Consider the following 72,089-nt stretch of genomic DNA (forward strand, 5'->3'; position numbering starts at 1 on the left):
ATGCTGTGGCATGTTGAGTGCAGACACCAAAGCAGTGTCACCTTCAGTGAGCATTTCTCTTGTTTGGACTGGCAGGTGATATCAGAGGATAAACTCCGTTTTGACCTTGCACTCACTTGTCACAACAAAAACACAAGAAAAAGAACAGCAGAGGGAGGAAAAAAAAAAACAACTACCACCCATCACATTTCAAATAATATTCCTCGATTCAGCTGGTATCACACTGTGCTGCTGCTAAAAACTCTCACTTGAGCCTGAGAGGAGCTAGGGATGGCAAAGCTCCACGATAACACTGTTTACTAAAAATGCTAAGAAGAAAAAAAAAGAAAAAAAAAGAAAAAAGAACAACAGCAAACACGTCTTCATTAATATTCACTGCCACAAAGGTGTGATTGATTCCATCATCAGCCGAGTTATTTTTGTGACCAGTACAGGAACATCAAAACACCATGACCTCCATTTATTCCCCCTTTGAAATTGCGTTCACTTTATTCGCCTCTCTGGCTGTCCAATAGCTTGAATCATTTCTCCCGGGAGGTGTTTTTTTCTAACCTGCTGCTTCTCTGCCGGTCCTAAGAGCACTGTAACCAGCAATTCTCTCACACCGTATGTGGGACACTTGAGCAAAGAGGGAGACGAGGCAGCTGGCACGGCCTTGGTGAGACTGTGGGCTATATTCATCTTGATGAGAATTTAGCCAGGAGAGCTAAAAAACAAAGTGGCACACGTGGTCTGTCTTAATAATGAGTGGATCCTTTGAAAAGGGAATCAAAGTAACTTATTTGCTGAGCTCAGAGTTCAAGAAGGGAGTAATAAATTAGCATTTTGTGTGTCATCTAAGTCTTATTTAGAGTATCACTCTCCTCAAAGTAGAGCTAAATTAAAACGTTTGCTACAAAGTGGAATTATTGGGTGCTCTTTTTCCAAGAATTAAATCAAAAGACCAACCGGACCCAGAAAATCCATGAACTTTGGATTTTTAAAGGGACCGTTTAAGGTTCTTATTGATATGTTATTGCAAGCTCAATAACACACATACTGTGGATGTTCTGAAATAAAGAAAGTAAACTTTAAGAAAATTCACAAGACCTTGTCTGTTCTTTTAGCTTTACTAAAATTATTTTCTCTTTTTTTGTTCTTGTTTTCTCCACTGAAGTTAGGAAATTTATTCCCAGCAGTTTTCGCAAGACATTTAAGTCAGAAAAGAAAGAGACATTCATCTTCAGTTATTTATCATAAGATTTTCACATAGTATTGCCTAATTCTGTTTCCTTTATTTGTGAAAAATTAAATTGTGCTTAAAGAGCAGAAATCAACGTCGTTTGTCACAAAAAGAAAACAAAACGAAAAAGTCTTCAACAGAAAGGACACTGTGCCACCTAGTCCTACAACTTTTGTTTGTAATAAGTTCTGCAAAACACTCAGTGCAAACATGCAGCAAGAATAGAACCAGAAATATGAATCTTTGTGTCTACTAACATCTCTGACATTGTTTTGAGAAATATTTGTCTCAAGCACAACGCAATACACAGTAGAAATCATGTGTAGTGTTTAAATATAAAATTGTAAATATTTCTAAATCTGTTTTTCTGTGTAATGAGCTGAAAATCTGCATATTAGGCACCTGAAGGCTAAAACTAAATTTTATATATTTTTCTACTTGCTTGTATAAGTCAAAGTTAAAATGAAAAAACAAATATTATGAATATGTTAGAATATAGAGTAAGCAGCAGGAAAGAAGTAGTACTTCTATGTTTTGAATGAAAAACATCTGTTGTGTATTTTTGTGTAAAGACTGTTTTTATTCTAATTGTAAATGTGTTTTTGGTACCTGTCAGCAGAAAATCATTGCAATCAGCAGCAATAAAGGCCTAAAAACATCAGATTCTGTATAATAAATAAACTATTACTTCTTTTTATTTGGACTAAATTTAGATCTGTTCTAAATTTGTAAATCTTTAAATATAAAATATCTTTAAATATAAAATTGTAAATATTTGTCTGTTTTTCTGTGTAATGAGCTGAAAATCTGCATTTTAGGCACCTGAAGGCTACAACTAAATTTTATATATTTTTCTACTTGCTTGTATAAGTCAAAGTTAAAATGAAAAAACAAATATTATGAATATGTTAGAATATAGAGTAAGCAGCAGGAAAGAAGTAGTACTTCTATGTTTTGAATGAAAAACATCTGTTGTGTATTTTTGTGTAAAGACTGTTTTTATCATATTCAATGCATTTTAAGAATCTCTTATTGACGTTTCCCTAAAAGAGATTACAGCTTACAGCAAGTCACTGGTGAATAAGTGGAATGGGACACAATCAAAACAGTAATATAGAATATGTAATGCTCATCATTTGCAGTGTCCTATTTTACTGCAATTTAAACACATTTATAAGCATAAATTTAAAGTGATTTTAATTCGCTTGGGACATGGTATTAGCCTTTTTTTTTTTTTACATTTTCACAACATGTACCAAAATACTCAATGGAGCATTCTTTGTCTTTTCAATTTAAACATTTGAATGATTGAAATTTCTAAGGTGTTTTTTTTTTTTCCTGGACATGAAAAACATTTCTCTCTTTTAGTTACGGAGCCATAAAAGCTCTTCATAATCTTCTACAGCAATGCTTAGTAACCTCCCCTTTCAAATGGAAAAAACAAAATAAGCAGAAAATAAATTCCTTGGGGATATACTTACATTTGGTAGTTCAGCTGAACATCAAACAAAAATATACAATTCAAGATAATCTTCACAAATATTATAATGTTTGTTCTGTGTCTCTTTTAAGTTTTGGACTAGGAATGAATTTAAAACAGGAAATGATTTTCTGGTGAATTAAAGCCTAATTATATCTATAAGTATTCCACATGTTTTACATAAACATTTCTTGTCTCTCTATGAAACTGTTCTAGATTACCATTTCAAGAAGCTTTTGGATTTGTAAAATTTCAACTGTATTAAAATCTCCTTTTATGTTCAGAGCCATTTAGAAATAGAAATGACAGGAGTTTGTGTTTTCATGGTGTTAAAATCATCATTGGCGCACCACATAAAGATTAAAATTGTATTGCTTTGAGGTTATTGCTTTTTTCCTTCAAGGATGTAATGTGCCTTCTGCAGATTATGGCTAATTGTGAGTTTAAATCTAAATTACCTTGGGGTTGGTGTCACCCCAAAGTAAACCAAATCAAAACGTTCAATTGGATCATTTGCTAAATGCTTAAACAAATACTAATGGATCATTTATTTCAAATGTTGACCTCATTCTGTGTAGTAATAAAAGGTAACACAAGGTTATTTGGAGTTGCTGTGTTTAAAGATGACAGATAACATTGTCTCTGTGGTGAATTACTCTCAAGATTCTCATTTAGTGCAACTTCAGAGTAAGTAACTTAGCAACCTGGAAACTAACCTCACTAAGTCAGCCTGTCCAACCAAATTGGACTTTATTGTTTTAAAACAACTTCAATCTGACCATTTTTTACAAACCTTTAAACCATTATCAGTGTTGGGTTGGATTGTTGATCTTACTCTGATTGTTTATAGAAAATGTGGACGTAACAGGCAATCCTACAATACTACCACTACAAAATCCTGAAATATCCCTTTAAGAAACCTGCTTACAGAAAGACCCTTGCACAGTCAAACCATCCAGGCCAAATTGCAGACTAATGTGTGTAAATTAGAATGCACGGTGGCTCCTGTGACTGGCTCTCAGCGTGGGCCTTTGATCAGATGAATGCATATGAAAAAAATGGAAGGGAATTTTTATTTGGCCATTTCAAGGCCTGTCTATCTCCCCATCAATGGTATGTAGACATACAACATACATTATAGTTTCTAACCATGAAACACTTGTGAGCTCTGTAGGGAAGTAGCCTGTTGGAGGAATTTGGCTCAAGGTAGATAAACTTGACAATGAAGAAAATGCTGAAAGAGACTATTACTGCAGGTAGTGATGTCAGCCATGGTGTTTCTGATTTGTCTTTAGTAAAATAATAATAATCTCATATTTTGACTTTTTAAGATGCTTTTAAAGACTGTTTTACACCCCAGGAAATTCCAACGCAAAGAGCAGTAAACTACTTTTAAACTATCATTACAATCTAATAATGTCCATTGTGCCCATCCTCCACAGGCCATTTCTGCTTTGCTATCTGTTCAGATTTTTCTCAATTTTGTTGTTATTGATAAGACTTGAAATATGCACACAGTATGCAGCTGTACAGCTGACAGTGCCTGCATTATTTATTCATTTTCACTTTATGCAACTCTGTCACCAACAACAACACTAAATGTTGTTAGCCGCAGCCGCTTTGATCAGAATTCAAAACAACTGCACTAGACCATTTCTACTAACCAGTCTGCCACTGTGAAGCCCAGATTGGATTGTATTGTTCCACATGTAGTGAAAAATGGGACTAACAGAATCAATATAATGGATCATTTTAAAATTTAGTTCTTTATTCTGAAGTTTTTCCTTTTAAAGCAAGCAAACATTTGAAGTTGTGTAAAGAAGTCAACGAGCAGTGTTTTTAAAGTGATTATTTTTCTAAGAAATAGAATGCATGTACTTACAATAAATTATCATGTAAACAAATGAGAAAAAAAAAATATTTCTGTGAAGTGGGTAAAAAATGTTTATGCAAGGTGCTGGAGTCACTAAACATTGGAAATTGCTACTGCCTTTAAAAATAATCCGGTGCTATAAATAGTGGTTCAGATTCTATGATGTGATTAAATCATGTCAGACAAGGCATCACATGCAGATGTGCTCATTTATCTTTTTCCAGCTATCCACTGACTCCTTGGTGATGACCTTTATCTCATTTAGATGTTATGTAGTGCTGGCAGTGCGTGTTTTTTAGTCAGCGTTTTGATCAAAGTCTTTAATTTCACCAATGTTCCCCAGAGCTACCATGTATGTTAGAACCCATTTTACAATATACTGTGTGAAAAAAGAGCAGTGAGCGCATCAGTGTTTCTCTATAAAAACATGTTTCTTATAATGCCTTGCACCTGCATTTGACTGGCTTATAGAAATGTTCTGCAGAAAACTGAACCAGCTAATACATTTCAGTTCAGTTTGATTTATTGTGGTCTTGAGATTCAAATACACCTTCAGTATCATACTGCCAGTGTTTACTTAAACTGTAAATGTGTAGTTTGAAATTTTGACTCATTCTACTCATATTTCATTCATGTCTAAAACAAGTGAAAATTCATCGAATTAAAACTCAACTATACAAAATGATTAAAAAAAAATTTAACTATTTGTTAATTGAAGTGTTTCTGACACTCTTTAACCAATAGAATATTTATATTTTTTCTTACACACAGAGTAGACAACATTTGCTCACAGAGTTACTTCTCTTCCTTGATAGATTTATGTATTCCTCATCTTCATAAGAAGAAAACAAAAATGCTTTCTGATTTCAGGTCTTCCTTGGCTCTTGGACGATGCTCCTGTTTATTTTCAGGACTCTCGATCAGAAATCCTGCAAGGAGCAGTTGTTGGTGGCTGGTTAATGGTAAATCATGGTCTTTGTCCTTCTGATTGATGGCCTCAACAGCTCAACATTGATAAGCTTAAAATTGTGTTTGTAACCAGTGCCATCAATGTGTTTTGAAAAAAAAAAAAAGATTGTGAAGCTCTTGAGAGAGCACTTCCTGAAACTTGCATATTGTGTAATAACTTGGTTATTAAAAATCTATTTTTGTTCATTAATTAGAAAATAAATTTGCACAATCAGAGGGGAGGGTTCCTTTCTAAATACAGTCTTATTTCAGTTCTTTCATTTTGCTTTCTATGCCTTTTTGCACCTTGTTGTCTTAGTCTCTGTACCAACAAAGAGCATTATTTATAAACAATGTTTTCAGTTTTTGGACTATGTTTTGATTTTATTTTTGTGTTTCACCATTTGGGTTGTAACTGACATCTCGTATAAATTTAATGTCAAGAACTCTTTTAAAAATATAGGTACAGATAAAAAACATTGATCTGTTAACTCCTAAGTTATCCCCTCAATTGTGCACACAGCAGTCTTAAATGTAGACCTTGTATTTAGCCCAAAACGTTGAGCATGTTTTGGCATTACAACAACTTGTCAGTAAGAAACCAGCCTCTCAGTGGAGCTGCCAAGTTTTGCTGGAAGCCTGACTCAAAACTCCACATACACAATAAAACGGAAAAATCAATAATTTTCTGTTTGATCATCTAAGACTACAAGCATGTGTTGTGAGCTTGTTCTGAGAATTTAAGCAGTAAATTGTTCCTGGAGTCTCTTAAGTTACATGGTAGACTTTAGAATGCTGAGTTCTAACAACTTAAGACGTGAGGTCGTTACTGGGATGAATAATCAATGCATCTTTAGTAGGGGAGTAATTCCTCCTTATGCCTGCAATACTGTAGACTTTGTAGCTTGGGCTTTTTACAATTAAAGGTCTAATTTGGTATACAGTACCAGATTCCTAAACAAAATGTTTTTGATTAAATGGTAAACAGTATAGATTTGCTGATAATGTATGAGTGTTTAGTTACTCCTAATGTATACGCTCTATTACTGTCGGGGCTTTAATTTTCTTTTCTTTTTTTGTAGAAACTGAAAGAAATGATTGAGTTTATTATAATAGACTTTTAAAGTAATGTGCAGCTTGATAAGATCTAAGCAGCATGAAGGAAAAAAAAAAAACCTACCCAGGTTCACACTAATAATACCCACTCAATATGTCTGACTGACTGACATTTTGGCTCTTTCTGCAGTCGGCATGAACGTTTCTGAAATGTCTATATGACACAGACCTGTTAACAAAATTAAATGTTCAGACTTTGGCTTAGTTATTGCAGCTGCAGAAACTCGTGAGCTGTCAGTCAACCCACTTAAGGTCATGTAGTTGTTTTCTTCGTTCTCATAATGATATTCATGACTCAGCCTTAAATGTTTGATGTGAACTGTTCAGAAATGTTCATTAGTTTCACATTGCTTCTGTGCTGAAATCCATGCACTGCTTGTTTTCCAGACTGATTGATGAGCAGGTAATTCGTGAGGTGTACATTTGCATAAATCCTTTAGAAAGGACCTTTTTGCACACACAGGCACATTTTTAGCTACCTTACTTCCACACATACCTGACCACCAAGAAAACCTGAACTGACTTCTAAGTGAAATCAAATCAACTTTCAAACAAAAGTGCAAATTTTAATAATTTTGCAGAGGTTTGTCTGAACTTTTAAACCTCCTAAGCATTTACTATAAAAAATGCGATGCAAAAGCATCTGCCCTTCAACCCCTACACTCTGGAGAGTGATGCTCGAATCCGGAGTTCTGACTCAAAACTGAAATATTGGAGAGCTGGAACATTGACCCTTGAGGATTTGCATTTATATGCAAATCCACATCTGGTCTGTAACAAAAACAATTTATTCGACATGTATCATGATAACAAGGTTTGTGAGCTGTGTTAGGCTGCTTTTGTTGCGCACACAGGCTGGAAGCAGGTCTGCTATTTAGGTTCATTTGACAGAGCGACATAGCAATTGTCAGCCCACAAAAATGGATGGCTAATGGACAGTAGTGTGAAAGGTTAAGATCTGCCTGTTTCTGTCTGATTTAGATTATTTACATAATTTTATAAACGATCAAAAATAAAAATATTTATGTTTATTTTGCAAGTGACAGACTCTGTAACATTCAAACAGAATAACAGAATAAGTGACTGAGTTTAAAACTGAATTAAAACAACATTTTTAAATAAAATTTTATGTTCTGCATTTTGTACCTTAAAGATAAACTGTATGTTTAGCTATAGGTGATGGAATGCAGTTTATTCAGTTTAGCTTATTTTTTTGTTTTTACCAGTTTTTACATCAGGTTGTGCTGATTCAAGCAAAAAATGATGTTAAATGTGGGGACCAAATTATAATGTACTTTCATGTCAAATACATTCCAAAATAAATAAAATAGTAATTTTAGTACTTTGCCATAAACCTGTATAACATTTTTGAGACAGTAGTTGTTTATTGTTGCAGAAGTCTATTATGCTCTTTGTCATGCTGTGATACAACCAATAGTTTAAATGCTAATTGTTGTTTAAAAGCAAAACAAAGTCTTGATTAAGATATTTATTGCTCATAAACTCCTTACACAACCACAACATGGAAATAATCAATTATTCCTTTAAACCATTTTGAAGTGAAACATTTCTGATAAACTCTACTTCCTCAACAATGTTAATACTTCTGTGTCAGGTAAATGTATCAGATGTGAATCAAAAAAATAAACTACACTTAAAAACTACTTGATGTTAATTACTTTTAAATGTTTTGTTAAATGTATAAAAACCCTTAACACCTAAAAAAAAAAAAAAAGAAAGAAACCCTGCAACCATTGCACAGTTCTTAAATAACCAAATGCCACCATGTTTATTAGCTTCATATGCTAAACAATATTCTTTCATTAGGGTAATCAGGAAGTCGCTACAAACGACATATTTGATGCTTAGGTTGGAGGACTTGTTGGTAAATAGGGCATTTCTTGTGCTCTATTTTCAGCTACAGATTAATGCACATTTGGTATGCTCGCAAATTATAACAGCAGGGTGTTGTGTGTGGGATCGACTAAAAATAAACAACAGCTCCCATGTTCATCTTACGACGCAACATGCCACCCAGCGCAACAGTGTCAGAACCATGTCTCCTTTGAAACTGCATTATAGAAGATTAATTTGGAAGAGCGAAGATAGTCTGACATAAATCTGGAGCTTCCTGAATTACATGTTCTGTTATTATAATAAGAAAATCCTTTAAGAGGGTATTGGTACATAAATGCTAAAAACAAGCATATATATATGTATATATATATATATATATATATATATATATATATATATATATATATATATGTGTGTGTGTGTGTGTGTGTGTGTGTTGAGTTTGCTTAATTTTCACACAAACGTATCTTCACAATTTTATGTAATGTTTTGTACTTTTAAATAGTGCCAATAATAGAGTTCCCAGTCTTTTTTGCCAAGTAAAAAAACAAAAAAAAAAAGAAACAAAAAGAACTTTATGAAACAGCAGATTGACATGTAGTAATATTTATATTTTATAAATATGTAGAACAAGAACAAAATACATGAGAAAGGAAAGATGTAAAGAGAAAACGTTAGATCAAAAGAAGGAAAGAATACATGAAAGATGGTGAGGAAGGAAAGAAGGACGTGATAGGAATGGTCATGACTGGGAAGGGTGGATTGAAGAAAGGATGGATGTTTTGAAAAACGCCAAAAACTATTTCCAAACCAGTTGCATTCATTTGAGTGGATGAATGGATGCCAGAAGGACATTAAATGAGACCAACAAAATCTCTGAACTTTTAAGAAAGTGTGTTTTTCTGCTTCACTCCTACCACAGATTGGACTCAGGATTCAAACCTCACTGGAGTCAGCCATTTGATTTAAATGACCGCCATCCACCACAGCAATATGTGCTGCTCCGAGGTGGTGAACAAATGAAACAATTCACTTACTGAGATAAACAATAGGCTGCTACATTTCAGGCAAAGGCACTTGTTAGTAGGAGCTGTACATTCTTCATTTTGTTCTTTTCTGTGGATTTGTTGGCAGAGAACAGAGAGAACAAAGCGTTCACCACAGACATCAAACAGAAATATCTTTTCAATAGCCTGTTTCAAATATATTCCAGCCTTAACCTGGGATAGTTCAGATCACAGTGGCCACTCTGACACAATGAAACCTTTCACAGAATTATGATACAAACCATAACAAACTATATTCTAAGTCACTTTGAAAGTGTTCCTAAATTCATGTTTCTATAACTGTGTTGCATTGTGCCAGCTGATGAGGGGCAGAAGTTTCAGAGGTTGACTTCTCAAAACCTTGACACATGAAATGAACATTTTCTGCATGGCTTCTTGCAAGTATAGACGAAACCGGTTTGAATTAAATGAGCTGTCCCTTTAAGACTCATACCTTTCTATAAGGAGTCATGACACAGGGATTATAGAGAAATACGGATTACTATTGCATCACAAAAATCTACATTATTACAATATAGAATTTACATTTTAGTGATTTAGACAGTATGTAACAGTATAGTGTTGCAGTGCTTTGCAATAGTATGCAGCATTTTTATTTGCTGCAGCATTACAATCACAAACCTCTCAGTGTTGAATGGGAATCTTACAAGAAAAAAATCATTAAACTATCACCGCTATGCAAGATAAATTAAGTGGAAAACGCAATAAGTGTGAGAAATCTGGCAAAGGGTTTTTACAAAGAAAGAAAATCATAAGTAATCTGAAAAATGTGGAATCCATACATATTCATTTCTGTTAGCTTTAACACTGTGTAATAAAATCCAGTGAACCTAAATAGCATTTAAATTTACCTTTAGTCAATAAATAGCCTGCAAAAAGTGTTGGATGTATTTTCATCCCCTGCTTGTCTGCTCCATTCTCCCTTTCCTCTCCTCACCTCCACACTGATATTGCAGTTGATGCTACAGATTCAAGTCTGGGGTCTGTTTCTAATAGTTATCACATCCAGAGACTGAAGCTTCTGACGGTTTCTCTTTGAAAACTAGTTAATTTCAGAGTTCACTAGTTGGAAAGTAAACCTCTGCCCACTGCAGTGCCCCCACCCGCCACCACGCACACATCGCCATCACTGAGATTTGGTCAAGTGAGAATAGAAATGCAAATGTCATATTGTTGGAAAATCCATTTTCTCATCAACTCTGACCAATTCCGTGTCTTTGTTGAAGATTGCAAGATACCCATAGTGCAATGCTACTGCCACCATGTTTTGCTGTGTGAATGGTGTGTTGTGTTAATTTTATGAAATGCAAAGTATTTTTCATATAGACTAAAAACTGGTCTCATCTGACCAGATCACCTTATTTTACATATCCCAGTGTTCCCTAAATGGCTTGTGACAAGGAGAACTTTTTGGCTTTCTTTAAACAACTGCTATCTTCTTTCCATTTTTTCATAGATCATGTTTCTGAAATGAATAAATAGCAACTGTCCTGTCAACAAGAAAAACAAGGTTAATATATGGGTTGCAGTACAAGTTAGATTAGTGAATCATTTGCTTCCTCTTACTCCTTTCTAAATTGTAAATGGATCATTTTGTAGTTCTACTCTGCTTTTTTATGTTGTGTTATCTCAGATCTGGTATATAACAGTTTGTTGCTTTTTTACTAATTAAATGACAGCATGATGCTTGTTCTGATTGTAAAAATTAGTTGCCTTTAATTTGAAATAAATATTTAATTCATGCGTTTAGATTGTCACACCTGAGCTGTGGCTCTACTAATTCCTTGATGTCTAAATATGATTACTCAATAAAAATGTGCTTTTCGGTTCTTAGATTTTGAAAAATAATTTGGAAACCCTCATTTAAAACAATTTTACTAATTATGGTGGCTCTGGTATTTAAAATGTTATAAAAGAAATAAATGATGGTTTTCTGTCTTAAACGGACAAAATGCGGACATATAAACAAGCTTTAAATGATTTTTTAAGACACTCCACATATACAACTTGAAGATTTTCCACATATAAAATAAGGTTGGTTTTGCCTTTATAATCACTCTTATTTTAGGGAGTAACTGATTGTTTTTTCCAAATGCTCCATTAAAACTTGTTTCTCGTGCTCATTTACTCTGCAGCAAGATTCAGTGGCTCGTCCTAATCATTATTCCCGCTCCCCCACCATCAGTATTCCTGTGTGCTGTTCAAAGTGTGGTGCAACCAGAGACAGGAGCAGAAAAAAAAAGGGAATGATAAACAATTTAATCTCACCTTTAATCATGCTTGCGCCGAGTGGTAAGTGAATCACATGAGAGAGATGGCAAAATATTACAAGTGTGCTTAAACAGAGCATAGCCGCTGTTTGTTTTTCCACCTGGAATTACAACAGGTATGGTTTTTTACGCCTTTGGAATAATGTGCTTTCACGTAAAAATCAATTTGCCATGGAACACCTGATGCACACTGTTGTTCTTGCAGTTAAAAAAGAAGAGAAAAAGCAACAGAAGTTGCATTTCATACCAGGTCGAGTGCTGTGGTCTCATTAGAGAAAGTTATCCAAGACAAAGTCAGCGGGATTTTAGATGAACAAGTCATCCAAAGCCTCACATCAGGATGTGGCCTATTTATTATGGATATAAACCACCCTCTCATTTAGAGTTCAGATCATATTAAATAGTATGACTGTGACAATGCAGACACAATTGTCAATAGCAGCTCTTTCCTGAGGTTTTAACATAGACTGAATGATAATTAGTTTCCCTTTGTTGTCCTTATCTCATACCTGCAGAAATGGCCAATTTATGCAAGCTGCACCGGGGCCAGCCAAAGTTGATGCTCCCCACAGGAGAAAAGCAGCCATGTTTCCTACATCGAAAATGAACTGAGGAGCAACTCAAGGTTGATTTAGATCCCAAGCAACATGAAATTAAATGAGGAAGCGGGCTAAGGTAATCTTGCCCCTATGTTGACACAGCTTCCTCCCAGAATTGCTTTCATATGGTACCCAAATGCAACGCCATGGAGCCCCCACCCCGCCCCACGTACACATCGGCATCACCGAGATTTGGTCAAGTGAGAATAAAAATGCAAATGTCATATTGTTGAAATGCTGAGTGAACTAAATGTCAGTCCATCTTTTTCTTTTTTTTTTCGGTGCGAGATATGAGATTGATGTGGATAAGCAATGTGATAGCTGCATAAGGCAGGTTATACCAACAGCTGTGATATTTGAGCTGTGAAATAAGCCTTGTTTCTTTCAGAGGAATAAGCAGTTGTCTTATGTCCTTTACAGAGATTATCCTGAAAACATCCACAGTCTGTCTCCTTCTCTTTCTCTTTTTATCTTCTGATTAAATTTTCTCAAAAGCAATGATGAAAATGAGGAACAAACAGAAGAGACAGGTGTAAGCCTGTTGTTTTTAATAATTAATAAGGATCTTAAGTTATGAATACCTAAGGAGGTTCAATGACACTGAGAAGACAGCACTCTCTGTTACTCTCCAAACATTTTGAAAGCTTTAATTTCACATTTCTTACACCATGTTGCACATATGTCACACCCTTCCCTAAAAATAAATAAATGAATAAATAAATAAATAAATAAATAAATTACACTTACAGCAAGCCCAAAGTATGAATAAATTAAGCTGCAGCATTGCTTCACAAACATTGGATTTGAGCACATATGAAGCCATGTTTACCATAGTGTGATCCAACTATGAAATTTATCCTTTTACATATTGGAAATTTTAAAGAAGTGGCAAATAAGATAGAGATACAAAGGAAAATCCTCATAGTTATCAGTGTCAACAGTCATGATTTAAGGCTCTTAATTTAATAAACTCATATTGTTCCTTTGACATATTTAGTGCACATTACATCTATTTGCAAATTCCTCTAGCCACCTATATTCTAGTTTACTGTTATTTATTGTGAGCCCAACAAAATATACTTGGGTCCTGCTTCTCAATTCAACAGTTTGTATTTAAGTATTGTATATTAGATACATAACAAATGCCGTAGTCAGAGAAAGAAATGATTTAACCTTTTTTTTTTGCTGTCAACTCCTAACACTCTTTATTGCAAGTGCTGTGAAAATGAGAAAGGTATGGAAAAACTGCAAACCTAACAAGAACCAGCTGTTTTCCTAAATTGACAGGAAAGCATTGATCAGAGGAGCACTCAAAAGGCCAACGGTAACTCAGAAACCTGGTGAGGCAATCTGCTGACAGTAAAAGTATTAGTTGTGCACTGCACAAATAGCGTTTATGCTAAAATAGCAAAAATACATCCATGAAAAAAAAAACTATTTTGGGGGGTCTAACTATCAGTGCACATCAGTCTGAACAAAACCGTCATCATTCTGTGGGGAGCGGGGATAGGAAAGCTGCTCAGAGATAATTGGCAGATGAATTGTGCTAAAAGCAGGACAGTATAGAAAAAAACTGTTAGAAGCACCAAAAAACAGAGCTTCATATCCTCTCAGGAAAATAATTCTAAGTTTACTCGGAGAACTACAATGGTAAAAGCATATTCATGAGTCAAATGACTTAGTAAAGTCTAACTAAAAAGCTTAAAACTGTACACACTCTTTATCCAATTTGACTAAGCCTAAGTTATATCGCCAAGCTTAGTCAAAATGCTTTTTCTAGATGTGATAATAATAATAATAACTAATAATAATAATAATAATAATAATAATAATAATAATAATAATAATAATAATAATAATAATAATAATAATAATGGGGTTGTGGTCTGAGAGAGAAATTCAAATGATTGATTGATTTTTCGGGGGTCATATAAAAACATGCCCCAATATATCAGCTTGCAACTGTAATTTTTTCCACAAAGTACTAATTTGGTGTTCTGAACACTTGCTCATCGCACTTTTCGGAGATTCATTTGTAAAAACAATTGAAAGCCATGTATTATTTTCATTCCACTGATCTAATACATCATTTTTGTTTATAAAACATAACTTATATTTTAGTTTGTGGTTGTTAACGTGACAAAATGAGAAAGGTTTAAATACTGTAGGGTGTGCTGCTGTATATACTTACTAAATAATATGAATTGACTTCTGCATACTTTGGAAAGGATGAAGAAGGGACCACTTAAATTTAGAAGATGATAGTGATGCTATGGTGACCGGTGACAACAAGTGACCCCCACTCCCTTCCGCCCCCTCCCCTACCGAACAAAATTTCTGCCCTGGGGCCACATATAGCAACGGACCGTCTCTGTACCCACTTGTCAAGTTCTTTCTGCTCCTGCTACGGCACATTTCAGGAAACCTTTCTCCAATCCCCTCTGGTTCACATCGACACGTATTAGGAGCAACATCCTCCAGCACGTTTCCTCCCTGTGATGCTGCTGTTCGCTGCGCGCACATCAGTAAATGAATCACGTAGCACTAGAACAGCCCTTCTTCATGCGATCTTGCCAGACCCTATCGGAGAAACCCCCCTCAAGGCAAAGATCTGTCACTGCTCACTCATTCGCTGGAAGACGATCAGAAAGTATGTTAAATGCGCCCAGAAACACACGGGAGTGCGTTGCGAGGGCTTCGAGAGGCTTCCGGTCAGATCGGCTCAACACAGTGAGGGGAGCAGGTTTCAACAGTTGACGCGGAGAGGAGAGAAACCTGTGAGCTCAGGAGAAGCGATTAATTTTGATTATCTGAAATCTTCCAGCACCTCTGTGTGGCTCATTTTTTCCTCCCTCTCGTTTTACGGGTCAGTGCTGAAGGGAATTGTCTGGAATGAAGGATGGAAGAGCACCGGGTCCAATTGGACTGGATTATGGGATTACTGGACTGATTATAGGACAATCATCGGGCAAAAGTCGCAGACGCTCTTGAGCACAAAAGGTTGGAACTGGAGTATTTCTCCGCTCTGCATCCTGCTTGTTTTATTTTATTCCACTTTGTGAGCAGACTGTGTATGGGCGACGCGGACCAAACGCGTATGTGCAACAGTGTGCCGCACAGGAGAAAGGGGGAAAGTAACATGCGATGTGAATGGCAAATGCTGCATTTTGAATGGCCATGTCAGTGTTTCGCCGTAGCCTAGGTGTAGATGTCGCATGAGGGCAATGCGCTTTTGCGAGCCGCGCTCTAACCTTCAACCACGAGATTTAAACGCTTTAACCTTGGATGCGGTTGGGAATATGAATACTTTATAGTCATCGATTATTCATCAAGTCCCCCTACACACACACGCACACACACGCACACGCACACATTACGTTTCGGGAGGAAAAAAAAAAAGAAAACAAAGAGAAACAAAGCATCTCTGTTGTAGAGGTGCCGAATTTGATATTTAATTCATACATCAGGTGTCGTCGAGCGGTCATCTTTGTTTACAGAAAGAGTTCATCCCAGCTACACCGCATCCAGAAAAAGGTCAAGATCCAAATTAAAAAAGGGAGAGCACGGTTCAGAGATCGGTTTAATACCTAATTAGTGTGAGATCAGCGTGAAACCCGTACCCGGTGCGGGTTAGAGCACTAGGTTTTTCCCTTTTTTTCCCTCCTAATCAACAGGTTGAAAGTCAACCAGTTTTTTTTTTTTGTTAGTTTTTTGTTTTTTTGTTTGTTTGTTTTTCCAGTCTACCACTGCTGCATATCCACTTAGAAGGGATGCGTCTCTCTGCACCCGTTTTCCTTTTGCTGTGGGTGAAAGCCCTCACGTTAAAAAACCTCAATTATTCTGTCCCGGAGGAGCAGGGACCTGGAACTGTTATAGGCAATATAGCAAAAGACGGCGGATATGGGACTGTAGAGAGAGGGAAGAAATCCAACTTCAGGGTGCTGGAGAATTCAGCCCCGCATCTGGTGGATGTTGACCCCGAGAGTGGACTAATCTTCACCAAACAAAGGATTGACAGAGAGACGCTATGTAGGCGCAACCCCAAGTGCCAGCTCTCTATGGAGGTGTTCGCCAATGACAAGGAAATTTGCATGATCAAGATTGATATACAGGACATCAACGACAACTCCCCCAGTTTCCCTTCAGATCATGTGAATATTGATATCTCCGAGAATGCAGCTGCTGGGACACGCTTCCCCCTCACTATTGCACATGACTCAGATTCTGGGGAAAATGGGATAAAGACCTATCAGGTTACAAGAGATGACTACAATACCTTTTCTTTGGACTTAAAAGTGAGGGGTGATGGGACTATATACCCAGAACTGGTGGTTCAGAGACCCCTTGATAGGGAGGATCAGAGTCATCACACTCTTCTTCTTACTGCAATTGATGGTGGGGAGTATCCGAGATCGGGCTCCATGCAAATCAACGTCAGAGTGACTGATTCAAATGACAATAGCCCTGTTTTTGAAAAATCTTCCTATGTGCTAGAGATTCTTGAGAATTCTCCCCCTGGAAAAATACTTATAGATCTGAATGCCACTGACCAGGATGAGTTAAGCAACGGGCAGGTGGTCTATTCCTTCACTGGATATGCATCTGAGCGAATACAAGATTTGTTCTCAATAGACCCAAACACTGGCGTCATTAAGGTCCAGGGAGAGATTGACTTTGAGGAGAATCCAATCATAGAGTTTGATGTGCAGGCAAAGGATCTGGGGCCCAATCCGATACCAGGACATTGTAAAATTACTGTGAAAGTACTTGACAAAAATGATAACCTGCCAATAATAAGTTTTGTCTCTGTTCGGCAGGGAGCAATCAGTGAAGCAGCTCCTCCAGAGTCTGTCATAGCACTGGTCAGAGTGACTGATAAAGACTCAGGGCGTAATGGCCAGCTCCAGTGCCGGGTTCTGGGAAATGTCCCCTTCAGACTTCAGGAAAACAATGATAATTTCTACACTCTGCTTACAGACAGACCTCTGGACAGAGAAACGAAAGATGAATATAATGTCACAATTGTTGCAAGAGACAATGGGAACCCATCTTTGAACAACACCAGGTCCTTCACTGTGAAAATCTTAGACGAGAACGACAATGCGCCGCGCTTCACAAAGACACTCTACGTACTGCAGGTGCCTGAGAACAACATCCCGGGAGAGTACTTGGGCTCCGTCGTGGCACATGATCCAGATGTAGGTCGTAATGGAACTGTTTCATACTCCATACTGCCATCCCACATTGGAGATGTATCTGTCTACACATACGTGTCTGTTAATCCCACAAACGGAGCAATCTACGCTTCTCGCTCCTTCAACTATGAGCAGACAAAATCCTTTGAGTTCAAGGTTCAAGCAAAAGATAGTGGCTCTCCTCACATGGAGAGCACTTCTACAGTCAGGGTCAATGTCCTTGATGTGAATGACAATCTTCCAGTTATTATTTTACCCCTGCTGCTGAATGATACGGCTGAGATCCCAGTACCTAGAAACGTGGGAATTGGGTACATTATTGCTACAGTAAAAGCAGTGGACCATGACCATGGAGAAAGTGGGCACTTAACCTATGAGATCACAGAGGGAAACGATGACCACCTGTTTGAGATAGACCCAGTGGGAGGAGAGGTCAGAACTGCCCATGCTCTCTGGGAGGAGATTGCCCCAGTGGTTGAGCTGGTGGTGAGAGTAACTGACCATGGCAAACCCCCCTTATCTGCTGTGGCTAAGCTGATCATTAAGGCAAATACAGAAACAACGACAGGAGGGGGTTCCAGCGCGAGTGGGGAACAGCAGCACTGGGACGTGTCCCTGCCCCTCATAGTTACCCTCTGCATTATCTCTGTCATGCTCCTGGCCGTCATGACTGCCATCGCTGTCAAGTCCAAGCATCAAGATAAGGATGCTGGGAATTATAACTGCCGCATGGCTGAGTACTCCAATCCTCCGGTGGGGAAGGGAAAAAAGAAAAGGATCAACAAGAGTGACATCATGTTGGTGCAGAGTGAGATGGAGGAGAGGGATTCTGCGAGCCGGATGAATGTTGTCAGCAGCCCATCCCTGATCACTTCACCCATATGCTTCGACTACCAGAGCCCGCTGCCGCTCACACTGCCCAGGTCAGAGGTCATGTACCTGAAAACTACCCCAAACAGCCTGACTGTGCCCAGGTCGGGGTGCCACTCCAGCTTTGCTGGGCTGAACACAGAAACTCAAGCGAACAGGATGTCAGTGATACAGGTGAGCAGGACTCTTCATTTTATTAATTTACAATTATTTTCTTATTTGCGCCTACTGCTTTGCCTTACAATATGGACAAAAGTGTATGAAAAGGAGAAAACTGGCACACAGAGCAGATATCATTACATTGATTTTCCTTCTTTTTCTTGTTTTGAGACTTAACTTATACTCTCCGCATGCAAAGCATGATATGGCAACCTCCTGTTGAACCGTAATCATGCATTTTAAAAGGCTTTGTCCAAAAGAGAGCTTTTTCTTTTTCTTTTTCTCTCTATATTTGAGAATCATTTTCAAATTGCTCCATTTTAAGTCTTTTTCTGCAGAATGGCACAGTTGGTCTCTGTACTTTGAGAGTCCTCGCAGTTGGACATGCAAACAGTGTGAGTCTTGAGCAAGGCCGCTGCAACCCTGCCAGAATCGCTGCTATAGAGAGCGAAAACAAAAACTCGCCTGAAATGTGGGATTGGACAGGTGTTTGAGCAGCTTGTCCGATCACATTACCAAACCGATGTGCAGCAGACAGAGAGAGATGCACACAGCATAACCTTACAATCACATTTTTTGCCCCCCTTGGAAATGTGGGCCAGATCCACCCATCCACATCCAGGATTGGCACAGTGGTGCCATTAATAGGTTCCAGCCTTGCCTTGTAGAGATGGCAGGGTTTGAACACCCGAGCCAGCTAACATGCTAATTTGACAGCATGGGCTTGTAGGGCTTTTTAGCACTGCAGAATTATCTGATGTAAACAATGTAAATATTCAGGACAGTCTCATTCGGAGATTATAACACAGATGACAAGGCTTGGCACTGTCACCAGTCACTAGGGTATGTGGGTGTGATCAACACAAACACACTACTTTGAGAAGAGAGGGGGAAGGCTTCTGATGACAGTGGCAAATGCTGAACTCTTTGCCTTGCCGAGGAAAATATATATGGTCACAATGGAAATTTGCTATTCCTCAGCAATTATCTCTGGCTTATGTTTAAGTTTGTTTAGTGATATTATGGATTTCTTGAAAAATGATAGAAAAATGTTAAATTGTATTTTTAGTGACAGCAATAAGGGGGGCCTACAGGACAAACTTATAAATCTACTGCCACCACCAGTGAAGTAATTCTATTTTCCTTTTTTTTTTTTCAAGTATTTCAACAGAGCATACATCTTGCAGTTCATTGACAAAATTCAGTAATTTGGAGTATTTATTTATTTACTAAACTTTGTCATTTGTTTTTGTCTGTTATATCATTCCTGTCAGCCTTGCCCTCCGTGGCATGTGTAGCAAAATTATTGTAAAATTCTTCATTTTTTTGTGCTCCAGCCAAGGATTGTCAAAAGCGAATGGGCAAATAAGTACAAAAAATAATAAAAATAATATATTTGCAATGGCCACCACATTGACACTCTTTTCAAAGTTATGCCCCTTGTTGATTTATGCTATGGTATTTTATGTATGTGTGTGTGTGTGTGTGTGTGTGTCTGCTTATTGTTAAAAAAAAATCCTAAATGTTGAATGCACATTAACTTTTTCCCTTTTCCCTTCCAGACTGAAAATTTCTCATCAGAGCCCAATTATTCTGGCAGCAGGCAGCCATTTGTTCAAAGGTAAGAGCAATATTCACAGGGGTTCCACAATAGTGGAATTTAAGTATGTTTCAGATCTGTCTAAGTTCAGAAAATCTTTGAAAAAAATATGGATGTTTCCATATGTATCTTAATTTCCAACTTTGTGCCATTTCATTTTTTTTTAAAGTTGTGTTCGTCCATCCATCCATCCATCCATCCATCCATCCATCCATCCATCCATCCATCCATCCATCCATCCATCCATATTCCTTACAGGTTTCTTATGTAAAGCCAGAAATGTTCACTGTGAATTTTACATTTATACTTTAAAAGTAGACAAGTTAAAGAACATAGAACTCTGTCAATTTTAGTCCAGAAAAATGATGAAATTTTCACACGAAAATATGTGGAAACCGTGTACTGCTATGCTCCCAGACTCTACCTATCAGAGTGTGTTGATACTCACTTACAAGTTATGACAACTTATGCTTAATTTTGCTCCTCTCTGTCTGTTCCACTCTGCAGCTCAACATTTAAGGATGCAGAACGAGCAAGTCTCAGAGACAGTGGCCATGGTGATAGTGACCAGGCTGATAGTGACCAGGATACTAATAAAGGCTCACACTGCGACACATCTGCCAGGGAGGCCCTCAAGATGAAAGCGGCAGCAGTTAATGGCCAGCCTTTTGAGAAGGGTGAGTGGACATCTTCAAGATGCCTAACTGACTCTTGTAGCAGACATTGTTTGTACTTAATGCAACAAGAACCTTCAGTTTTGCTGGTGTTTAACTAAAGCTCTACAACTGCTGGTGGGTGTAGAAGCCAGTGCAAAAAGACATCCTCCCTCAACATTATTGGAAGCTGTAGGTGCAGCAGGATACTTTGTTCCACTTTACATTGCAGACAGCCTGAGATATGTCTCAAAAATGACACGAAGGCACTGGAGTGAAAGGTAGATAGAGAGTTTAAAAGGATGAAAGAGTCTTGAACGTAGAATTTTTCATACATCTTCAGTCTGATTTAACCATCAAACGGACTCGTGCACAGAAAACTGTACCTCTGTCTGTGTCTCTTTTCTTTTATATCATGTCATTTTTGTGAAGGTAGATTTGTTGCATGCATGTCTCAGAAAGCATGACAGACACTTGCAAAGCAAAATGACAGATACATCGAGTGCAACTTGACAGATTGTTTGCACCTTTTGCTTGGATAGATTTCCTCACTTATTAGTTTTGCTGTGGTTTTGAGAAAGGGCGCTCGCTTTATGACTGAAAATAGAATTGTTAAATTTTATTTTGCAAATCCAAAACGATCCAGACTGCCAGGAGGATAATCTCAGATGACTGTCAGGCTCATGGCAACCTGGCTGACCTGGAAGAAACTGATATATTTAGCTTTTGCGGATATAAACTCGAAAACATGAAAGCAAACGCTCGCTGGTGAGATAAAAGATAATGGGTGGGGGACTTGAAGTGAAGTGGCGATGTTTTTCATTTCCTCGTCCGCTCCTCGGAGGAGGAACGGCTGTGGTCATCATGTCCCTATGCAGCACTTTCCACACCATTTACATTGCTATGAACTGTTTGTTTGCAGCATGCTCAGGAGGGCAGAGATGGAGGCGCTCTAGTGGCTGGCAGAGGCAATGTGTGAATCTCTCCCTGTCTGTCTCACTTTTATGTATGTGTGATCTGGTGGTTGCGTGTGTTCTGAGAGGAATTATGGCAGACCAAACTTAACTCCGTGGGAGGTGTAAATTCAATCTCTTCACTCCCCCCACCCCCTTCCCACAATTTGATTCAGCCGAAGTTCTGATGCCAGTCATATGGAGATATATCAAAAGAGACGTTCTGTACATATGAAACTAGTGCAGCGCTGATGCTGCTTGACTGCAGTGGCAGTTCATTTATAGACCTGGGTTTGTAAGATAAGAGAAATCCAATCAAGTAGGGTAATGCTTTTAATATCAGTATGTTTGCTAATGTCTTTCCCGTTCGTAAGTGAGAGATGTAGTTAGAAAGAAAAACCAATGATTAGATTAAATTAGGTTTTTCTTTGATAGGGCTGGTCAGCTGAGCATTAAAGAGATAGTAGGAAACTTTTGAAGTGACGCATTATGCAGTTGAAATGCACCAAAAAAAAGGAACCGATGACCAGAATTGGCCAATTTTCTTCTTATGAGGAGATCATTGCCTCATTACTTCAACTTTCCAACCCTTCAGTTTTGAGATGGAAATATTGTTTCAGCAATTATTATTGTTACTGTGATTGTTATTGTAATAACATTACTTATAATATTATAATTACAAATTATTTGGCAGTATGTGCAATCTCAGGTGTAATGGACTGCATTGTATTTTGGTAATATATTTGATCAGCTGTATGGAATTTGACTGATCCTAATTCAAACAACTGATATAAAATTTTAGCAGCTGTTATGCTAACGGTCGCTGAGGCGATGCAAACATAATAGAAAAGTTATATAAATGTTGATTAATTGTCTTGAAAATACCATCATTGCAGTTTTAAGCCATAGCATATTGTTAAATTTTAGAATGCACCATAAATGTTACCCGGTTATATTGATTACACCCTTCAGTGTAGAAGTTGTTACTGTGGAAAGATTTTTTTTCTTTCGAGGCGTGTTGGTGGTCCATTCTGCCACAACAGAGAGATGAACTTCCTGCACTGCTCTGTTTTATCCTTTCTCTCTCAAAAATGGATTGAAAAATGCTTTCAGCCCTTTTGAAAACTCTGTTGCAGTACAGGTCTACTAACGTTGCAGAGAATACACACGAGAACTGTTGATAGCAAGGTCAAATGCTGAAGACAGCTTAAAATGATCACCAGTCAGAGATGTTCCAATCAATCAACTGAATTTGAGTTCCAATCAGTTCCCCATATCCTAATATCGTCTACACCAATATAGATAGAAACTTTATTTCAGACTCAAAGTCCAACCAAAGACAAGGAGAACAAAATGATAAACAGCCAAACAGAGACACATATGCACAACTATGCAAAAACAAGATTACATAAAATGTATCATAAAGTGACCTAAAAATTAATTAAAATCTGTACCATTGTCTCCACAGCAGTGAATGGCATTGTGTAGAACTCAATTGTGGGTTTACTGAAGCTAATATATTTGAATCCAAAGCCTTTATTTTGTTTTTACATTCAACTGTATTCATTGACAAGATGAATAATTAAATAAATAATTAGACAAGTGAATATTTGTATTGGTCCCAGTGTTTTAAAAAAGTTCTAGATCAGGTATCATTGATTATGTGTATGGTATTATCCATAAGAGTAGATCTACTCAGTCAGATTTTATGCGTTTTTAATTTATGTTACATTATTTTTAGAATTGCATTTTCTGAACCATTTGAAAGGCTTGTTGCAGTTTATTTTGTACATGTTTGAGCAAGGTAGTCAACCTATTGTTATTGTCTGTTTCAGTTTTTTTATTATTTATTTTACATTGGCTGTTTTACAATTGCACTGACTATTGAACAGATTTATTGTGGTGGAAATAGGTAAAATGGCTTTAAAGTGTCTTAACTTTGAAAACAAGACATTGTTCATAGCAAACGTTTCTGTCATTAATTATTTATGATTGTAATTTTACATATTGTATTCACATGAAGTATTGAGAGAAATTGCACCAAACCACTTCTATTTTAGTCAAAGCCAAAATGATATGGTCGTAATTTTCTTTTTCAATAGCAGAGGTTAAAAGTAAATTCTAAAAATAAACATAGAGATTAAGTAACTGTAGTTTTATTAGCATTTCCACTGCTGCTGTACAGTGTTTGTTCCTCTACAAAAGTCCACTGATTTCTGCTCCGTTTTTATTATTGTAATGATTTGAAATAAGTTCCACCACTTTAAATATTTGGTCAAAACACAGAGTAAACATTCCTCTTCAATTTGGGCTTGGAGAACAGTAGAGTCGCACATATTGTAAATTATGGGTGCCAGGAATGACTTTCTTCCTCTGGCGAAGTGAGCGGCGCAGCTGAGCAGAGCAGAGACACATATAGGATAAATTTGGGGTGAGGTGCTCACTCTGCAGAAACACCTCTGTTCACTAATAGTTGTCTTCTGTACAACACATGTATTAATATTTATATATTTGAAACATTTGTTTATGTATTATTTAATACAGGAAAATTTATACAGTGTTTCATTTAAATGTGCTACCATTTTTTTAGCAGACAATGTTAAGTTTATGTGTAAAATCAATCAAAAAGCTTCAGCCCGATAAGCTAATAATGACATCTGTATCAACTCCAATAATGATACTAAACTGGATCACTGCTACTTGTAACTTTAATCATGTTGTCTTTTTTGTAAAATAGGGTTAAATCAAGTCTAACTTTAGTTGGTTTAGTTTTGTAACAGCAAGAGCTTTCTCTCTCTCTGTCAAACTTATTGTAATGTAGTTTCTCTTTCTAGTGTGAAAAGTTCATGACTATTTACCATAGAAATGTTACTTGAGACTTATGTTTATGTGAACTTAATAAATAAGTTATTGAACAATCTAACACATCAGAGTGAATTACAGATCACAGAATAAAAAAAAGGCTTTAGTGTAATCTTTCTTTCAAAGGAGCCAATTAGATGTGCTGCAATCTTTTTATTTGTCTTTTATTTTGTTTGGAGAAATACTTCTTTCTTATAACTTTACCCTCCCATAATCTTATATTTTTTAGTGATTTAGAGAGAAAGAAACCGCTCAGTGACATGTTTTCCTTTACAATATATATATATATATATATATATATATATATATATATATAGTTTATTTAAAAAAGTTTTTATTTATAATGGGGAAATTAGTATTGGCTAAATTCAGTATCAGCAAGTCAGAAACAAAATTGAGTGAAGGAAAAGCTCTGATCAGTGCATCTCTAGAAGTAGTTCCCTTACTTGTTGTCAAACCATGTCACATCACACACTTCACAGAAAAGTAAATAAATCTTCAAAATCAGTGGACAGCTAATATGTAAGTATAACTGATAACAACCTCAAAAACATCACTTTGAAATTTCAAACTATCCCTTTAAATGGTGTCAGTGTCTGCAAGACAGCAAGATGGAAGATCCACATTATGCATTTTTCCCGCAGAATTGATCATACTAAACATCACCCGCCTACCTACATACTGCCTCACTATCTTACCCACAAATACAGGTACATTTATTGAACAACAAAGCTACTGTCTTTGCAGATTTAGACAAGATAATGCTATTATCCAAAATGGAGATGTTTTTTTTTGTTCCAATGCACCAACACAAAAGCTGGTAGGTTAAGTAGCGTTGCTTTTATGTCTTTACCTTTTACCATCCCTCTAGTCTCCTGGCTGCTTTGATACAGGTAATATATGCACCTGTGCAGCTTCCACTATCATGCACTCTGAATATTTATTCACTCTCACAGACACCAGATGCACAGTGGGTATGTTGCTAGGCTTTTTCTGATTCTATTTATAATAGGCAAGCAAGTTTCTTTTGTTTTTGTGAACCTGTTTTTTTTTGTTTTGTTTTACAGTTATGTGTAATATCACAGCTATCTGTCATTTATTTTTGTAGTGATTTGGCTAGATGAGATCACAGACTCATTGTAATGCTATGGCTTCCTTAGAGCCATTCTGACTTAACATGAATAAGAAATATGAAGCTAATTACGGGCTAAACAAATGAAAGGATTCCAATTTTTCTTTTGAATAATTTTGCATCATTGTCATGGCTTATTTTTGACAAAGTGCTTTACAAAGTGCAAGTATGTAATCCGTTTACATAATAGTTAATAAAGAATGTTATGTGTACTGCTACTAATATTGAGTATCTTTTAGGTAAAAATGCTACACTGTGAATACTTCTACTTATGCAGCGAGGCATATGACTACAAAAATTTGATGCTCTTCACTCTGTTGTTGTTTTACCTTCAGAGCTTATGCATCCCTTTGCATCAGCATCATCTGCAGGCTCCTCTGCAGATAGGTAGCATAGAAATTAATTCAGCATCTGCCTACTTCACTGCTCCTTTCTTATTAGGTTTGCTTCGTATAGCATTGCTCAAGGAACAGCAGTCTTCACTTTGGAAATAAGAAAAGGTTTGAAAGCACAAATGAACACAGAGCAATGCATGGATCTGTTCTGTGTTTCTTGTCAAATAATTTCAGTTAGCTGTCCAAGTAAAAGTAAATGTATAGTGAAATTAAGGTTTTAATTAATAGCAGTATTGTTGGCATAGCTTATTATAAATAAGAATAAAATATGAGCATAAGTAATTTGCAGCATCAAAGAAAAGGTTTTGTCTACACAGAGAAAAATTAGATTTGTTTAACAGATCTAAGAGTAAAGATGACTGGAAAGATTTAAGTTTAGCTTAATTACAGATAATTCCCCTCGGTAAACAGCTAACAGTGCTAATGGGAGAGTACAAGCTTTGTGGTTTTGGGGTTTATCTCCTATGAAAGATACCATTAATTTTTAGTATTTGATCTATGGTTCTTAAGCCGTAAGATCTAAATGTTAACTTTACTTTTTAGATATAACTGCTAACTGGCTGCAACTTTTCAATTACTAGGTTTTCCCATCTGTTATACATACTCCAACTAAATATCTGTTTCCTTTAGCTGAAAAGATTCTTATCAAAAGTAAATCATAGTATTAAAAATAACTTGAAATTAACATTGGAAATATCATTGGAAAATCATATGCCTACATATAGAATCAGAGAAGCAGTTTTTCCAATCATATTTCTTTTTATATATCTATGTTCATTTTTAAATTATTTTTTCACCCTGGTTTTGATCCAAGTCATTAAATATTAGGTATTTTTAGATAGAGCCCAAATCAATAAAGTTACTACATTAATAAAGTCAGTGCATCAATTGAAGTATGTTTAAATTTTGTTCCAACTAAAGATACTGCTGGTCAGCAAACATAAAACTTCTGGTTTTGAAAAAGTCATGTCTTCGTCCTGTTGGCAATAATTTTATGAGGAGCACTTTGCTGAAACCCAAGATAAAATGTTTTGCTCTATTTTGATACAGATCTTTGGCAGTTTTTCTCATTATCTATTTTTAAAGAGCTTTTAGTCTATTATGTGAAGACTAAACGTACTGAAAAAGTTAGTCTCCTGCTCTATAAGTTCATGAATATTGTTTTTCTGCTATTCCTATAGCTACACTCTATACAACATGCAAACAAAACACATTACCTGACACAGACAAGCAGGTTGCTGCAGAAGCCAGAGCTGTACATCATTGTAAATGGTAAAAAGAAACTTACATTTTTTGGAATGAAAAACAAATGAAAGATTTTTGTAACAACAAAAAAGACATGCCAGAATATAGGCAGGGGACTTAAAAAAAAATAAGAAAATATAGCTACCTCCCTTTTTAACACTATGGCCCTGGCTTATATAACATCACAGACAATACACTAATAGCAGAGATGAGGAGTGCAGTTTAGAAAAGTACTGTTAAAATTACGCACCTACTTTTGTATACTTATTTTGGTTTTGATAAGTGACGTTCGTTCGTAATGACAATCAGCTTTTCAAAACCACACACATTTATCAGAAAATATTTGAGACTGAAATAGAAACACCAAATGTATTTAGGTCAGAAACATAGAGGTTGTACATATTTCAAACATTTGTAGTCGAGAGTTAGTTTATTTAGGTGCAGTTGAAGAGCAAAAGTAGCTCTACAATTGTACTGCTTAGAAAATCTACAGTATTTCTAAGTGCTTAGAAAACCTTTTTCTAAGCACTTAGAAATACTGTAGATTTTCTTTTTTCTTTTTTTTTTTTAGGAAAAGGACAATCTGAGGAAAAGTTGTCTAAATTTCTTTCATACAAAAATATATAGTTGTATCTAACTATAGTCATACTTTAAAAACCATCCACATAAAAAAACATGTAGAACAAACAAAATTTAATCATCTTTTCCACCAACATTTAAAATCATTAAGAGCTCAGATGCTAAATTAACAACACAATTTAGCTTTGTCCGGTGTAGCATAATTAACAGTTTCATCGGACCCTGCGGCTATGTGTGGGTGTGCTTGTGTAGGTGTTAATACACTTGAGCCGCAGAATGTGATAGTTGTGGCATGTACTTTGGAAAAGAGCTTGTTTGATACAATGGTGCTCTTTTCCACAACTCTCAGGAGTTCTGGCATCCATGTTCTCTTGGTTTTGTGTATCCTTCAACAAAACTTGTGGAGGCTGTTGTATGATAAAAGCTATACTATCGCCTTCATAAGGAGGATCATCCCACATTTTTCCCCCCCATCATGTGAAGCTTTCTCTTGTTCCAGGCTCATCCTCATCAGAGCTAGGTTTCAAAATGAAATCAAGTGCCTCATTTAGTCAGCCACTTGCTTGAGGGACTTTGATAATACAAAATGGTATGTGAGCGAGACAAAAAAGGAGCTGATCAAAGTGGCGTTAAACCATGAATGAAATATTGTAGGTATTTATATTAGATGTATTTGAAGGAAGAAGATTAATGGATAGCAAAGTGTAACAACTGTTACAATTTGTTCCAGTTTCATTTGGGAAATACACTTGGCAAAATCTCATGCTTGACCAAATACTAACAAATTTGTTGATCTCTGCTTAAAATTATGTTTGTGGTGAAAAGTTCCTGCAGTGTTGCAGAAACCACAGCCAAGAAAACACATTTATTAGAGTAAACTTAGACCAGTCGACAGAACAAGAGGAGGATGAAATTGCTGTTTCATTTTCATGTATAACAAATGAAGGAAAACTATTATTTTCCACCGACTTACAAGACATTTTTGACATTTTGCTTCATGCCCTTACATGCAAAACACCTCAGTGCATTATTGTCAAATTAATTTTGATAGCTGAACAAAATGGTCACAGAAAAGGGGGAAAAGAATGACAACACTCTCTACACCATAGCACCATGGAAATTGGCTTTTTTTGTATGTGCTGCTCTCTGTCTGCTTATTTAATGCCTCTAGGATTAGATGATGTGTGAAACTTTCAAAAGGGAGTTATGGTACAAGCATATAATCTCAACATTTTCTCAGTTTTTTTACGGTGAATCATACAGTATATCTATATGTTATTGAGGTTGGCAGCATTTGGTAATCAAGTAAGCACTTCTACAGTCATAGGTTAACTATGCATCATTTGAATCACAAATATGTTGATGCTGTAAAAAGTTTATTTATTCATTAGTTTATCTGAATAAATAAAATCCTGTATTTTAAGAATGCTTTGCATATAGCATATTCCGCATTTATTGGCACAGATAGTAATGATCTGTAAATTAAAATAAATTCATCTTTTGTACTAGTTGCATAATTTGACATTTAAAAAATCTGACCCTAGTGAGTTTATTAAATGAAAGAACAACAAAAAAAAAACACTCTACCACTAGCAGGTGGTTGAGCATTTTGTAGTTTTAAAAACTCTTTTTATAAATAATATATAAAATAATATATAATTTATATATATATATATAAAATGTATGCATGTTAAATAATTTAGGCTTTAATCTTATTTTAAGTTTAGCAGTTATTTTCAGAAACTGAGGTAGACAGAAATTCATTACTTAAACTTCATAAAACCCTGCAAAGAATTATGCACAATTCTTTGATTTCAAAACAATTTGGAAATGGTGAAGGCACAAACTAATGACTGTGTCTGGCATGAAATTATTTTCAAAATCATATTTTGATGTGATACCTTTTCAATGTGGCAACATGCCCAGGGCGTGGGCTTCTCCTTCTCTTGCCAAATGTCAGCTGGGATCGGCTCCATTGCCACCACACAGCAACCGCAACCCCAGAAAGAGGGTACAACAGATGCATGGAAAATTATTTTCCTTCCTCTAAATTTGATGTTTTATTTTTACTTAAGATAGCTCTCAAATTACTTGACAGCAGGATGTACAAAAAATAACCATCAATTAGAAATGTAAAAGCTGTTGGACAAAAGAATAATCTGATTGGTAAACAAAAGACAAGGAATTAAGTTCCTGCAAATATTCTGGATCTACCAAGGCTGCAAACAGAAAAGGCTGATATTTAGAGACCATAAAAATACAATTGAGACCATCTGGTGTATAAAAGAACGAGTGACAGGATTGATTCTGTGTGCCTGATTGGGTTTTCTCTGCCTTTGTACTAACATGTATGTACTGACCTGTGAGTGTCTGTGTGGTCATTCATAACTGCTCATAGTTGAGTGGAAAAAGCTGTTCACTCTTCATCCTCAATGAACATCCTCTTGACTGCACAACAGAGGACTCATGAGCAACCCTCTTCTTTCCAGCCAATAGGACATGACGCTGCTGGAGGACAGATCTCAAATTTCTGTTTCATGTTTGTTTTTTTGTGCGTTTGTTGAAATGACAAAAAAGGATCACTTTTGAAGGTGTTCCAGAATTCATTTTGCTAATACTTACACAGTATGAACATACAGCAGATGTTGCAATCTGTTTTGTTGTCCCTGATGTGATCAAAGTCAGTTAGGAATAGGCATTTGCCGAGTCCCAGTTCAAAACTTCATTAAAAACTCCTAAAACTCAGCAGCTCTAGTGAGCAATAGTATATTTCATCGTTATCGCATTAGTATTGTGATTGCATTCAACTTAATCCACTCACTGCAGTCTCTTTTATTCATTTTTCTGAACAGTGTCAAGTATTTTGTCTCAACTAACGATTCTACAGGACAGTCCTATGTTTCTAAAGATGTATTAGACTTCACACATGCAACACCAGTTCTAAATTTACTCCCATCTTACTCATGCCAATGCAGATTAACAGCATCATGCTTATTCTGTTTTGATATGACTCATTGATATTTCAGTTTGTAACAGATTTCACTGTAGCTACAAATAATCTAGTCCACTCAAAAAAATTGTGAAAAAGTTGTACTTCTTCTATGCTAGTTCAGAACTGAAGAAGTAAACAGACATTTATGTAAAATTAATCCGTCACGTCGGCCTTCGTTATTTTGGCTCTGAATCCTGTCATCTGGTCTGTTGGTGTCAGTTCTCATAAGCAACATGTTCTGCATTGATGCAAAATTGTTCAAAGTGCTGCAGTGTATGCAACCATGGTCTCATTCAAGCTGCTGTTTGGAAGATTTACAAAGTAACCCAATAATGTGCTCTCTTCCATTGCTGTTCATTTTTTTTCTTCTACACTTAAATTACTCATCATACACATTTTAGTTGTGACTGGCAAATTAACTTTAGGTTCAGTGTGTGCATTAATTTCACCAGTCAAAATGGTAAATTGACTGAATTTGTATTGCAATTATTTTATTGATTAAAGACCAAAGAAAAATTATCTTGAAAGTGATACCTCCAAAAGCAACATAAATAGTTCTATTGGGGTTTGTAAATGCACACAAAATGAAATACCTTAATTTTTGGAGACAAATCCTGTGGTCTGATGAAACTAAAACAGAAATCTTTGGTCATAATGACCAGTAATACACTTAGAGGAAAAAGGGATGAAACCTGATCATATGTAAGAGCTAAATTAGTTTTAAAATGGCTTAAGGACAACAAGGTCAGTGCTTCGTTGTTACAAAATTCTGACAAAGTTGTGAAGAATGTGCCAAGGGTTGCAGCCTACAAACCTCTGTTACACCAGTTCTGTCAGTAATGAGCCAAACTTTCACCAAATGATTGCGAGAAACTAGTTGAAGATTTCTATCGAGTAGTGAAGAAATGTGTGATAACTTCTGATTTAAAAAAAATACATGTGAAATAGAACTTGGCAAGAACAAGCAAGTTACTTCTTTATGCTGCAAGTGATGAAAAACTCAAAAACTGTTTAAAAAATGACCATGAGAGACTGGTGGGTGAAACTTGGACAACTGTATGAACATCATGAAAAACATAGAGCATCCTAACTACTGAGACTGCCACTTACTTCCAGTCAGGACCTGCAGGTTAAATTGAAATTACTCTTTCTTTTTAAATCAGTTCTGATAGAAATGTAAATTGAAAACGTCTTCTGCACCAGATGATATTTTCCAGGAAAACACCTACACAGATTGTTGGTAATACCAGGGGGGAAATGTGTCGTAAATTGTACAAATCAGTATTTTCTCTAATTTATCAAAAGCAAAAAAAAATAAAAATATATATCTTAGAATAGTCTGACTGTTGCTTTAGACTGCATGATGGGATTTTACTCTGGAAATCACTGTGATGTAAGCAATATTACATGTCAGCAGTGATGCTGTTAGTTGGAGTTAAGAATAATGTTAGAAATTGTGTTTGGTTGCTGTGTTTTAGTATTGCTGCTCATCCTTCAAGATGTCATCTACATTTTCCTGTGGGTTGTTTATTCCTACCACAGCAGGCTCTAATAACAAATGTTTAACTGTTTTTGCAGAGCAAGACAAATCAGTCCACTGCACCGATGAATGTCGTGCACTGGGACACTCTGACAGATGCTGGATGCCAAAGTTACGGGTAGGAAGCCAAGCAGACAGCGCAGATAATCGCACCAACCTTTTCATCCCTGTGGGAATGGATGCCATGGTAGAGACAGAGATTTATGGCACCATCAGCTGCAGCAGCAGAAAAACCCTCACCACATTTGGAAAAGAACAGCGGGACAGTACAATCCTCGTGGCCAATGTTAAACCTTACTTAAAATCGCAGCGTGCGCTAAGCCCACCACTCCAAGAGAGTCCATCTGCGTCCAGCAGCCCCACCAAGAGCGGCGCGCCTCCGAACTTGGCCAGCCGAGAGCCCAACGAAGAGAGGGACGGGGGATCAGACAGCAGTGCCTATGGCCCTCCAGATGGCCAGTGCTCCCCGCTGCACACTGAGCTGGAGGAGCCCTCCTACCTGACCTGTGAGCTCAGGCCTAAGTCCCTGTCAAGCTGTCTCATTCACAGCTCTGTCATCAGTCAAGAGTGTGGGGGGTCGGATTGTGCTCCCGACCAGAGGGATTCTGGCAACTGACAGGTGAGGTGACGGCACTCTCCAGCTCCCTCTCACCTGCCAGGGGTGTGATGATGATGATGATGATGATACCCCGAATCGATGACCAGGAGTTGATTTATTTTGACCCACAGAGATGTTCAGACGCATTGTATAACCAAAAACCATCTGCTTTTTATGTTTTATGTTCTGTTTGTTTATTTCTTTTTTTTTTTAACTTTTTTAGTTTGTGACTTGTTGTGTTTAGGTGAAATATGTGTCATTGACTGGTGTGAAAGTTTTGGGTGGGATATTGGGGTGGTGGGGATCAGTGCTTACCTAACTTCAAACGTTTTCATGGTGTACTGTACATGTCAATTTAGATGTCTGTATTTTACACATTTCCAGCTCCGATTTTGTGAGGATATTGAACAAACTGCTACTGTTACGCTACGAGTCCTGTCTGCTTTTGTACAGTGAAGCTTTCTGTCTCCATTTAGTGTATAAGGACCATTACTTTGAAAATCACAAAGGAGCCGAAATACATATCAAGTGACGTTACATTCAAAAAAAGTGAAGTGTCTTATGAACTGTTAATGGTGGTGCAACAGGGAATGTCCCTTTTCATAAAACCATTTAAAGTTCCTATAAAAAACAAACATTTTTTTAAGAATGTATTTGTAATTTTATTGTCGTCCTCTGCAGTTTATGTGGAAATAAGCTGTGCTTTATGTGGGCTACTGTACTCGTTGTGTACTTTATTAAATTTGTATACACTGTGCGAATGAAGGGCAGTATTTTTTTTTTGACTGGCACAACTTCTGAAGCTGTTGTGGTTTATGTGGAAGAACTGGATTTTTGTCTTTTAAATGTTCTTTTGTGTGTTCATGACAGATAGCACTAGTGACACTGCAACAGGCATGGGCCAGTTACCCAGAAGAAAAAAGAACGCCACTTACCATTCTTACGGTGTAAGAATGGTACACGGTCTCTTAACTAAGAGACCGTGAAAAGAAAGTGCCACATAGAGCAAAATGTCAACTTTGTGTTCCTCCACTACCTGTTACACTGATGGTCAGCTGACTAAGTGAGGATTACTGTGCTTTTTTTTCCCCTTCAAACAAAATAAAAGAATTTGTATGTTTAGGACAATTAGTTTTTACTTTTACACGCAACTGCTATATATTTAGCAGGTATTTCTTCTATAGTTTTGTTATGATTTTGCTCAAGTCTATGTATCAAAGTAGAAAAACAAAACTAATAAATGGATTTGATATCATCGTTATATCTGTAAAAATCAATCATTAACTTTACCTATATATTGTGTACTTGTGTAATTCAGAGCAACTTCTGGAAAAAAACGACACAATTTTATACGGCTATTTATATATTTAAGAATGTCAAATAAAACCAGGCACTGTGGGTTAGTGCACCCCACTGAATATTAGCTGACACCCTCTGCTAAAAGCTTTTTCTTAAGAGTATGCATCACATCAGAGGACGTGTTTGTGCTATTTTCAAAATCACTGTCATCACGGCTACAGTCAGTAAATGTCCACAAAGTTTGCTGAAATGTAAATGTGTCTGACAAACGGTGACACGCGGCTCCAGCTTAAGCTTCAGCTCCAACGACAAGTTACAAGCAAGGACTGTTTCAGTGAATTCTTTGATTAAAGGAAATTAAACTTTAATGATTCCCATGGGGGAAAATAGGTCACCTTGGCTGCAAAAGGGACTGTACAAACAGCGGATTAAAGGTTATGACAAGCATGTGCACAAAAAAAAGAGAAAAAGAATGATACAGTAAATAAAAAGGAAGCTTCCTCAGAAGGCTTTGAAATGCTGCATCTTTACTGAGTTGATGAAATGTCTATCATTTGCCGTCTACCTCATTAGATTTGCGAGAGTGCAAATGTGCTGTTTGTATGCATTGTGCACTATTTACCATTCAATCAAATGCAGATAAGGGTAGGTCTGACAGACAGGCTAGGAAAGCAGGCATATTAGAGCAGCCCAAACTGCTCATTTTTATCCAAACACAACCTGCTTTTCAAACATGGCTTCCCACTTACTCATGCAGGGACATAAACACGGCTGAGGCCATGGTAATATTATTTACAAAAACCCAAGAAGATATGTGTTGCATCTGCTTGTATTTGTGCCGTGTTTAAGGATACACATGGATGTCTGTTTGGACAGCTGGATCACTAAACTAAATAATCCTGGGAATGTTGGAATGTTTTCCACCTTGCATCTGTAAAACAATCTCACAGAAGCCTCACTTAGTTTAGTTTAGCTCCTCCATCTGGAGACACCGACTTTTGTCACCCTGGCAGAGTGAGAACGATTGGGGATTTTTTTATTTTCTGGATAACAGAATCCTGTCATCTACTGAGAGTTGACTATAAGTACGACTCCGTTTCTCCTCGGGGAAAACACATTAATTTGGATTTTGATTTGCATTTGTTTTGGTGCTAGTATTGACACAATTCCAGACCTAGATGTCTCATCTCAGCAGGCAGCTCTGATGAGCTCATCTGCATAAGTTGAAATACTCTTTGAGAGGGAGATTGCGTGGGTCACAGCATCTCATCCCATTGAAATACAGACAGAAACATCACATCATTTTATCTGTATCAGTCCCAGGGTTTCAGAACATGGGGGAAGGAGACAGGTGAGCAGAATGTCAAGTAGAAAGGAGGCTGAACCATTTGCTGCAACACTTACTCCTCCAAGTACATGTTTACCGGTGGATCACTTAGGGATGTAAAACAGGTTAAACTTCTTCCTTAATTATGCATAATGTTCTTTGAAGCGAACCCTCTTTTTTTCTTTTTAAATTAATGGAGCTCTGTACACCACAGCTGCTTGACAAAAAAAGTGCAATGTTGTTGAGGGAATCTGAATGCAGATTAAAGACTAGCATGCGCTGCAGGATGAATATGACTTGTCTCACAGAATGATTACAGTCACAGTAAAAAGGAATTACAGACAATGAAAGTGATCTGTGTAATACCTCCATTCTTCTACATTTTACATACACAAATGATCTATTCAGATGAAAATGGAATGAGCACTGTACCATTCAGTTGTGAAAAATTGACATGCTCACCCGGAGTACTTAAGCTTTTAATTCAATAATTCAATAACACAGGCGATTAAGAGCTTGTCTTCCACCTTCTCTAAATTCTAAGGGAGATGGTTCCACTTGATTGGAAACTGTTGGTGGGGAAACAGCGAGCGAGCAAGAAACATAAACAATATTGAGAGTGTAGTTTTCATTTTAACTGGGAGATGTCATTGAACACAGCGTGCATCCCCCTTAGGGCGACTTCTAAAAAGCTGATTTTAGCTCCATTAGCATGGGGGAAACATAATTGAAATAGCAAAACCTGGGAGCCGTTAGGCAACTTAAACTTAATTCTTCTGTAGTTGTTTCTGGAGCATGAATTTCACAATTACTTTCTATAAGGCACACAGTACCTCGCTGAAGAATTTTCAGATGTTCTTTTTTTGTTATAACCACAAACTGCAGTGTATTATGTTAGGATTTTAAGTGATGTATTGGGTATCTGCAACCTGCATGTGGTGTGTTAACCTGGAGAGAGCAGTTCTGAAGATAAAGAATAGGAATAAAGAAATGAGTCATGGCTTTATATATAAAATAAAGGGAAGAGAGTTTGAGAGTGTTTTTTCGGTCCTTAAATATCATAAGCCTGATAATGATGTATTTTTTAAGTGAACAAGTATTGAAAGGGCTCAACTGGTGCAGACTCATTTTATTCAAAATTAAATAAATATATTTTGTTGCTAATAAATAATGAATAAATACTTTATCAAAAAAAATAGATGTCCCCATAATACAAATATATATATAAATAAAACATTGGGAGAAGCTAAGTTTGTCAATCACAGTTTTACTTCTGCATTTCAAGATTTATTTATTTCAGGATTCATTTATTTTATTATTTAATTTTATAATGGTGTTTTATTTTGTAAATTTGCTTTTCATATTGTATCCACTATTATTATTTAACTAAGTTTTTATTGCAGGGTCTTTTTTAGCTAAGGCTTTTTTATTCAAATGAGGGTCCGGGGTTTTCTCTGTGGGCCTTGTCTAGTGATGGGACTTGTGTCTCTTTGAAAGGAACCAAATCCTGCGTATTTGTTCACTTCCAAGAGCCATTCAAATCTATTTGTTAAAAATATAGATTTTTCTAAGAACAAGCTATTTTATCCTATAATTTTGTATTAATTGTTTTTGTGGTTGATCTTCACTAAACATATAATCATTAAGTAAAGAAACAAACTAGTATGTTCTTGCAAAAAAATTTATGTGTACCTCTATACAATATAAAATTTCAAAACATTTAAAATATGCATGTGGGATTTTTACAAGTGTTGTGTGTATCGATACATTTTGTGCTACTTGTAATATGAAAACAAAATAAAAAGAAAAATGTAATGAATAGTTGAAGTAAAAAGTTAACTTGGCTTGCTTTGACAGAAACAAAATTGCTCTTCTGCACAATTAAATATGACAACTAAGGCAACACATTAATCAAGGAGCAACAAATACGAAGAAACCAAGAAGAATTGAATGCACCGTGGCTGTTTTCTCCTCCTCTCCCGCTGCATGAAGCCTGAAACATTATGGCAACAAGGTAGCGCACAGAGCTACATACTGACACCATGACAGGTGACGAAAACAAACAGGGATCAATGAACATGCGCTTTGTGTGCTCTTACGTTCTTGCAAAGTTTATAAAATAAACTATATGTGTATGTAATGTCATGAGGACATATATTGAAATATGTATTGATGACAATGTTTTTGTTTATTCATAAATCAGACACAATTATATATACTGTAATTGCAGTTCTACTTCTCCAGTAATTTTTCCCCATTCCAAAACCTGAAATCAAAATAAAATGCAGTCATTTATTTATAAATTCTACAAAAGGAACACGTCTTGTGACAAGAAGTGCTATTAGTTAGAATGCTCCAGTTAAAGTCCAGACTTAAATCTGATTGACAATATGGGGTAAGACTTTGGTGCTCACAGTGGCTCTACATCCACATTACAGTGCTTGAATTATTTGCAAAGAAAAATGGGGGAAATATTTTAGTTTCTCGCTGTGCAAAACAGGTAAGGAGGTACCTCGACTTGCAACTATTATGACAGCAGCAGATAGTTCTACAAATAATTGAGTCAAATTATTTGAGTCATAAAACTTAGTTGTTGCAAAATATTCTGAAAACCATATTTTTCCTTCTTATTCACAGTTTATGCTTATCTACATTAAACTCCAAACTAAATACATTGAAGTTGGTGGTTGCAACATAACTGAATAATTTATAGGGATACATTTTTTTTTTTTAATGAAAGACAGTCTAGTTACTTCAACTTTGATTTTACTTATATGTATTTTAAAAGACATCCCCTTTTTCATTAGAAAAAATTTAAGTTTATGATATGATCCAAAGATGACATCAAACCATCTTCTGAAAGCAATCTGCGGTTGTTTTTATGAGCGTTTCTGGAGCACACCTTTAGGAAATGATTTTCCTATCAGAAGTACCCTGTGATAATAAATATAACACTGCTTTTATATATATATATATATATATATATATACTTATTTATATGCATGTTAAATGTGAGACTTGCCAGAAGCCGTTCTTCAGCTTGCAGCTAAGTGACAGTAAGCAGAGAGCTACAACATTCTTTGTGCAGTTGCAAAATCTGCAACTAGTTGGAGAATTAGATCTCCGTCTTTATTTTATTTTTTTTTTAAAGATCCCCATCATTCACTATACCTGTACGTCTTATGCAAAAACATTATAAACAGGAAACATTTTTGGAGTTGTTATAGCTAAAGTATCTTTTCTCCAAGGTTTCAATATTTATTTATTTTTTTTGCCCCACTTGACATTTTGATTTTGTTTTGAGTACCAACAGAATAAACAAACGTAAAAAACAATATGCTTAAGTACTTCAGAGCAAAATGTGGCACCACATTTGCTCATACCCATGTTAAAGGTGCTTAAAAAGTCTTAAAATGCATTCTTTATCTATAGCAGAGGCATAACAAGCTGAAATATTTAAGAAAAATGTTTAATTTTGTGTGAATTTACTTAAGTGGATGTTTAAACAAATCATTGTTTTTTTGTTTTTTTGTTTGTTTGTATGTTTGTTTGTTTTTACAAGGTAACCTTTGGCAAAGTGAATAAAATCCCTAATAACTTTTTAAGATAGAGTAAAAACCTAATAAAGTTTACAGTATTCATTCCAGGGTATAAAAATACCTTCAGATAAAGGCCTATATCACTTTGCTTTTCTTAAAAATGGCAAAGACATGAGAAAAGTTTTTTTTTATTTTTTTCTGAAGATATCTTTATCGTCATAAAATTATGAAATGAAGAATGTCCTGTAGTGAAAAAAAATAAACATATATATATATACATATATACATATATATTTCTTTTTTTTTTTTCATGTCAGGGATTTTTACTCATCTTTCTCAAGGGTGTCAGCATTTGTGAAGTACTTTGTGTTAACAAAAGACAATTTTGCCATCTAATAAAAGAAAGCATCTGGGAAAAACATTTTCTTTCATACTGGTGAAAGTGAACCATCCTTGCTATGAGGAAAATAAAGGACACATAATTTAAACATTAGAGTCCTCCAGCCATGTGAAGTTTTATTCATCTCCGTGCACCTTGAAAATGAGTGAAGTTATGCCAGAAACTCAGATGGTATGTCAAGATGCTTTTGGGATTGAATTCTGAACTGAATCCTTCTTCATTGGTTGAGATAAGGGATTTTATAAGGAAAGCTGTAAGCCAGGAATGGGCCAGTCTGACTTCCCATAGCATGATAACCTTGAGTATAAAACAGGTTTTTGTGTGTTTACATATAAACCTGAAGAGAAAATGTTTTACATGATCTGATTTCTCATATTGAGAACATAAAAGCAGTAGTCATCCGTACTTCCCTCAAAGATAAGACAAGATGGTGAATATTAAAATAATGTTAATTTTCTGAATATACAAACAGAGCACACATAAAATTAACAATCCCTAAATTAAGTGGTAGTGCTAATTAAAAATGAAATCATTATAATTTTTTATGTTCCAGCCTTGAAAGTCATACCATTTAACAAGTTAGCAGACTATTTGGTCTTAGGCAGAGCTTGCAGTAGGCTGCTTGATAGACATACTTGTAGTTTGCTCATTGCATAAACTCATTGTATGAATGGCAAAAGTTTCCTTATCCTGCATTTATATTTTTTAAAAAAGTCAGTTAAACCAAATAGTGATTCATAATGCAGGATTTAAAAAAATAAAGAAAATAAAGAAATAAAATAAAAATAAAGAAACAAACAAAAGAATGACAAAAATGTGAATTGGTCCTTCAGCCAGGTAGCCTGCAGTGCAGAACAATATGGTTTAGAAGTTGCAACACCGTTTCTCTTAAATAGCAGGAGAAAACTGGTCACTCTGGCACTTTCTCTGGCCCCCCATTTGAAGGACTTAAAAGCACAGAAACTGGTCAATGAATCAAGGTTCAAATGAAAAACAAAGACCAGCCAAAATAGACTTGAAATTTTGTTTCGTAAAAATTTTAAAAAGAACCTTTTTTTCTTAGCAAAGCTGTCAGTTTTGTTATAACCTTAATCCTGTTGGCAGCCCACTGCCCCAAATTGGGTTTTCAAGTACTAAGACATTAGTCTAAATAAACTGAGAAACTCTGAACATCTTGTCTGCAAGCTACATTAAAACTTAAATAAGCAGCATCTCCTTATTAATGCCTCATATCCTTGGCATTTACAGACTTTAAAAGGGACTGGGTGTTTTTTTGTGTGTGTGTTTTTTTTTCCTAAAAGAAATCAAATACAGCTATTTTTTACTGGCTGAACTAAGACTGGGCAAAGAAGATGATTATTCCAGCCCAATGAAAACAGACTTTGAAAAAAAGCCAAACAGTGAGCCAAATTGATTAATGTGTTGTTAGATTTCTACCAAGCAAAGTGACATGGAAATAAATGTGCACGCCAAATTTCACCACTGAGTAATGCTTTCCCTAATTCAGAGTCGAAGTACGGCTGGGGTGATATGCATGTGTTCGTGCAAGTGTACTTCTACAATCTGCTTTTTCTTGTAAACAGGCGACAGAATTAACAGGGAAGTCAAAAACGTTACAAAAAAAATGCCATATGTCTCCCCACATCCGTTCTCATCCCCAACCCATTCCTAAAAGGTGTCTAATGTTATTTACTGTGTTTAGTTTTCATAGGGGCCGTCAGTAATAAACAACCCTCTCACTGACCCCCTTTTGGCTGAAAATTCCAGACTCCACACACACCTCATTTTAAGTGCTTGTTAAAAAGGCGTTAGCGACAGCAGTCTCCTCTGGGAGGGGTTCAAAAACACACCGATCTGTCAATCGTGATTAATGTTTAACACAAAAAATGCATATAGACTGAGGAAGTCATCTGGCAGGACTTCACACAGGATTCACTACGTGTTACTGGGTCACGACACACTTTCCTCACTTTGAATTGGGCAAAAAATAGTCCTCTGCGAGCCTTTTTAGTGACAAAGTGGGCCAATATCTGCATAAAGTGGGGAAGCTAATGTGCTCTGTCATACGCTCAAGAGTCCTGAGTCTAAAAAGCTTCACCCTTTAAGTGCTTTGTCTGCCATCATAAATAGGATAAAAAAAGGGAGAAAATAGGTACTAGACAGAGCGAGACAGCGTATAGAAACAGACCGAGCCTTTTAGAATCGATAGACAGTTTATTGAATCAATACGCAGTTTAGTGCAGCACAAAACCTGTCTTTCTGACCAAAGAGGTACATGTTGAATAAGATGGCTGATTAGGAGTCGTGGAGACATAAGTGATCATCTCAGGAGCCCATCTCTGCCAATCTTTAGGTCTTTGACATTGTTGGAGAAACTGCAAAGGTGCGGATGTCACAAAGCTTTGATGGAGCACATCAAATGTTAAGCTTCACGGTTTTGCTTTTATAGCTGTTAAAGAGCAGAGTTCTCATTAGCATTCTGTGCAAGTTAGCTCTGCAGTTAATGATGCAGCCACCTTGGCTGGAGGTGGTTTCAGTTTGAGTTAGTTGGGTTTTTCAAGGTTTGCATGAGTTTGCATTCCATTAGCACATATGTTCACTCTTCCTTCTCTCAGAACAAAAAAAAAATCTTCCATGACAATATTATATTCATATGTTTTATGAGTACAAAGGCACAATGAAGCACTTGTCTATTGCAATCATCAAAAAGCACATATTTTAGATTAAAAGCAAAGTGCATCACATGTACAGACTCAAAAGGAGACAATTACATTACATAACAACTAGTACATGAAAATGTTGCTTTTAAAATGCACCTGCTGATTAAATGGTATCCTCTTCTGGTTTTATGGTTAGCATTTCCTTGCATTTTAGTGTGCATTTATTCTTTCTATCAAGCAAAGAGAAAGACATTTTTACAGATCTCTCTCTCTCTCTCTTTCTCTTCCTCTTTCTATCTATCTCTTGCCACAAAAGGCAAAAATTGCATGTGCCAAAAAATATCCAGATTCATAAAATTATGCCCCCGCACACCGACAAGAAAGTTTCCTTCACGGATCACAGCTGCACTAAAGTTTGTGCACATGGTCAATGCAAACCACCTCATGAATATGTTTATTTAAATGTGCCAGCTGATCATGTTACTCAATGATTAACAATGGCAGACACTGGGAAAAGAGGGGGGGACCCAATTTCACAGAGGCAGGTACCTTCCTGGAGGTATCAGCTGAGATTATACTGTCAGCAACTTACTTACACGCTACATCACCCTCTTCCCCCTCCCTTAATATTTTACCTTTCTTTAGCTTAGAAAGTATTCCCATATCAGATTTTCTGTTTTGCATATCTGCTCTGTCTGCACAAACCCCAAGTCGGTTATGGCAGATGGACGCTCGAACTGAGCCCAGTTTGGCTGGAGGTTTCTTCCTGTTAAAGAGGAGTTTATCCTCCCCACTGTCTGTAAATGCAAGCTCAGTATGAAGCATTGTCATACAGTAAACGACACAATACAAGTGTTTCTTCACTGTCGCTATCCAGAAGGAATGAATACTACAAGTCAGAGACTCTTTGCAATCTGCTGGGTTTCCTTAAACTAATTTGAATAATAAACTGAACTTAATACACAAATTAAAAACTAATAAATAATTGTGTGTATGAATGATTTGAAATTACTTTTATTTATTTTTGAGCTTTTGCCTCAAAATAAAAAGTTTTGAATTCCCTCTATATAAAGAAACTGAATTGAATAGTCAATGTAGACACATTTTTTTTTTTTTTATGTGTGTGGGATGATGTAATAGGCCACAAAGTCCTCAAGCCCTCCCAATCATAACCATCTTTAATTTATTTCATGCTTCTATTAAAACGAAACATTTTAGTTAGAGGTCATAACATGTTCACTATCTCCTTTTGGAGTTGCTTCTTTTCTGTGTTCAGCCTACACACAGGTGGAAAACGTGAGGCTTATGAGGAGGATAGTGCAAAGCTCCAATGAAAAGTTCTCTGTTTTGCATGAGCTGTATTAGTATGAAACCCCTAAATGCCCATGTTAAACCCACACAGGTGTTTTCACTTGTTGTAGCTGATTAAAGCTCGCCTGAGCATTGTGTGGGTGAAAATAATGTTGACGAGTGCTCAGCTGACATCTCTCTCACTCTCCGGTTGGGTTTATTGTATCTGTAGAGTCAGTCAATTTACACCTCTATGATTATTAGTACACAGAGTTTGGGGACCTTCTGTAATTACAGACAAAGCTCTGCCCATTAGAGCTCTGATACAGCACAATAACTAAAAACGTCTGTTAGACGAACTTCAACAAGCCTCGTGCACGGAAACAGACTTCACAGAAATTAATTACTTGCGATGAGAAATATTTCTAAAAGAACATTTGCTAATCAATTATTACTTTTCTTTACCTAAAAAGGGGTATAAAAAGACTAATAGTTTATAAACAGATTGAAAATTGATTGCAGAAAACCAAACATGAATTATTCCTGAGTCATCTAGTTAACATTCTGCTTTTAGGCTGCAATGCAGGTTTAACATTAATTTGGTAATTTTGTTTATTTTAAGCCTGCTTAAATATGCAGAATGCATTTCTTTCTTTTCTAATTAATGTGATCCAGACTAAGAAGCTTACTATTTCCCAAAGAGGAGTGTTTATACTAAAAACAACAGTTCAGGGCTAAATATCTGTTCATTGTATATTGAAACAATACCACTGATAAATATTGAAAGTGATAAATAAATACCTTTTCTATTGTTTTCCTAATCAAATCAGTAATTAGAAAAAAAACCCTGCAGTCATGTCTTCTAAAAAGTGCAAATGAGTGTCATTTATGGTGTAATGATTCATCTAGATAGGAAACAGACTGTTTCAGTGACATGAAAAAAAAAATAATAATAATAATAGAAAGTTAAAAGTTGTACACAAAAAGAGTGTAGCAAGTTCTTTTCTGCAAAGATTGTCAATGTAGGATGATAGGGTGAGTTTTGTGGAACTAATGAGGTGAAGAGGAAAGATTTCTCCCCACAACCAAAAGGCTTCATTATTTCAATGCAGCTAAATTCCTCCATAGGTAAAACACAGATTGATGTGGAAAAAAGTGACACTTACACAACCAAGGACTAGCATGCCAATACACAGTAGGATAGTCTTCTTTGTATTAAGATGCCAGATGTTGAAGGAACTTGCTGTTGCGAGCCACAACAAATCAAAGACGCTGTTTCCAATGTATATCGGAATTCAATCAAAAGTGACAATAGAAAATAAAAGGCCACTACAGACAAAAGTAAAACTTAAAAATTTGTGTGTTAGTTTTCTCTGGTAAAACTAAATTCACCTACTGGGGGTATAGGGTATTTCTATTCTATTCTATTCTATTCTATTCTATTCTATTCTATTTCAATATTTTGACTCAAGGGTCACAAGTTAATACATGTTAAAAGGAAAACTTGTAAACATACTGTGTATTACTTTTTGAAAATCTTACATTTTAAAACACAAAACATATCTCAATGTGACAAAAGCAGGGATTTTAGTTTTCTTTTTCTTTCTTTCTCTTTTCTTGAAGCTACTTGTCAAAATAGATAGTAGGCAGTTACCAAATCAGGTTGTTGATGGATTTTTATTTTTTTCTAACCAGGGGCATTGATACACATCAAGAGAACTCAAATAACAGACTACCCACAGTCCTTACTATGATGTTTAACCAAGAGATCAGTCTTTTGGCATTAAACTATATAAACTGCAGCTGCTAGTAAGCCTGCATCCCCTCTGAATGAGCTAAAATAGGTTACCCATAAGACTCCTCAAGTTGAGTAAATATTACAGCAAGCCAAGCCTTTTAACATCTTAATGAGAGCATTTGTCTGTGGGAACTTTTTAGTCCACTGATTTTGGGTTTATACTTTGATTGAACATTTGTGAAAGCATAATATCTCCGTGGAAATACATGTAGCCCCGGACACAACCTTGCATAGCACTTTGTCATCAGGGATAAACATACAGTGAGATTTAGGATTATTGCAGAGCCACAAATTATTGTGTAGTCCATGATTGCATGCAATCTAGTAACACACCACACTCTTGAATTTACCTACTGGTATTGATGAACGTTAACATTCTCTTCATTTTCACAGGCAGCTGTTTCACAATAGAGTTTCACAAAAAGCTTTCAGTAAATACAACAGGAAAACTGAGACCCACGAACGTGTCACGAGTCTCCAACCGTGATATTGTGCTACTTGCTCAATGTATTTATTGCTGTACAGCAACTTCATCAACATCTAAGGTAAATTGTGGCCCTGAGCAGGTTGTAACATTTTCCGAACTTGTAATTTGTGTCGCAGCAAAATGCTTGTAACTAATGTGATCCTATACCACAATAAAAGCATAATTTGTTTAAAGAGGTTTTCTATATATTAAAAGGGTCACTTTGTGTTGCCAATATGAAACTCCCCTGTCTTCTCCTAGTGTACCTATTGCATTATCTGCAGAAATACACTGCTTGGTCAGAAACAACCAATAAGAGCCAGGAGGAGGGTCTAAGAGCTGTCAGTCATGCTTGTGCTCACACCTTCCCCCTTGTTCTCTGCTATGAGACAGCAAGTTTACGACAAGAGAGCCTGTCATGAACGTTCAGGATAGTTCGCATAGCGATCAGTGACGGTGGATAAACTGTTTTCCTGTAAGAGTAAGTTGTTTTTCTGCTTTAGTCACATTGCTCAGCAATTTAGTCAGAGAAAGAGTTTTCTCTGACTAAATCAAGCAAAGACTCCCTCCACCTTGTCTGCTCCTTTTAATGTTCCTTGTTTACTGTTGCCCAGGATGATCAAACTGACCAAACTAAAATAACTGGTTGTGTGAAAAAAAAAAATCAGATTGTAAAAAGTACAAAACACAGTTTCTATCTACAACTAAAGACAGCCACCCATTACTTTTATTAATTTGATGTTTAAAAACTGCAAGTAGAAATCCATGGCTCGGATGTTTAAGCAACTAATTGTAGGTATTTTTTAAGCAGAGAGCCCAACTAAGTAGTGAATATCAGCTTGTTGTCTGTGTTTTTCTGACTAAACAACAAAAATCAGCAAGTATTTATTACATATTGTTATAAATATGTCTATGCATCACAACCTTAAACGTTAAATAAAATGTAAAATATGTAATTTAGATAAGTTTACCTAAAAAAGAGATCAGGACATCTGATGAATCGATGAATCTAAAGCTGAATTATTTAAATCTAAAGCTGAATTATTATCTAGATAACTGTAAATAAACCAAAGACAGAAATCCAGATAAAGAACTTCACAGTGTGACGCATAAAGCTTGAAGTATCATAGTTTGGGAATGAAACTTTCCAGCTCACATCACTGAATTCAATCCATCAGAGTTTTAGAGGGTGATTGATTAAAATGTAAGACAATCTTTAAAAGAATATCAAGCTGTGCATAATAAAAATGTCCCAAAACAATGGACAAATATTTTATTTAAAAACCAAAACACAGTTTTTTTCATTTGCTTAAGTGGAAAAATTATATATCTATGTTTTTTTTCCAGAGAAGATAAAAAAGACACTGATAGATAAAGAGCACTTGCTGATAAAGAACTAAATATTTAATGAGGTGCCCTACATTTTTCAGACCTCCTTTTTCTCTAATATATAATTTGACCTATTTTTTTTACCAGTTTTAGAACAGGAACTACTAATGACAATCATATTAACATTTTTACATGAAAAATATATCAACGCGTTTTATTAAATCAACTCTAAATATAACATTAAGAAAAGTGTGACACAATGTGCTTAGCGTCTTACAACCCCAAAGATGTGACACTCAACACCTTGTTGAATTTGTGTACTTGCCAGTGTGGAGAAATATGAAGAAACATCAAAATTGAACAGATATTTTACTTTTGATAGAGAAATTGAAATGACCAAAGTTGCAGAGAAAATATACTTTAACAATAGACCAATTTTTTTGGCCGTACTGATGTCAAAGCTGACTTCTGTCATCTACAGAAATACTCAGATGACTCTGCAGTTGTTGGGTGTTTCAGAGATGGACAACAGTCTCAGTACAGAAAGCTTGTGGACTTCTTTGCAGGTGGTCCACAAGATCTACATTCTCCTGAATGTAGATTTCAGGAGAAAGAGGGTTAGATTAAACCATACTTCTATCGTGGGAGAAGTAGAGACGGTTAAGGAATGTAATTACCTCAGAGTTCACCTGGACAACAGACTGGAATTGAAATGCAACAGTGAAGTTGTCTATAAGAAGGGACAGAGCAGACTGTACTTCTTGAGGAAGCTGGGATTCTTCAAGGTTTGGTGCAAGATGCTGCAGATGTTCTATAAGTCTGTTGTTGAGCGGGTAATTCTTCTGCTGTCATCTGTTGGGGCAGCATAATCAGAGCCAGAGACCTAAAAAGGCTCAACATGCTGACAAAGAAGGCTGGTTCTGTTCTGGGGACGACTGTGGAACCTCTAGAGATGCTTTATTCATAAAATCAAGAAAATAGTGGACAACCCTGACAGTCTTCTTCATGAGACTGTCTTAGAAAGCAGACTGAAGATTCCTTCAGTCAAAGGAATCTTCTAATCCACTGTAATACAAACCGTTACAAAAGATCTTTCCTGCAAACAGCCATCAATATCTACAATAATTCTTTAAATAATTTTAATTAATATGAGTCACAACAACATTTAAGTTTTCTTTGGGGTCATTAAAGTAGTTTTGAATTTGAATCTACCAGCTGTACAGATTATTTCTCATGGAAATACTAGCAAACTCAAGACAAAACAGCCTCTGTATGGAACATATATGTAATTTAAATAGTACTATATAATTAAGACACTAATATATTAAAATAGATTTGAACCACAAATTTTCTTAATTATCCCACACAAGTAAAGTTATGGTGTCTACTTTCTCTAAATACTAAACTAAATTCTATACAGTAACAACAACAAATGTATTCCAAACCTGTGTGAGTAATCGAGCATTATAAATTCTGCACTGGTTAACAACTAGAACATAACACTGTCTGCAATAACATAAAATGTTAGTATTTATTTTTAGCATGCGCAATGTAAAGATGTTAATATATTTAAATGGGCTTCATAAAACTTGACGAGGCCAGACCTCATCATTAAGTAGTGTAAAGAATGAGTACAAGAATACTATAACTCTTTTTCAAAAGCTCCTCTCTTGTCAGATATTATCTGTTTTTTTTATTTTCTCGTTTGGATTTTATTTTATTCCATTGGCAATGACTTACTCCCCCACCAGTAATTATACTAGGATATTTATAACAAAATATAGATCCTGGTTTGCCAAACCACTTTGCACTGACTGACTAATGATTCAAACATAAAATGGCACCTAACTGAAAAGAAACAAATAAACGTTCGTCGACATAAGGATTATAACTTCCCGTTAATCAAATTATAAATTAGATTTTGCCAAAAATGTCTGCAATCCCAGAGATAACACTGTTTGGCATTTACAAAAAACTCTTTTTCACCACCAAGGTGAATCCAAAAGTGTAGTTAGCTTGAAACCAATAGGCATTTTGGGATTCACCTTGGTGTTAGTTTTTGTTTAGTTTTATTTTATTTTATTTTTTTAATGAAAAAACTAGAGTGCAGGAACACAACACAAACAAGCAGAGAATGAGTTTTAATAAAGTTTATAGAATATTATGTTTTCAGCTAATATTTTTTAAGTTCACATTTATGATAGAAATCAATCTTTCAAACATATTAAAAAAAAATTCCATTTATATTTTTGACCCAGACATTGAAAGGAATGAGTCATACATGAGAATATACTGAAAACCATAGTTTATTTTCACACTGATCCCTACCCTACAAACCTTTGCAGAGGATTAAATAATATTAATTAAAAAAAACTGTACTCTGAAAAAGTGTGAATTAGTCCTTTTTCAAAGTGAAGGACCTGCAAGCTTGCATGGTTTAGTGTCAAACCTCATTAAGGTTAAGGTCAGTCAAAATATTGATCTGAATGCTAAATATGTGTCAGTACAACATAATGAAAGCAATAAAACACAATCAAAGAACTGTCTGACAGACAGGCATGGCATGCCAAAATGCCTGAGTATAAATCATTCAGTACAACTATTAACAGCAGGGGAAAGGCCCACTTTGTCATTTCAGGCAATAACTGGGAGTAAATTTGAATAAGTAAATGTTTTGCTCTGTGGGAGCACTAGGATCAGAAGTGTTTGTATTTGAATCACAACACGGTTTGCAATATTGACCCCAGAGCCACGACTGCAGTGAGATCCTCTCCCAACAGTTCTGTTTCTTCTCCTTCTGCTCGATCTTCTTCTAGAGTCAGTAAATAAGTCATTTCTTAATTAAGTTTTGCAAACAATTCTTCGCAGAATAATGACACTTTCAAACATCCTGAGAGAAATCATGGCAGTGTTGTTTATTGCTTGCTTCAAGTTCTTTCAGCCAATAAAAGGGGAGTTGGATCCACGTTTTGAACCAGTATGCTTTGACTGACACAGACTCCACAGCAGACTATGATGCAATTCCTTCTATCCAATCCACTCTCATTTTAATTCTCATTGTGATCCGTCTGCAACAAGGACACTGCATCTAACCCAGAAAAAAAAAAGGGAGAGGGAAAAAAAATGAATGATAACACTAATCGCTCCAGATATTTTAACCTTCGTAATTAAACCATCGTCTCTTCAAGGTCACTTATCCTACTGACAAGAAAATGTTTTAATGAAAAGCATTTATGAAGGCTCCAGTGAGATATGTGTGTGGCTTCTCAAACTCCCAAGTCCTTATCTCCAAATCCTGGGCCGGATTTCATGCAATTCTTGAAGGCAAATGTGTTCTTTTCACCGCTCCCTTTCCTGAAAACTCTACATGTATGGCTGCTAAAATGGAGTTTCATCCTGGCTTAGATGAGGTGAGGGAGCATTTACATTTTCTCAGTTCCTCCATTTCTACCTCCCCCCTCCCCCCCCACCCCACCACACACACACACACACACACACTTTAGTGAGGGATATGCAACACAATCACTTGGCATGACTTTTAAAATCCCACAATCCAGCAGTTCTGTGAACACACCTGCTGTTCTAAACAAACAAATCATGCTACTGATTACAACCAAATCAAATGAAATTAATACACAATTTATTTAATGGGAATTTATCTAAATTAGATGAAACTGGAAGGCCTATGAGAGGAATGGAAATTACAACTTTGGCAGAGGCAGCAGACCTGCCTCCAGGTTACATGATTGGTCGACATGCTGCCAGGCTGCTTCAGTGGCTACGCACCAAAGGTACAATAAACGGGAATCTGAGCACAGTTAGAGGTGCTCTGGAAAAAAATGAATGTTTATGAGGAGTTTCCTTTTGGGGATTTAGCTCTTGCACCAGAGGGAGGAGTGATTGCGTGGGCTCTCGTCATATTTTTTTTTTCCAATCCATTTTAAAGACTCTTCTGTCATATGTGATCCTTTCCTTCCATCATCTTGAGAAAGGAGATTAGAGCAGGATCTGAATACTATAAAGCACAGTGGTTCTTTTCTTCTTTTCCTTTTCTTTTCATAACCACGTCTCTTTGACCTTGACAGAGAACATCATGAGGTCAAGAAAATGTGAGGTAGAGAAAAAGTGAGTTGGTTGCAGATAACTTTCATTGTAATGATTAAGGAAGTTAATATTAAAATAATATTTTTTTTTTCCAATATCCCAAATTTTGGGGAAAAAAAGAAGGAGAAAATAATTTTCCTTGTTATAATTTGTTGGACGTTTACAATGCACTACAAAAATATTCATAGCTCTTAAACATTTTCAAGATACAACCCAAAACTTCAAGATTTATTGTGATTTCATGACATAGATCAGGCTTCCTCCACTCTTCAACCTGCACCACCAGTGTCAAGGTCTGGGGGGGAAGACATCTCAAATCCTTATCGCAAGCCGCTCATCCAAGCTTGTTGCAATTCACAGCGCCCACGTCTTCTGCCAGGGTCCGAGCGGCACAACCTTAATTCATTCATGTCAATAAAACTTTGCAATTCCAGTTTTTCTCCGAGTGAGTCTCTCTAGGTTGACTTGGTTACACTTGAGGTTTTTTTGGCTGTATTACAATAAAGAGGCCTGAATAACAGTACTTCTTATTTTCACTTGCAAAAATATGTTTAAATCAAAGTCTGCAATGTGACAAAATGTAAAAAAAAAAATGTTTTAGAGTTTTAAATAACTTTGCAAGGCTACATAGGTACTCCTATTCATTTCATCATTGCTCATAATTGTTAAAATTATGGTTAAAAGAAGCACCTCCTGCAAATTAACAGCTTATGTTGATTAACAATTAACTGCAATTCATCAGCATTAAACAGTAAGGCATATCCCTGCCCACTCGATTTGTGAAGCACAGCGTGTGTGTGTGTGTGGGTGCGTGTGCGTGTGTGTGTGTGTGTAGTCGCTGTCTGTAGATATTGCCCTGTGTGAACGTCTTCAGCATTTCAGTAAGAAAAATGTATGCTAGACTAAAATGTAACTTCTGCCTACGGTGGTCAGTGTTTATTCCATTTAGTCACTTTTTCACACTGTCATTTTACCTGCATGTTAAATTAACAAGAGACTCTGTGCTGCAGCTGAATTGATTGAATCTCTGTTTACAAATGGACAATTTCAGGGTGGCTTCACCGGTTTGAGAGGAGGAAATGAACCTGTTAAAGAGAAGAATTCCTACTATTTCTTTGTTCTTTTGGAATGATGAAAAGAAATATTTGCTACCTCCAAGGCTCTTTGAAAATTTGAAATGGTAATCAGTTAGGTGAACCACTGCTACAAACAGCTTAAGCTCGCTCAGCTACTCCCATCCACAGCAAAGAAAAAAGAGCAGTAAAAGGTCCATGTCAAATAAAAACATTTACTTTCAAAGATTAAGACATTAAAGTGCACAATGCAAAACAAAAGGAAAATTCAAAGGATAGTACACGATTTTTGAGCTGAGGTTCAGCTACAGATTATAACATTTATCATATAGCAGAAGCTATTTCTAATACTTTCAAAGTATGAATCCAAATTAGTTGTTACTACACGTAGTCTGAGAGGGTGTATATCAAATGACCTCAGAAATCTCCTGGCTGCTTGTGATAAAACAATTTTATGAACCTTTAAACAGTCGTCAAGGGGAAAGACAGACAGTGAAGGTGTGAATGTTGAGAAGTGAAGACTCAGAAAAGCATATTGTCCATATTGAGGCACCTGCTGCCCCATGCTTGCTCTTTTTACTGTGAATTCAGTTTAGAATGTATTATATTACTGATTAATAAGGAGGCAATACAAATGCAAGATTTTTCACATTGACATTAATAATGGCCTGAGCATATAGGCTTTAATGTGGCGCTGAATCTAACCCAAAATCAGCTTAAATTTGGTACCAAACTAATTATAAAGCCTAACGCTCTTCCAAAAGTGTATCTGGTAGACAGAATGAATACATGAGTAGAATACATTCGCCCCCACTCCCTTCCTTGAGCACATCACTTGCACTGAAGACACCAGAGTATGATAATGCCAGTGAGCCCAGTGGGCTAGAAGCAGCCATGTCCATCAAACAGTGTTTTTTTTTCTTTATTAATGTGTTTGTTTTTCTCTCAGGCCCACTCTCTGTTGCATTTCCTTGATTCAAGCTGTGAATCTCCTAAAACCAGTCTGTTGCTATGCATCACTAAGTCAGCAGAGTATGTTTTATTTCATTCTTTAAATAACTGTAATCATGCAAACAGTTGCAAGTAAAGAAAATATAAATTGTATAATCTGCTATCATTTATATGAACACATATCTATTCTATTGTGTGCACACTCTTTTTGCTTTTCTGGGTTTTCTGTATTTATCGTCACTCTTCAAGTTAAAGTCGTTCCACTGACTTGATTGCAGTGTGTGATGCAAATAAATCTTCCCCTTAAAGATTAAAAAAAAAAAACGTGTCTATTTTGCGCATCATTTCTTACAAAGTTTCTTTCAACTATTTTCCTGAATCTAGTTATTTCTACTTTTGTTTATATTCCAATCACTGAGTTAACTTTAACATTGATTCTGCCATTAAAATTGAATGATGTTCAGGCCTCTCTAACAAATTATGGTAGATGGTAAATTTCTCCAGTAATTACTGCCATAAACAATAACATAGTTGTTTTGAGAGCATTTTGAAGTAATATATATTGTTAATGGTGGAATATGTTTTTCTCAAAATACTTTCATTTTGTAAAGAACACTTAACACTGGAACTGGAAGACCTGTTAATGTCCAAGATAAAACACAACCATACAAAAACAATGAATGAAATGGAAATAAAAACCACACAGAACTGAATTCATAAATAAAATGTATTATGAGTTTTCTGTAAACAAAGGTAACCTTCAAAAAATATCAATCATCGCAACGGAAAATATTAAGCATATACTTTAATTAATCATGTAATTAATTTTATTTTGCTGTGCTGTATTTTTATTCTCTGCCTCTTGGCCATGAGTCAGTTGACAAATAGGTTTTTAATCTCAATAGGATTTTTTTTTTATTCTAGTTAAATAAAGGTTAAATAAAGAAAAATAAAATTGCATATTGTGACAGGCTTAATCATGTCTGTTTTCTAAACTTATAACTTACAAAAATTATTTCATCAGCATATTACCAATTCTTCTATTTTTCAACAGCTCATTAATTTATTTACACATCCATTTGTTTTCTGTCACTTCTCTGGGGCCAGGTTGCAGTGGCTGTAGACACCAAAGATCACCAGATGTTTCTCATCAGTTTCCTCTTTGAGTTTTTCTCTTGAGAGAGACTTAGCCTAACCCAAGTCAGTGTCTGTCCTGAAATCCCCTGTCTTAACACCTTCTTGCACAAAACACTGGAAGACATGTATAAATCCCTACCAAATGCCCAGTCTAACTCAAGTTGCTCTTTTTTTTATCCCTATGAAGAAAAACATTACTGTGAGGTTCTCCAAGAAAGCTAAGCTCCTCTACCTATGAACACTGGTCCATAAAGCTTTTTACTGTCACCCTCCTTAGGCAAAAACTTAAAGGCAATTGGTTTCTCCCACCAATGGCTGATTTTGATGGGTTGAAAACTGATATAATAGTCTTGCATCTTTTGATAAACTATGTAGTCCTGATTTTTAGATCATTTAACACTAAAAATAATACATAATATGGCTTAAAGCTAACATTAAAACTGTTAGTCTTGTGCCTGTGTATTCATTTGTTTTTTATTGCTGCAATAGAAAATGTTGGCACCACTGAAAGCTGTAACATACAAAATTGCATATGAAAAAATTGTTCTCCACTCAATCTGCCCACTCATCCATCCATACCATTGAGCATACAACGCTTTGCAAAAGCAATAATACCTCTTGAACTTTTTCATATTTTGTGATGTTGCAATCAAAATAGCACATATTTGTGAAGGGGAAAAAAAAGTTAACGAGAAATGGTTTTTAAAAGTGTGCCATGCATTTATGTTTCATATCCTTTACTCTGGCTACCATAAATAAACGACAATTCGACCAATCACCCCGTCTGATCTGTTGAATTTAAATATAGCTGCAGCTTTTCTATGAAACCACTAGCATCATACTATGGCATATTTTTCTACAGTTGGGAAAAAGGAAGCTGGTCAGCATTGTTAGGAGGATAGAGATACTTACATGGGAATCCTGGAACAAAACTTGCAAGACGTGAGTGTTGGTTCAGGGTAAATCGTCCAGCAAGACATTAACCCCCCAAAATATACCCAGATCTAAGAAATGCAACATTTCTAAATTTCCTCTTCCTCAGTGACTCCTCAAGATTACCATTGGCTTTGGACTTTCACAACATGTAACAGACAGCACCAGCACATGACAAGAAACATGCAATGGATCTGCTTATGTCCAAAGGCCTTAACATTGTTGATGTGGTTGTGAATGATGTTGGACTTTCTGACCATCACAATGTGCTATTTAAAATAAACATCCCTGGAATAAAAAGCCAAAGCAGAGCAGTGGTCTTAAGTATGAGACCACTGATATCTGCCCAGATCTTAAAACCACCTTTCTGTCTGCCTTGAGTGCCTATTGATTACCTTGTAGATAGCTACAATTTGAATATTGTAATAGTTCAATAATATCAATAAAGGCAAAAGTGTTGCCTGGAGAGAAAGCTCATCATGAAGAAATGCTCCAACAGTGTGAGCTTAAAAAACAAAACAAAACTTCAGGTTTATTATGTCATTCATAAAGAATGTTTTCATGCTCCAAATCTGGAGCTACAACTGTAAAATAATGCTGCTTATCATAATCAGCAAAAACATTTCTAATTTCTGGATTTTTGCCATTTTTGACAGGCTGATAAACACCCAAACTACCTGTTCTTTCAAAATATGTGTCCAAAAAGTCCTGCACTGATTTCGCAGCTTTTTTCAAAAAGTAGAACAAGCAGTAAGTGGCTCTACCTCTGGCAACATGGTTTTGTCTCCGCTAGAATCTTGAATTTAATTTGCGAAACCAGAACTTTGCTCTAAACTTTGCTTCATACAGAGTGTCTGGAATCTCAGCTACTAAGAGAAAAAAATGTTTGCTGGAGGGGTAAACTCTGATGAAATTTTAATCACTAACAGTTGGCTGTGACATAATGCACCAGTTCAACGCTATGAAGCTTACCGGAAATTGCTTGCACTGTGAACAACTATCTTCCACAAGAGATGTGCTGACCCAAACAAGTAGGCTGTTAATGTTAATTCAGTATTTGGAAATGTGGTCAATATTGACTGAATAGCCATGTTAAAGCAGACTACAACTCTAAAACCGTGCAGCAAATTGACGTTATCGCTCACAACTTCCCCTTCTGTTAGCTGATTGGCCAGGTTGAAATTCAACCTGACAAACCGAGCTCAATGGGAGAATTCCCAGAGGGAGCATCAAAGAGCGACAAGAATCGAGTGGAATTGCATAGAAATACTGTTTCCAGGCTAAATTCAGAATAACAAATCAAATTATGTTTCTTTGACAGAAACAGTTCAAAATCTAAAACCTGTCACCCTGAATGCCTTGCTATGGTGCCCATAAGGTTGTTTTGAAAACATTTTTTTTTTGCTGTTTAACTTCCAAAATATAGCATGTTATGAAGACTTTCTTTTAGTCAGGTTAGTTTCCAGAGGCCCTGTAAAGCCCTTAACTCGACTCAATAGGGCTAAAGACCGCTGTGCATTCAAGAAACATTGGTGTTATTGTGAAACTAAATTTTTAATAACCTATAACCATAAAGTCTGTAACTAAATGAGCTTACTATATCAGCTTCCTATCACTTTCAAAACATTGCCAAATGATTCCTGTCAAAACTGGGCACAGAAAAGTGTGTGCATGTTTTTGTAATTGTGTCTTTACTGGTCTCTGTAAAAGTCATTCAGGCAGCTGCAGCTCATCCAAAATGTTTCTGCCAGAGTCGTTATCAACACCAGAAAAATAGATCACATCAAAACAGTTCTTAAATCCCTCTATTGCTTCCTTGTTTGTGAAAACATATTCTTTAAAGTTCTGCTGCTTGTCCATAAATTGTGAAACGGACTTATCCCCAAATACATTTCTGAGTAGCTTGTCAAGTACAAACCATAAAAATCCCTTTACTCATCAGATACCTGCTTTCTACAACCAGAGATAAACAAGGTGAGGCAGCATTTAATGTCTATGATGTGAAGCTCAGAAACAAACTCCATAAAAGCCTGAAATTTGCAAACCTTCAAGGCTCCTTTAAATTTGGAGTGAAAGCATTTGTCTACTGTATTTTTCTATCAAAAAAGTTGACTAAAGCACACTATGTAAAGTCATCTTTCTTTTAAGTTGAGTTCGAAATATACAGCATTAATATACCAACTGAGAGTAACATTGTTACTGAGTTGTGCTATAAAATGGCACTGTGTGCCTGGAAAATGCATAATACTGCTCCTTTAAAGCTGGATATGAATATGCATTTTCAATTTGTATTTATTTATGTTTTTCTTTAATTAAATGCTCTTAGTATTTAGCACATTAATGTCTCTTTTTAAACCAAAAAGTATGTTTTTTTTGTTAGTCTTTCCTTTAATGTCCAGTTGGGCACTTTGGATCACCTTGTGTATAAATAATAAAATATGATATGATTTTTTTGCTTTCAGACAGTCATGCTTCTTGTTGTTATCCCTCCAATAATTCAAAGAAGGACAATACCCAGACATAATGGTTTTACATATATGAAATACAGCTTTACAAAGTAAATATGCACTGGACTGAGAAAATCAGAAATCATGAAAAAGGTCTGATCTGCATGGGAGACTCTCCATATTATATTTTAATTCAAGTCTTTCTATTACGCCACAAATTTTATTCTGTTTGAGACAGTATCATTCAGATGTTATTTCTTAGCAACTTTTTTGATTTCTGAAGATTTTTATCTTCAGAAAGCAAAGAAATATGTGTTTATATCTGCAACTGCTGTGAGCCAGATGCCAGAAAAAGGCCCCAGCTCATACAGCTCTTTCACTGGAAAAGTCAAAACGTTAACAAGCGACATCGTAAATGTTTCCATCAAGTGACCTTGGTCTGTCCCGACAACCTTTGTTGACAAACCCGATCTGACATTTTGAGTGTCTTAGGTTGTTCTGTGAATGGGAGTTCAATCATCACATCATTAATGGGTTTGGAGTGGGGCCAGTCATTCATGACACTGTGCTTTATAGCTTCGCCAGGAATCTCTGTGCTGAAATGAGAACGTTGGAGATATTTTCTATGGAGCTATTTTCTGACCAGAGGGTGCCTTTGATTAATGGCTTTTTCCCGGCAAAGCCATTTAGGTAATCCAAAAGAATAATCTCCTCTGTCTTTGAAACCTTAAACCGAGCACACCGACCAGGGCTGGATGTCTCCTCCCCGTCAATTACAGACCTAATTAGTATTTATGGTTTTTGTCATCCAAGATGTTTTAAGTCAATTGTTTTGTCTTTTTGCTCCTGCCTTGTATTAGCATTTGTTGTTGTTTTCAATGTAAATCAAGAGCCTTTTTGTGCCCTTGCAAAACAATAGATGCATGTATGAATAGGTACAAGGTATCCAATAGCCTCTGGAGAGGCTATTTTGCATGATTATATTTATTCAGCTCTGCTGAAGTCTTATCCAACAAAAGCAATTTACATCTTTATTGATCATGGACTCTGTTTTATTAGTCAACAGAATCAAATTTTATCAACTCTCACTTACAATTTTTTTCAGAAAACTCTGGTGTTGCCCAATTTGAATTTGTGTCGGAAAGTTAATATTTTGAAATTTTATTTCTTCTTAGCTTCAAAACTCTTATCTCTCTCCACATGGTTGTAAAGCTCAGTAGTGAAAAAAGAAAAAAAAGACAAACCCACAGTAAGTAAATATAACTGCTTCCCTTCAAAGCTTGTTGACTGCTTCTCTTGACTCACATCTTCTGGGCATTGCCTTGGAGACCCAGCCCGTGCTCAACACCACAAGTGTTAACGCCAATTAAACCCCCGGCACAGCCCTGTCATTCTCCTCATCATGTGACATATGAGTGATAACACTAACTCTTACCTACAGCTCTCATCTGACACGCATTAAATGGCACTAGACCCTTGTGTTTCCTGACATTTTGCAGGAATCGATTGCAATTTAATCAGCACAAGCATGCTGCTATCTGCCACATTTGGACCTGCTGTTTTTCTGTTACCTGGACTATGAGCTCTCAGTACAGGGGGAAAAAAAAAAAAAAAGATTTATGGCAATTTAAAATTCTCACTACATTAGATTCTCATTAAATAAATCATAAATGAGCTCAAGAAGAAATCACAGCATTAAAGTTGATAATAAAACTCACAAATTTGATGTTCCAGTGAGAGCATATTTCCATTCAATTTGCACGCTATTAGATTTATTGTCTATTTTGAACACTCATTATTTCCTTTCGCCCTCTCTTTTCCCCTTCTCTTTCTGTTTCTGTCTCTCCACTTTTCTTCCCCCTGGTGGTAAGTGCAATAATTATGCCATTATCCTTTGAAGTCTTTGTAAAAATCCTAGGCCCCTAAACTATCCAGCAACATGTGCACACATAGTCTTTTTAAGTATTTAGGATCCTACAAGGTAGCTTAGGGCTGGAATACTTTCTATTTCAAAATATACCCTCCCAAACACACGCCCACACACCAACGCACACACACACAGAGAGTATTGTTTTACAGAAGGAAAAGAGTAGGGGCATATAATTTCAAGGAGCTCAACAGACACAAAGGTACTCCTAGGCCAAGTGAATGAACACATTGCAAAGTATACCGGTTCAACCCTCATAAAACTGTTTCCACTGAAGAGCATAGGTGAACCATTTCGCTGGGAATGTATCCAGAATACGTCCTCTGTTCACTAATAAGGTTCTAAATTAATTCTAAACAAGCATTAAAAACAACTAAATGGTCCAACGTCTTGGGGAAAGAAATTATAAGGAAATACTTAAAAATTACACACTAAATTACATACTAAGCTACTGCTGTTTTAAATTATATGATGTTATAAAGCCAGGCTTATTTTAAAATGCACTTTAGTTATGAACATTTAGGAAACACTATGTAAACATATTTAAACTTATTCATAAGGCTGCGAATGTCTGTGTCAACTCTGAATGGGAGTATGGTTTTACAAAAGTGTGCACTTGTTTAGTTCACCCCAAATACACTATACTCATAGTCAAACATCTTGGCAGTAGCATGCTCTGGGAAGCCTTTTTTTTATTTATCTAGGACAGAAATGTTGTTAAAAGGTGATGATGGGGATAAGTAAAAGTGTTAAAGAATGCAGCTTCTTTCAACTCTCAACAAATCGTGCTGATCAGTTTTCCCACGCCAGTCACAAGAGCAGCAGTAAAGCCATTAAAAGAATGTGTGCAACGTGGGAAAAGTGTAAAACTTCTATGAGCAGCCTCTCCCAACAAAGCTGTTGTCTCAGACAGCATAACAATGTCATGCCACTTCTCCTAAATTTGAAGAGCAGGCAGAGATGATCAATTTCTTTTAATTGCAAGCCTAGGGACAGTGATGTGAGTGTTGCCAACACTTTTAGACAATGGGTATGGGATGCCAGTGCTGTTAAAATTTGTGACCATTGTGCTGGCATATGGGGTTAGGATGTGTTAGGATGGAGAGCACCACGTGATGCCGTGTCACAATGGAAGTGATGAAATGAAAAGAGCAGAAGAAAAGCCATTGCAATGCCCTCACTTTTAATTGCCTCCCTCTGTCAGGTTCCATGTTTTTCTGTGTATTTATTTCAGTTTCCTGTGTGTCTGAGTCTCTGTGTTGTCCTGTCTCCCCTTGATTAGTTCCCAGGTGTGTCTTGTTCCCTGATTACCCTCTGTGTATTTAGTGTCACCTGTGTCTCTGTGTCCTTGTCGGGTCCTACGTCTTCATACGTCTGGTTTCGTCTCCCTACGTTTGTTGTCTTTGTGCTGCCCAGTTGCTACCGGTTTTGAGCCATAGTTTTTGCTCTGCCGTGCTGCCTGGTTTTTTGTGGACATTTTCATCATTAAACACCATTTTTCACTACGCCCTGGGTTTCCGTTTGCTGCCTCACCACCTCTCCACCACGCTTTATGACACCCTCGTACTAAGTATGTGGGTATTTCACAGAAATTGCTGTCTTTATTATTTACTGTTTTGTGAATATTTTACAGTACAACTAGTCATAGCTGGAAATGATTTTATGTAGAACAACATTGATATATTCAGTTTTTGTTTCTCTGTCACACCTAAATGTCTTAAATTCTCTAACAACAAGAATGTCAGACAGATATCCCATGTAAATACAACATAAATGAATAAAGGGAAAAAGTGGCAAGACCAACCTTGGCCTGCGTGGAAAAAAAAATAAAAAATCTCCCTCTTTGCTAAGTCATGAAATATCTGTGATTTTTTTATATTGTTTGGTTGATATTCACAAGTCACACTCAGACCTGATCACTTCTCTATCTATAGGATCAAGAAATAGAAAACGACCTTTCTGACACCATAAAATGACCTTAAAGATCATTGTAATGCTAAACATTATGCTCCAACCAAAAGAAATTCAAATCAGGGGGCAAACAAGCTTGTTGACATCGGTCAGTCTGAAAGGATAGAAAAACATTTCCAAAACTCTAGTGAAACTCAATGATGGCCATTATCCAGTAGCAGAAAAAAATATATGGAGCAATAGTAGCTTACCAACATTATTTCAAGAGTATATCAGTGACTCATCCAGGAGATTGCAAAAGAAAAAGACATCAACTAAACTCTTGAAGGCATGAAAGTATCTGTTCTGGATTGAACAATAAGAGAGATTGGACAAAAATGTCATCTGTAAAAGAACCACTGCCAATCAGACAGAAGACAAAGGCATAGCTCACACTTACTGAAAAAAAAAATTCATCCCCAAGATATTTGGAGAACTATTATGCTAGAACTTCTTGGAAAGTTTGTTTCTTGTTTTTTCTAAAGTAAAGATAACATTGACTAAAGATAGAAGACTATCATATTTGTGTGATGGTTTGCTGGTTTGCTGTGATTGAGGTAGGCATGAACTCAGCTCTGTATTGGAAACTCTTGATGCAGAGTGTCCAAATTGGGTTATGTACCAGGACAAAACTTTTGTTTGGCACCATGGCCAAACAAAAAAATGAAGATTTTGAAGGGGCCTAGTTAAAGCTCAGACTTAAATCCAATTGAAATGCCCTAAAACAGACCATTCATCTCTGTAAACCTCCAAATGTGGTCGTGTAAAAATTTGTTTAAAGGATGCAAAAAATCTCATTCACTGTAATTGTAGGACAACCAGATTTGAGGTCAGCCTGTGAGAACTATCTCCAGTAGGGGTGAAGTTTGTGGGTGAGGTGTCAAATTATTTTAAGTTCCTTAATTTTTTATGGAGAAACTCTTTTCCAAATACATATTTTGAAGGTGAGTTAACAGGTTGCGAAAATATGTTTTTTTCAGAGGTTCAAATAGCTTTTATTTATATTTGGACCTCATGCCCTGGTATGACTTTTCATCTAGCAACAGCCTCACAAATGTACAAGGATGCCTCAAGGTAGCAATGAATAAAGTCTATGGGAGCCCAGCTCAAAGATTAACAGAATGAGCTTTTTAAAACATTCTTAGCGGCAGTCTCTAAATGGCTTAATGGGGTGATAATGAGTTGAAAATGAAAATTTGCCTCTATTTTCAGAAAACCTAAGAGTTGCCGGCTGCACATCCTCACACACATGTGAAGGTGCAAGTGCATGCAGACGCAGAAGTTATTATCCCCTCATCCTTTTGAATTTGCAATTAGGCATGCATGGGCCGTCATCTTATAGAGATAATTCAGGGGAGATGAATACGCTGGCACATGTTCCTGTTTCTATTCATGTTAGATGAAATATTGATTATGAATGGCAGCAAGAAATCTGCGCCTATTAATTGGAATAACATATCGCAAGCATCGCACTCTCACCTTAATTGAGTAAAGACATTAATACATCGGTGATGTACATTCGCCTGGGCCCTGGCTGCCTCCAGGTATTACTCTGGGTTGTTGCCTAGGGCTATACAAATATCAGCTGAAAATGAAAGCAACTCCATAACCATTTGGATGGTGGATGGTCTGATAAACGTGATGGAAATACTCATGCTGTTTATGTCGTCTCAGCCAGTGCTCTTCCCGGCTTTATAGCTAAATCCACACGGGAGCGCGAGAGGTGATGGTCAGCTGAATTATCCTCACTGGTGCGGAACATGGGCGTAATACTAAGCAACAGCAACACATGTTGACACACGCAGGCACTCGGGCTTGCACATACAACTGTGCTCTGACACGACATGCATTCAAGCACACACAGTGAGGTAATTATTTTGTGTAAATAAATGAGAGGCACACAATGTTTTGGATTACTCAAATGCACAGAAAATGAGCGAGAGGCGCGCACACACAGCTCCGGAACTTATTAGCACGCAGTGTCGACAGTGGAAGTTGGGTTGCCATCAGGGCAGCAAATGATCACGCAAAAGATGCGCGGGCAGAGGCTGTCATTAAAGGCACAATGTGCGTTACCGTGGCAACATCATAGAGGGGCCTCCGTCTTTTTAATGTTGTGGTTAGGAACAAACGACATTGCATCCTATCCCCGCGTGAATTAAAGGCACATAGCTAAATAAAGCTCAAGTACCCCCGCTGCCACACTTTTACAATCTGCCGTTTGTGTCTTCTCCGTGGGGAGTTCTCCGGCAACCTGTTTCTGAGGGGTAGGAGGTAGAAAGGTGGAGTAAGGGGGAGAGATGAGGGCAAAGCCACCAAAGTGTCGACACTCTACAATCAGAGTAGCTCTTTGATAGAATTTAATTTTGAAACAATTTCTCACCCTCATCCCCCTCCAATCCTCATCCTTAAATAAAAAAAAGAAAGCAAAAACTGTCAAATGTTGATTGTCACACTTCGAGGTGGCCGTAATTGCACAATGGAAATGCTTCTGTGTTTTGGCTCAATTCTTTTCCTGACAGATTTAACACAATCCCATCATCCAGCATCTTTTGCCCCAGCTCGGTTAAATGTGAGTTCAAATCCCCAGACTATTCCATTTTGTAGCAAAATGACCTCAATGACAAAGGTAATTACCTTCGACTCTGAGTCATCCCAGCCATAGATAAAATCCTAAGAGATTTCTGAGTGAGATTGCAAGTGTGGGTTTTGCTGTCCTTCTGTGAGCGGTGTTTAATCCACATATTCAAGTCGATCTGTTTGTTTATTTGTTTAATCATCAGCATTTGATCTGTCATCTGAGGATAAGTTGGCTTTGGTTTACACATCGAGTCTTGTCAGCATGAGGAGCCAAGATAAGGTGGATTGCAGTATTTAATTAAGAAGGAAGGAAGCCCTTCTTGTATCCGGGTACATACAGGCACCACACAGCAATTGACCTTTGTGAGCATGTCAAGACTTTATCTTGCTCCCATCAGCCCCAAGCAGGAGTTGTCAAGACAGTAACTAGGAGTGTTCTCACGCAGCCCTTTTGCACAAACCCAGCATCTTCAAGTTGTTGCCTTCATGTCATTTTTCAACCAAGTGAGAGAAAGTGAGTTTATGCTTTTTGTTGTCTAATTCCTAAAATATCTAAATGCTAATTAAGGAGAGGAATTCTCGCTCATGAACAACCAAATTAATTTCTCGCTGAGGTGTAAAATGAAAGACAAAAAAAAACTGTTTGAGTTAAATCAAATCAGAGGAAGCATTTTCCTGAGCTGTGCTAAAATGTGACAGACATGAAAGGGAAAATCTATTCTATACACGGTCTGCATTGTTGCCTTTTTAAAAAGACATTTACCGGAAATCTGGACATCAATATTTGCAGTGAGCATTTAATCACATAACAGCTTCTGGACTTTGTCCATGACTCAGTTATAATTCTGTTATTGTTCTCATTATTCAGTCATAATTGGGTTTACCATTTAATGTTTCCATATCTAATGTCTGTGACAGAGATACACAAAGCAAAGCAATGGTAAGGGACGGCTTACCACATTCTTTCCTTAGCCAAGAGTGACCCCTTGAGGTATAAGGTAAAGTTGCGTCCTGCTTTTTTCTGGGGGGGGGGGGGTTAACATTGGCAGCCAAATGATCTCCTGTAGGAATATAGTATCAGCATTTGCAATTAATGTTGTGGTAATTTTAGAGGATATTGACGACTATTATCTTCAATAAGCAAAAAAATATAGAACTTTAAAGGATTATAACTAATGCCTCTAAGACCTCATTACATGAAAGAAATGTACTATTTCATTCCTGCCCTAGTGATAAAAGATGTGTAGTCATCTTTTGTCAAACAAACACACACGGACACACACATATTTTTTTCTTATATTTTCTTTTTGTCTATGAACATTTTAGATTTGAGTAACTACAGTTGCAGTTGTTATGTGTTGGTTTGTTCATGACATTATTTCAGATATCTTTTCACAGCAGTGTCAAGTACTTCTCTTTATTCACCTAATGATTTTTTTTTTTTGCTACTACTCAATTCAGTTCAGTTTATTCATGTAGCACCAATTCGCAACGAAGGTCACCTTCGTGAAGGTACTATATGATCGAGTTTTTTAAAATTTATAAAGTCAAATTTATTTCTTGTTATAACACATTATTTGTTAAGCCAACTACAAACAGTTGTAAATTTCAGAAAACATGGCAAACTACATAGAGTCATTGACATTGCAGCAGTTCATCCTGAACAAGCATGTGAACTCTGCTCACTATGAAAAGCCCTCTACCATGACCACCAAAGGGGTCAAGAGGACTGAGCAGAAAGACAAAAATCCCAGAAACACTGGTCCAGGTATATTTTCTTTTTCAGTCAGAGTATTATTTGAAGTACTGATGGTCTGTTTCTTCTCAGAAGTCAGATTTACCAAGTTTTCAGTTGGAAATACAACAAAAATTTCCCAACTTGTGCTTCTTTTGAGACGCCTCAAATGATGATGCTGGCAGATAATGAAAGGGTCAGAACAGACGTGAGTATTTCTCCATGTGCAGTTATTCATTTATCAAAGTAGCTTCCATAGCCTACAACAAAAACTCTATTAATTTTGAATGATTTTTACATGACGCTAAAACTGTTGACGACGACCTACCAAAGCAGCGCAGCAGAGGAGCTGGAGAGTAGTGATATTTGTGTTGATATTTTATTCTGTAACTTCAGTTCTCCTTCAGGTTAAAAAAGATACCTGCCTTGGAGCACTGGACATCAATCAGATGTCGCTGATGTGCATATTGTTTCATAGTTACACAAACAATAGGGTTTATTTTTAATGTGCATGTAATACTGCCAATATGCATTTACGTGTAAAGGTCTCCAAGCAGTGTGGCCAATTTTTACATTAGGTAATTGCTCTTTTTGGCATTACATAAGTGGTTTAACCATTAACCATGTTTAGTATACTGAATGGAGCAAGTCAATGACAGACAACATGCTAGTGATCCCCCACATAGTCCTGACAACAGTTAGCCTAGCATTAGTATTTTGGCAAATTTTAGCTGATACACTTTCTTTAACATTCTGAATCGAGCAAGTCCATGTTGGTCAACATGTTTGTGACTCCCCACAAACATGTTGAGTACATTGTAGCTTACTTTAGCATAAGGTATACTTGGTTCTAACATAATTAAATGGACATTAATGCTAATGTCCTGCTAATGGACCGGCTAATGCTAATGATGCTAATGTTTAGCATCAGAACACTAGGTCCAAAATCCCGGTTAGATTTCTTCTGGAATTGTATTATTATTATTATTATTATTATTATTATTATTATTATTATTATTATTATTATTATTATTATTATTATTATTATTATTATTATTATTATTATTATTATTATTATTATTATTATTATTATTATTATTATTATCATTTGTCTTAATTGTTTATTTTTACATGTAACATCAATTAGACATCAAACATATTTTTCTAAAATAAGTTATCATAGAGATAACGTTAATAAATGTGTTACCATACATTTTCTAAAGTTGGTATACAATTCAAACAGACACACACAGACACACGCATACACACACATATTTTTTTCATATATTTTCTTTTTGTCTATGAACTTTTCTCTTGCTCTGTTCTGCTCATTGCAGATTATGGACATGGACCACCAGGTGTCATCAGAGTATCTTCATTTCTTCTCAAGCAGCTGCCAGGAAAGTTGCAACTTCTTACATTCTTTGTAAATGAGATTATGAATCTTCAACAAAATATCAAATCATGCAATTAATATTCTGTATAAAGGAGTCTGTAATATTACTGTGTAACAAACATTACTCCAAATAAGCCAAAAAACTATTTACATCTATGTCGATCCTTACATAGGTTTCATATTCTTGTACTCTTCCTGTTCATGCACAAGTAACTGTACAACTACACATTTTAGGATGTATGTCTTCTATTTTTTCAAACTGTGTAATTTTTTACTTTAGGTTTTGGATTAACTTGCATGCTATGCAACTGAGCAGTTTTTAACTCTATTTCTATTGTTGTTTTATAATGTATATATCTGTGTGCTTTCTTTAGCCTACCTATTCATTTCTTCCTTTGCAGCCCAAAGGAAGAAATGAAGGTCTATTCTATTGTATTCTATTCTACTCCATAAAGAGTAACTTCACTGAAGTATTATGACAGCTGTCAGAAAACATACACAAACAGTTAAACAAATAAGGATATGTACAACATGTCTTCCCATGTTGAAGCAACAAAGCAACATGGACACATGAAAGAAGTCATCTGGATTTTGTGAAGCTCTGCTTTTGGTCAGATAGAGTAAGCCTACATGCTTGGGATGATAAAAGCTTTCCACTGAGTCCAAGGTGCTATAGGGGCTTCAGAAGAGTTCCCAGAGGCCATCCCAGATAAGATGAAAAGTTGAGTCGTGCTAGGTGGAATTATGACCGGTCAGCCTGAAAAGGTGATAAAGTTTTATGTGGTTGAAAAAATAGGAAGAAAGAGAGCTTGCTTGACTTTACAGAAAGGACAAATTGAACTAAATAAACCTGAATTCTTTCTAACAAAAGTTTAAGGGGTAGAGATTGAGTGTAAATATATCCTAAATTTGTGCAGACTTAGACAGTGCTACCATTACTGTGTTCAAGTGGGAAACAATGTGCTGTGTGTGGCTTTTATAATAGCTTATAAATGCTGACTGCCAAACCAAGATCTGCCTTCAGGACTGAGGAGTCTATATGGAGGTTATGAGATGTCATCCATGATAGCTGACAATTTTGCCAACATATTTTCTCCCTTACCTCCCAGAGGGAGGCCTGAGTTTTTCTCAGAAGCCTTAGTTCAGACTGCTTGCTGCTAGTCCTTGCATCCACAAAATAATTTTCATGCCCTGTCTGTTATTGGCCCTGTCACGTAGTCTGGCCTCAGTTTATTGTCTAATGATCATGCAGAGTGTCAGTCCGTCTCCGGCACTCTTCTTTTGAGCCCCGCAGTTTCTTGTCACTAGTTTTGCGGTGGCCTTTTCAAGTCTGATGTGAGAAGCTTCTTGCCAGAAAATAAAAAACATCCTCCAGTGAGCTCAACAACCAGCTAATTTGTCCCTCCAATGACAGACTAAATTGTCTCCGAGGTGGCCTGGTGTTTAATCTGTCAAGTCTCCTTTAACTGCATAGATCTCAGTAGAGCGCCGACATGTCCCTCGTTATTCAAAAAATTACATCGTTGAAAAGTTTTCCTAATAGTAGACAAGCTTTGATAGATTTGCTAAAAACCTTTGATGGGCTTTTTTCCGCACTCTTGGATTCTTGCTGCATATTAAACACTTTTAACAACTTCTACAGAGCATTGTTAGGATGGTGTGCAGGTTCCTAGTGTAAAGCACTGAATAATGTGGATTAATTAATCACCACTGAATGTTCCAGTAAAATTACATAGGGAAAAGTGGCATTGTTATAATACATGTTCATCTCATTAGATTACAATCTCATCAATATATAAATTTTTCTTATTAATTCAGTTCAACAGACAATTCTAATTTATAAATGCATTCATGCACTGAATGAATGACCATATAGTTTGTTGTGCTTATGTTGCTTATTCCTTTCTTCTAATCTTCCCTCTGTACATTTGGTTTGTTTGGTACCTTTCATTTACTTATTTATTTACATTTAAAAATTGATTCCTCATAAATTGTGTGTTTTGAAAAAGAAGAGGGCTGCTTTGTGAGGCAGAAGTTTGGAAGCTTGGAAACTGCAGCTCCGAGGAGGAGCTGGGTCTCAAAGGAGGAGCTAGGGCCACAGGCATTTTGCACAGCTGAATGGTTGCCTTGGGAGATTAAAGGATTTATCAAATATGCATGAAAGGATCAAGGCAACACTCCAGGTATATTTTTTATGAGGGTATAACATTATAACATGATGTAAAGCTCAAAAAAGTCGATTTTACAGGATACCACCCCTGTAATTAGAGCCTTCAAATCACCATGCGGCCATCAAGCTTTTATCTGCATGTAGCAGTTTCAATATTAAGTAGAAGAAAAAAGCATCTACAAGGTAAAGGTTGATGTGCTCTGAAATTTATTTATGGTAACCATTTGTTTTAGTTCATTTTGATGGTTAAGGCTCAAAGAAAGTAAAACCTGAAGATGGGGAAATTTAGTTTCCCTGAAAATTAGAATATTAAACTAGACAAATTCAAAATCTTTCAATGGAAAAATGCTATGATGTGTTCTGTACAATTATGGAGAAAACTGCTGACTTTATACTTGTCCAGCATACAACCATCGACATCCTACAAAATGTAAGAAAAAAAAAATTGCCTTTTCACAAAGTGCTGAATCCAAGCATAATAATGGAAAGACTAGAGAAAGGAAAGTGGGGCAAAAACAGCAGGGATAACTGCACACTTGTGAATATTGTACGGCAAAGCCAAATCAACAGTTTGGGAAAGATTCACAAGGCTTCAGTCATCAATGGATTCAGAGAGTAACCACACACAGACTTATCCAGGAGGAAGGTTCAAACTATCACAGTCATTGTGTTATCAATACTGAACCAGAGAAAATATCAAACGCCTCTAATCAAGGAGGAACAGAGAAGACTGGAGTGTTGCTGGGTGGCCCAAACACTTTTCAGACAAAAACAGTTTATAACATTTGTTTAAAAAAAAAAAAAAACAAGGGCCAAATGTCTGGAGGAAGAATGGAGAAGTACATGATAATCCAAGATGCTTGGAATCCAATGTGAATTACAAGAAAGTTTTGGATCACTTTGTGATTCCCCCCAATGTTAATGTTTAATATCATTAACAGATCTTCAATAAATATTACTATGGAAAAGTTAATTTGTTTCAATAAATCAGTTTACAAAATAAAACACATTTTATGGATTCATTTCACACAGACAGGTGTTTTTCAAACATTTATTTTTGTTAATTACGAAGATTTCTACTTACAGTTAATGAAAAGATGACACTTAGGATTAGAAAATTACATCAGATTAGCGATCTGTTCAAGGTGCATCGCAGTTCACCCCCAATGGCCGTTGAACGAGGCAGCAGCGCCACAGAAACCTTACAGGGATAAGCAGGTAGACAATGGATGGATGGATATTAAATATGACCAAAGAAAGAAATATATTAAGGAAATGTATGCATGTAATGGAAAGTATGTTTAATACCTGCTTATTTTTAAATATACTTTTTATGACTAATGTTCTTCTTTGAAACACATGCTGTAAGTTAATGAATATTTTCCAACTGGACTTGGTTTCTGCCAGTGCTGCTGAAAGAAACATCACCTGGTTCAATGATGATCACATCACTGTTCAAACTCAGCTGACCTTATCCAATTAGAGATTTTATTTTATTTCATTTTTAATAAGAAGACTAGAGGCAGAGGGCCCAAAAGCAATGACAAGATAAAACCTGCTATCAAAGCAGCCTGGGATTCCACCTCAGGAGAGTCACAGGCTGATCCTATTCATGCCATGCTGCAAATACACACTAATTCATTCAAAAACAGCTCCAACAAAAACTTTACTGCATATGATATACATTGGCATGCTTCTTACTAGATTCACATTTCTTTAATTAAAATTCTTTTTTTTATTTCTCCTCTTTAATATCCCATGATTCTGAGAAACAACATTTTGGATTCCCATTAACTGTCAGCCATAATCAGCAAGGTTTCTAGATTGAAACATATCACTGTATAGAGAGAACTAATGTATTGTAAAAGTTTTCATTTTTCAGCTGACTTATTAAAAAGAGTTAAATTATCAATTTCTATTCTAATTTATACCGATGTCCTTGTATCTGCATTTCCCGTGTTGCACTAGAACTAATGCATCAAAGGCCAGTCAGAGCCCTCCTGGTAGACAGTGGCAGAGCGTTTTATTGGGATGCTGCAGCTGGACGCACATGACAAACTGCAATGTGCCATCCACATAGAGAATAAATCAGGAGAGCTACCCATCATCCACTGTGGCATGGCTCCAACTCCATTTGTGTATGTCTGACCTTGGAACACATAATTGTTAGTCATCATCATTTTCCCTCATTCACTTGCTACATGTGTGCATTAGTGCATGTGTGCATGCTGCCTATGTGTTTGTGCAGTACACTACTTTCTGCTCCCAGTTGGTGAAGATTATGTTCAGTGTCATGGAAGACTTAGAGAGATACTAAATGAAGCTCATATCATGCATCGCCTCATATTCCTGCTACACGTTTTGACCAGAGAT

General features: G+C 36.4%; 1 protein-coding gene across 1 annotated transcript; it reads left to right on the forward strand.

Annotated features, from left to right (window-relative positions):
* The first annotated feature begins 14,882 nt into the window (after positions 1–14,882).
* On the forward strand, positions 14,883–34,985 carry LOC122840182 (protocadherin-17-like). Its single transcript, XM_044132409.1, has 4 exons — positions 14,883–18,671; positions 20,219–20,277; positions 20,764–20,933; positions 32,646–34,985. Exons 1-4 carry the CDS (start codon positions 16,203–16,205, stop codon positions 33,221–33,223), a joined length of 3,276 nt encoding a protein of 1,091 aa, XP_043988344.1. The 5' UTR covers positions 14,883–16,202; the 3' UTR covers positions 33,224–34,985.
* The last annotated feature ends 37,104 nt before the right edge of the window (positions 34,986–72,089 follow it).

The sequence above is a fragment of the Gambusia affinis genome, linkage group LG11 (assembly GCF_019740435.1).
Source record: "Gambusia affinis linkage group LG11, SWU_Gaff_1.0, whole genome shotgun sequence".
Classification (NCBI taxonomy): domain Eukaryota; kingdom Metazoa; phylum Chordata; class Actinopteri; order Cyprinodontiformes; family Poeciliidae; genus Gambusia; species Gambusia affinis.

What these genes read in the sequence shown, in the direction of transcription:
- LOC122840182 (XM_044132409.1), top strand. Translation starts at nt 16,203, where the DNA reads ATGCGTCTCTCTGCACCCGTTTTCCTTTTGCTGTGGGTGAAAGCCCTC. An exon ending in ACAGGATGTCAGTGATACAG is followed by an intron (nt 18,672 to 20,218) that starts GTGAGCAGGACT and finishes TTTCCCTTCCAG; the next exon opens with ACTGAAAATTTCTCATCAGA. An exon ending in AGGCAGCCATTTGTTCAAAG is followed by an intron (nt 20,278 to 20,763) that starts GTAAGAGCAATA and finishes TCCACTCTGCAG; the next exon opens with CTCAACATTTAAGGATGCAG.